Below are 72,089 nucleotides of genomic sequence, written 5' to 3'. Positions count from 1 at the left end.
GTCGCCCTCTGTATATATTTTTCTTTTACATGTGAGTTAGAAACTGGCGCAGATCGTTTAGACAATGAATTTATGGCTCGAGTTGATAGACAAGCTCAAGAGGAAGACCCATCGCTAGAGTTGAGATATTTTCTATTTTAGGAATTTCTTTTAAATTTGCCTAGTATTCTATTTTTTGCAACTACGGGATTTACCTTGCTATAGGTTCTTTTGTTATATTTAGGGCTGGAAGACTATGTTTTGGGCACTATATTTTGAAGAATATAAGTTTTGAAGGTTTTGTCTCTATTATCAATTTCGTCTTTGTGTGGCCGCTGCTAGAGCGAGACGGACTCTCTCGATTCGATGGCAGGCAATGCTAGTAAGACAACCAATGGTCCTTCTGATGGTGATCAGAAGACAAATGCCTCTTGATCTAGTGTAGATCAAAAGGGAGCGTTGGCAATTTTGGAGCAAAGACTGGATATCAAATGCCAGCATTTGGAACTACGCTTTGAAGAGACTGCAGATCATCTCGATGTTCTAAACGTGTATGTAAATAGGAATATGAATGGCTAAGGGAAACGCCTTGAGGAATGGAGAGTTCGTGGTCAGCCTTGAGTTGGCTTGGTCCAACACGTGAGCATATGTAACAGGCTTACATCGAAGATTCGGAAGAAGAATTTGTAGATGAAGCAGAAGAACCAGTAAGATACGTGAGTGAAAGGCCTGATTACGAAGATTGGGACTCCCGTGAATTTCAATTGAAGGTAGATATTCCTTATTTTAATGTTAGCCTAAATATTGAAGAATTTTTGGACTGGATTGCGGATATAGATCGATTTTTCGAGAATATGGAGATACTAAAGCTAGGCAAGTGAAGCTCATCGCTTGTTGATTGAAGGGTGAAGCATTTGCATGGTGGGAAAGGTTGCAGTCTTGGTAATTTCAGGAAGGAAAAGCACCGTTCAGAACTCGGTATAGGATGAAGCAATTGTTGTGGAGGGATTTTCTTCCTCATGATTATGCAAATTTTATATCAGCAGTATCAACAGTGCAATAAGATTTGAAGTAACTACATGACTACACTGCTGAATTTATGAAGTCAATAGAGAGGAATGACTTAAGGGAGACAGAAGGTCAACAGGTTGCTCGAAATATGGGAGGCTTGAGGTTCGCTACTAGAGAAAATAGGCGTGTAGGTGGTGCGGACACTGTCTGAGGCGAGAAATATAGCATTGAAAGCTGAGATGATGCTACAGGAGAAGAACAAATCCAAGTATCCTCGTAGGAATTATGTCGGGGAAGGCTCTCATGCCCCTAATGACAAGGGCAAGTTCCCTAATGATGCCCCTTTGCGTAATGATAAAAATAACGTAGACAAGAAACTAAAGGTAGTTGACCGCAGGGAAGAAGAGAAACTGCAAATCCCTATGCCAAACTAGCTCCTTAGAAGTGCTTTAAGGAGGTATGTTTTACAAGGTAATCTATCCACATTACTAGCAACTTTCATTTAAATTGCTTGGGCCACTACATTAACATGTTTGGTTGTACCATATTACCGATAGGGGTATTTACCTAAAATAGCACATGATTTGCCCGTTTTGTCAAATTTATCATATGCTTTTTTTGTCAAATCTATCCCATGGTTTACTTTTTGCATCAAATATATCCCGGCGTTATCTTTTCCGTCGACATCTAACGGCCGTGCTGACGCGGCGCCTACGTGGCAAGTGTGGCCCACTATCTCTCCACATGCCACGTCAACACTGCCGTTAGATGTCGACGGAAAAGATAACGCCGGGATAGATTTGATGCAAAAAGTAAACCATGGGATAGATTTGACAAAAAAAAGCATATGATAGATTTGACAAAACGGACAAACCATGGGCCATTTTAGGTAAAAACCCCTTACCGATAATGTAAATTATCACATTCCTACCAAAGTGGCAATGGAGATTCCCACCGGTAGAGGTGTCTATGTGCATTACCATCTTAGTGGCAATCTCTAATTTTCTAAAGTCCAAAATTACCTATCTCATCATTATCTTTTTCTCCACACAACCCCACCTGCTGTTGTCACCTTCACTGTTACTGCCCCTGGCCGTTCATCAGCCATCGCCAGTACCATTAGTCCAGCCACCAGCAGCGCTGCGCCAGCCCTATGGCCACCAATCTCGCTACTATTCTTGACTGAAAAAACCCAAGAAGTAGTCTTCAGATCGAAGCACAGTGGCTTCAATCGAAGCCTTGAAGCTTCAAATTGAAGTAGCAAGGCTTCGATTAAAGCGTATGCTTTGAATGGAAGAAGCAATGCTTCGATTGTAGCAGCTCTGGTTCGATTTGAAGCACCTGAGGTTTCGATCGAAGTGGTGCTCTTTGACTCGAAGTCTCTACATTGAAAAAAGAAAAAAGAAACATAAAAGGAAGGTGCAAGTAATGGTGGAGAGTAGTAAAAAATCTAGAGATATGTTGCTATTGGCAGTGGCGGAGGAAGTAGTTGCAGTGTGGCTAAGGATTTGACGAAGAAGAAGAAATGAAGAAGAAAGGGAAAATGGATGGTATTTTGAGAAGTCTATTTTATTTTTTATAAATATTATAAAATAAAAAATATATAAAATAATATTACCGATAATGTTAGTTAAAATACCAAATACGATAAAGTTCGATTACTGGTAATTTAATTAGTGTAATCTATCTCGAAGCAATGTTGATTACCAGTAATAGGATTGTCGGGAATCCGCCAAACCCAATGTAAGTGTTATCAACCTGATCATTAATCCAGTGATTGCCTCACCATAAGGCAATCAACATAGTGGAGAAAGATGAGGAGGATGAAGAGATTTATTGTGGCCCAATGGAGATGAAGAAGAGTACGAAGAGGAAACTGATAGTGATGACAGAATTATGTAGTAAGGAGGATGATGTTATTGCCGAAGCCAGATGACTATAGCCAGCGACATCAATTATTTCGAACTAGGTGCATTATCATTAGTCGACTATTTGATGTTATTATCGATAGTGGTAGCTAGAAAATATTATTGGCAAGGATGTTGTGAGCCACTTGGAACTTCAAACCAATAAGCATCTTTATCTGTGCACTATTGGTCGAATCAAGGCATCAGAGAAAATTTAGGTGACTAAGCATTGCAAGGTGCCTTTTTCCATTAGTAAATACCAGGAAGAGGTCTATTTCGATGTTGTCGATATGGATGCTTGTCAATTGTTATTTGGTAGACCTTGGCAGTTTGAGGTTGCAGCCCGACATGATGGACGGGATAATACATATAGATTCAAGAGTGATGGTAGTAAATTCATTTTACTGCCCATGATAGAGGGTTCCACGGCCCATAGCTTCAAAAGTGGACGGTTGGACTTTCTCTACACACTCCCATTCAGCGCATGAAATGGAAGCAACTGTTAGGGAATCGAAAGAGGTGCATGTGCTTATTGTGAAACAGATGTTGGTTGTATAGGAGATTGGGAAGGACATGGAGTATCCTACTGGCGTGAAGGCTTTAATAGATGAATTTATTGATGTAATGCCTGATGATATACTCGATGGCTTACCTCCCTTGAGAGGTATACAACACTATATTGATTCGATCATAGGTGCTAGTCTGCCAAATTTGCCTCATTACTGCATGAGCCCAAAGGAGAGAAAGATCTTGAAGGAGGAGTTAGAGGATTTGCTGCGCAAGGGGTATATCCTAGAAAGCATTCGCTCATATATTGTCCTAGCCTTGTTACCACCGAAGAAAGACGAGAATTGAAGGATGTGCATGGATAGTCAAGCCATTAATAAAATTATTGTGGGCTAACGATTTCTGATTTCTAGACTTAATGATATGCTCGATAGACTGCATGGTGCCAAGGTGTTTTCCAAGATTGATCTTTGTAGCGGGTACCATTAGATTCGGATCAGGCTAGAGATAAGTGGAAGATAGATTTTAAGACGAATGATGGCTTGTATGAGTTTCTTGTGATGCCGTTCGAGCGTACCAACGGTCCTAGCGCTTTTATGCAGCTAATGAATCAAGTGTTGAAGATTTTCAATGGATGGATTGTTCTGGTTTATTTTGATGATATCTTGATTTATCGTCGGTCAGAGGAGAAACGTATGTTGCATTTGCGAAAGGTACTAATGACTTTGCAGGAGAATAAGGTACATGTGAACTTGAAGAAGTGTAGCTTCACGATCGACAGGCTACTGTTCGTTGGAATGATATCTGAAGTTTGAAATATTCATGGCTTGGCAACGTTTTTCCGACGTTTTGTCAAGAATTCCAGCACCATTGTTGCACCCATTACAAAGTGTCTGAAGAAAGATAAATTTCACTAGAGCGATGAAGCCGGTGCGAGCTTTGCTATTTTGAAGAAAAAATTGTGTACTGCTAATGTTTTGGCACTACCCGATTTTGAGGCTTGATTTGAAGACGATTGTGATGCAAGTGGGGTCGGGATAGGCGTTGTTCTTTCCTAAAAGAAGAAACATGTGGCTTATTTCAGCGAGAAGCTCCACGAGCCTCAACAAAAATAAACTACCTACAATAAGGAGTTTTATTCCGTGGTGTGTTCTTTGAAGCATTAGGAGTATTATCTAGTCGATAAGGAGTTTATTTTATGTTCTGATCATGATGCCCTGAAATATTTGAATAGTTAGAAACGCATTAGTAGCAATATCGATGCTTGGTGGACTCAATTTCTGCAAAAGTTTCCTTTCCAACTAGTGCATAAGGTTGGAGTCAGAATAAGGTTGTTGATGCTTTGAGTAAGCATGTAGATTTATTAATCACAATGAGATAAGCAGGTTGTGGGATTTGATATTGCTCGAGAATTGTATGAGATTGATGATGATTTTCATGGAGTATGGGCAGAGTGATTGGTGAACCAATCAGTTGATGACTGTCATATATATGATGGTTTTCTTATCCGAGGAAATAAGCTCTACATTTCTAAGTCCTCATAGCATGAGATGCTTATAAGAGACTTGCATGGAAGAGGCATCACCGATCACGTAGGCAGGGACAAAACTCTTGCTGCAGTTTAGGAGAGGTTCTATTGGCCCCATTTGAGGAGGGTGGTGAGCAGATTTGTGCAGAGGTGTTCATTTGTCAGATTGCAAAAGGGCAGTCTCAGAATACAGGCTTTGTACATGCCTTTATCTATTCCTGAGCTTATATGGGAGGACTTGTCTATGGATTTTGTGTTCGAGTTACCCCGAACACAAAGAGGGATGGATTGTGTTTTTGTTGTGGTTAAAAGGTTTTCCAAGACGACGCACTTTATTCCCTGCTAGAAGACTTTTGATGCAAATGAAATAGCCAAAAAAAAATTTCAAGGAGGTTGTTCTTTTGCATTGTGTGCTTAAATCCATCCCTTCTAATTGAGACAACAAATTTCTTAGCCATTTCTGCTATGGGTGTGCACGGATACCTGTTATAGTAGGGTCCGGGTAGCTCGTATTAAAAATGGGATCGAGTCCGAATATTAAAATAAGGAATCGGTGAAAACTGTTTCCAATTCCGGTTCTTGCATATAAGGTACCCACAACCAGAATTGAAATCGATAACGGAGCCGAATAATGATTTCCCCCATTATATATATATGTATATATATATAGTAATATTCAGATATTCCTATATTTAAAAAATATAGTCATTTCTTTCAAAAAAAAAATCTAAATCTACGTCGACATTCTGTTTTGCATGAAAACTAATTATGGATGAGACATTTTCTGTTTTATTTTATGGGACAAAAAAATTTACAGGTTCCAATAGGATACCCAGAACCTGTGGTATATTATAGATTATGGGTAGGTTCGGGTTCCGAGACTCAACTGGGTAAGGTCCGGTTTCAAAATCTTAGAATCTATCATTTACAGGGTAGGGTCCGGGTATCATGAAGAAAAAAAAGGATACCCGAACTCGTATACCCCTAACTTCTGGAGGGTTTTGTGGAAACTGTTCGATTCATCTTTGAACTTTAGCAGCACTACACACCCGCGGACTGATGGTTAGACCGAGGTGGTGAACCGAACCCTTGGGAATCTAATTCGCAACATTTGTGGGGATCGATTGAAGCGGTGCTATTTTGCACTTGCTCAGGCTGCGTTTATTATACCGTGAAATCTCCATTCTCTGTGATGTATACCAAGCCACCATGACATGCAGTTAACTTGATCACATTGCTGAGAACTCTTGGACTTGGCGGATTTGGCTAATCAATGGCAGGATGTTTAGGTAGAAGTTGGAGGAGACCAATTTTAAATGCAAAGTAGCAGGGGATTAACATCGTAGGAGGCGGGTCTTTGAAGTGGGAGATCAAATGATGGTTTTCCTTCGAAAGGAGAGGTTTCCTGTTAGGACTTACAGCAAGCTGCAATCAAAGAAGTATGTTCTATATCAAATTCTAAAGAAGATCAATGATAATGCATTTGTTGTGGATTTGTCGAATACTAGGAATATATCCAAGACGTTTAACGTGGTGGATATTTATGCTTTTCATTCTTCAGAGGAGCCGTTGTACCTTAATGTTCCATACAACACGAGGTCGAGTTTTTCTCAAGCGTAGGGGACTAACAAGGATCATTTAGCCAATGAATTTATGGACCGAGTTCATAGACAGAAGCTCAAGAGGAAGAACCGTCGCTAGAGTTGAGATATTTTCTATTTTTATCAATTTCTTTTAATTTTGCCTAGTTTTCTTTTTTTTGTTGTTGGCAACTAAGGGATTTTCCTTGCTATAGACTCTTTTGCTATATTTGGGGTTAAAAGACTATGTTTTGAGCATTATGTTTTGAAGAATAACATTTCAGAGGTTTTCTCTCTATTGTCAATTTCGTCTTTGCTTGACTGCTGCGTCGGAAACTAGACTAGCTGGATCGAAGTACTTTTCTTGGACGTCAAGGATTAGCATGGAAGACTTGTAGCTAGACTTGCATACATATCATCGGTATCAAGCTATGTATAGAATGCTTACGAGTAGTTACGACCTGTAAAATTTTGTTTAGCTGTTCTTGGTAGTTGTGGAAAACACGCTAGATAATCCTTTGCAGATGTTAAAATTTGCTTTTGATATAAATATGAAGTGGTTGGCTGGGATCAAGGTTGTCAGAATCGCAATTCTAACTAAAATTGGTCGAGAGTCGTAAAATCGTGAATCGTACAATCAAATCGTGAATCTTAAGATTCTACTTGTAATTAAAAAAATAGCATATATATGGAAACCAAATCACAGTTCATAACTCAAAGTCTTGAAATAGAAATAAAAAACTAACAACATAATATAGAATAAACAAACAGATCAAATGTTATCCAAATCTTCATTGCCAATACCAACATCATCAACGCACGACAGAGCAGCAACAGAGAGTTCAAAGTAGACAGCAGCACATAACAGTGCTCTAAAGACGATGATTACAATCGGGAATTTCAACCAATGGAGGACAATTACAATCGGCAATTTGAGCAAGGAATGAAGGCAATTTCAACAGGAGAAGACAAGATTTGAGCAATGAGAAAAGTTAGAGCTAAATTCTTTTCTTTCTTCAAGAGAGACTTCGACAAAGCTCAAAGTCAGGAGTTGATTCTCCATTCATTTGTCAATCAGTAGAAGAGGGAAAAAAATTCTAGTCGGCCTGTTCTATGGGCAAAACAATTAGACTAGGCTTGGTCCAATTTATAGTTTTGACCCTAATATGGAATCAGTAGAATCGCATCGATTCTACGACTTTGGACATGATGCTATCACGATTCTAATATTTCGATTCCCGAGGTGAAATCGGAATAACTAGTCCCCCAATGAATCGTATAATTGTGCGATTCTATGATTCGACTCGTGAGTCTAACAACGATGGTTGGGATAGTTGTTTGGGATTTTGTGGGATTGTTTAACTGGTTTATATTTGGAAATGGATATCGACATATTTTAAAGGAAACTCTTTAGGATTTTCAGGTCGTGACACTGTCGTATCAGATTAGAGTGATTAGGATTTTTTTTTTCCGTTTCTTCTAAATTCACAAGTTTTCGTTCTTCGGAGACGCAGAAAATCATCATTTTGCAATAATACTTCCCAAAGGAGAAGCTCATGGGAAAACAAACTTCAGGATCCGCATATCTGCTTTAGTTTTCGATTTGACATATTCGAGATGGATGGCAACTCTGATGATTTTATCCGATGGTTGAGATGCTTTGTGATCCAATATATATATATATATATGAAAAGAAGTACGAGCTCAATTTGTCAGCCGCCACATCATAAAAAATAAGAAACATAGCTCTTTTGCTTTGCCATGTCATCACCTATGTATTAAGGGCAAATTACAAAAAACCCAAGTTTGTAAAATGTCTCAGTTTGTCCTAAATTTTTTTTGTAACAAAAAACCATAAGTTTTCAAAATGTCTAAAAAATGACCTCCGTTATAACTTCCGTTAATTTTGCCTACGTGTGACCTACGTGGACTGTTAAAGGGACCCACTAGCCTATGTGTGACCTACGTGGACTGTTAAGGGACCCACCATCAGCAGCAAATTGACGGAAGTTATAACGGAGGTCATTTTTGAGACATTTTAGAAAACTTATGGTTTTTTTGTTACAAACAAAATTTAGAACAAAATTGAGACATTTTACAAATTTGGGTTTTTTTTGTAATTTACCCTTAATTTTATAGTAGAATATATGCATTATTTGCATTTAAGCCAAATAAAATATATACAAGATAACAAAAAATGCAGTAGACTAGATAAATTAACTATTATTCAGAAATTTTTTTATATCGTAGCAATTTATATATATACCTTGCACGAGTTGAACAAAGAGAGAGGCAATACTATATTAGTTAATGTAATGCAATATATTATGTTGATCACATTAAATCAATATATATATATATATACCTATATAGATCGCATATTCTATATAAGATATATATTGCGAGGCTATACAGTATAAGTGTATTTCTAGAACTATACTATAAGATAAACTATATTAATTGAAATTTGCATGTATATTTAAATATAAAATTCCCACTCTAAGATGCCCCAAATTCACCAAAAAAAAAAAATCCCTAGTCCATGCAAATATTCTTGCCTCTCCCCCAAGCTTTATGCAAACTGCGTTCTAAGCTTTATTAGTTACTTATTATACACAATCTTATTAATTTTTTTATGAGCATCATCATATTTATGTTAAAGAGTAGTTCAGTAGGTTTAAATTTTTTATACGTACATATATATATATATATTTATATGTTATTCAATTGAAAATTTCTATGATTAGCTTTATACCATTTCATGAACAAATCAGGGAAAATTGATAGAGGTTAGCCTTAGCTAATCATAAAAAGAAGGCCATGTCCATCACGACATACATCGATTTTTATATTTTCAATTTTCTTTTTCTATATTTTTAAGAATATTTCTCTCAATATTAACTACTTTTTGCCAATTTTACATAGTTTTATGATTTCTCTAGAAAATTCTTGGAACAAAGAATTTGTAATACAACTTAAGCCTTTTCCATCACTCTCCATTGTAAATTTTGTGTTTTTCAACTATTTTAGCTGTCAATAATTCTTTTCCTCTAAAGTTTCAATTCAAAAATGATATATAATATAAACTTTGTGTTAAATTAATCTTATATGATTAATTTTTAATATTATTTTTTGTATTTACTATATATTTCATCTTTTTATAATCTTATACTCGGTTCTATTTATATTGCCATATATATATATATATATATTATTTTCACCACATATTAGTTCTTCATGAAAATTATATGCTAATTCATCTATGAAGAAAGTATACTTTCTAATCGTTTTTCTCTCCTAACATAATTATCCTAAATAGTATGTATGCATTTAGTATCTAGGAAAGATATATTCATGTATATATGACTTAAATATAATCTATATGTATGTCAATGAGTATTTAGGAAATATACTTTGTATCTCAAATTCTGTATCTATACATATATATATATATAAGAATTAAACTTAATAATCATAGATTATATATATACACACACACACATTAGGTCCACTTTTCACGAAATTTTTAGATTGTTATGATATAAATTTAAATTGAAAGAAATCGTATGTAATTAGTTTTTACGTTTTAAATAATTTTTCTGATTTTTCAATTTATATAAATCTCGATAAACTATTTACGAATAACAACCACTTCATTATTTGAAGATTTCTCTTTATAATCAAAAGTGATAAAAATAATATGTAGTTGAAAGATTTAATTTTTGTATAAACAAACTTCAAATATATATTTATATTATATAAACATTAAGAAAATCGGTGTTCTTTGTCTGTAGGAAGAAAATATTTTTTTATAGATACTAAAATATTTCCGTATTATTTTTATGAATGTAATATATATGGCTAATCGATGTAAAGGAAAGGGAAGTTTCCCTCACTCAACAAATTCCTAATTTTCTTTCTCTAATAAAACTTGAGTCCATCTATATTTTTTTTGCTTTATTTGTTTATTCATAGCATAGGAAGTTCTGAGTTGTTATTTTCCACTCGATCGTTTGTAACTGTAAGTATATTCTCGATCTTCTCTTTTCGTTACGTTTCAATTTTGCATTAAGGTTTTACTTTTATCCAAAAATCATTGATCCTCAAATAATCTCATTTAATTTTCAATTGAAATAATTTCTAAATCGACAATTTTTTAAAAAAAATTCATGACATATTTATTTTAAATATTACTTTCTATGAGAAAAGTAGTAACTATTCCCGCGCAAAGCGTGAGTTTTCATCTAGATTACCATGGAGAGTGAGAGAAAGTGGGTGTGTGTGTCCAATCTGACTGAGGAGAGAGAAGGAAGGAATGAAAGCTGATACCCATAGCATAGAATTAAGACGCCTGATACCTTGCTCATTTCATTCATGAAAAGATACCTTACTTATATCCATTATAAGAGAAAAAAAAGGGCTTATACCTTTACTTATATCCACCACAAGAAAAAAGGGCTTATATATATATATATATATATATATATAGCTATCAGCTGATCCCTCCATTACTTTTTTTTTTTCATTCGTCGTCCTACATTCATTCATTCCCTTCTCTTTGGGGCGGATCTAGCTTGTCAAAAGTGGGGTCAATTGACCCCACTAAATTTAGAAATGTTCTCCTAGAGTACATATAGTTGGCAATATTTTTTAAATTTGTTTAGTTAATATTTTTAATACCTCCAAAAAGTGTGATAAAGAAGGTAAATTGAATCTATTTTATTCTCAAGTCCTCACTCCTACATGGAAAAATTGCAAAAATTTGGGGTCAATTCCCAAAACTTCCCACAAATCTCTTAAACGATCCTAAGCATTTTTTTCATCTTCTCCATTTCTCTCTCACATATGGCAGAATCAAAATAAAAATGAAAAACCATCCTCTCTCTTCTTACATGCAACGCGTTGGTAACTTTTAAACAAATTTTGTATAAGCATAATTTCTTCTATCCATCTTTGTTGGTTCTAATAATTTTTTTCCCTCTCAGTTTCTAATCTACAAGATAATTTCTTTATTGCTGCAGTAAGGACTATCACTATTGCCTCTTTTACACGAACAAACAGTCTTCATAATTTTTAAGATTTCATATATAATTAACTAATTGATAACTTTTAATACAAAATTACAGAAATCTGGGATATTCTAGTATGTTAAAATTTCATTTTAAGATGTTTCAGTATGTTCAAATTTTAATGATTGAGCTTTCTTTTACCTTTTCATGTTCAATATTCTAGTATTATAGTCTGTAATTTGTTCATTTTGCTACCACGGTTGGCTGCAAAAATAACCATGGTTATTTTCTTTTCAGTTGTCAGATCGGATTAAGGTTGATTTGAGCTGTACACGTTTCCAAATTCTTTTTACCAAATATTCAACACTCAATCTTTGACTTTCGATATTTTCAACTAATCTTCTTGATGATGCTTAGTCGCACCCGTCAACTGCTCGAATCTAATTCGATATTAAACCAAACGAAATTTACTTATTCAATCAAATAATTAACAATTTAATTTATTAAAAAGAAAAGAAAAAACAAATTGCTTAAACAAATTTTGATATCTTCATACATTCTCATCCCCCTTTTCAATCGACAAAATCAACTCACCTATCCCAAAAATTCAATGGACAATTCAATCCTTAAATGTTGGTTGTTGATTTCTTTTTTTCTTTTTCTATGTGATCATAGAACAAACCAACTGCAAGAGATGCCAGATCATGATAGCCAGAACCCAAATTAGCACGCAATCCAATTCTAATTTCATGATATCCACAGCAACATGCTGGCTCCTCCACCTAATTGCAAGAGCACCAAAAATCCAATGGCATAGATGAAGAATCGCTTCGAATCAAGAAATTTCTCGATATTAATTAAACTTGCGTAAATTAGCAAAAGCAATTTCATGGAGGTGAAGAATTGCTTCCAATTGGAAGTGAGACATCAGTTTGAAGGAACAACACAGTAATTAAGAATGGAAAATTGAGTTGGAAGAATTGGAATTGGACATCAGGATATTCACAAAATTCAAGAATTGGAATCAAATTCGGAGGAATTTCTTGATTGCTTCCAATTAAATTGCATGGATATCTTGGTTGAATTGGAATTGGACGTCTAAATTGATATTGCACGAATTCAATTGAAACGAAAGCAATTCTTAGGGCATGTTTACTTTTGGAGAATTTTTCAATTTTACATGAAAAGTTATTAAAAAAATGGAAAATAGCAAAAAAATATGTTTACTAATATTGAATTGATTTAATTTTTCTAAGAAAATTTTCTTCTCCATTATTCCAAATTGTATGTAGATTAAAGAAGCTTTTTTTTTTTTAGTTCTCCAGTTTTCCATTTGTCTATTTTTCCTTTTCTAAATTATAATTAATAGCTTTCTTTTCCTATTGACCTTTTTTAATTATAAAATTATTTCATAGAAAAATAAATTTAGAAAAGGAGGAGAAAAATGGAAATTAATTTTCTAAAAGTAAACAGGTTCTTATATTCTCTTCGAATTCTTCAATTGAAAGAGGGTATCCCACTGATTGCATCGAGGGACGTTGCAAATTTGAGCGCACACTGGGATTACTCTTACACAGAGTAGTTGTTCATTGAATTTTAGGGATTGGTGGATTCATTTGATGTTATCGATTGAAATAGGGATTAGAAAGTAAGAAGATATCAAAATATGTTTTTTTTTGTTTTAATAAATTAATTTAGATTGTTATTTATTTGATTGAATTGGCACGTCTCATTTGGTTTAATATCGAACTAGATTTGAGCCATTCATGGGCGCGACTGGGCATCATCGAGAAGATGCGTAGTAAAAAATATTGAAAGTCAAATATCGAGAGGTGAATCTTCAAGTAAAAAGAATTTGGACACGTGTACAGCCCAAATCAATTCTAATTTAATCTCATGACAGAATAGAAAATAACCACGGTGGTTGTTTTTTTTGTAAACAACTGTGATAGAATCTCCTTAGGATTTCACATATAGTCAACTAATTGAAAACTTTTAATGCGAAATTTCAGAAATCTCAGATAAGATAGTTATAAGATGTTTCAATATGGTCAAATTTTAATGATTGCGCTTTCATTTACCTTTTTATTTGCAATATGTCTAGTATTATACTCGGGAATTTGTTCATTTGCTTACAGTGAAACCATATATATATGTGTCTCTACTATCAGATTGGGTGATAATGCTGTTATTTCTGCTTCTTCTAAATTCATAGGTTTCCGTAAATTACAACCGCGGAGATTCATCATTTTTCGCAATAATGATTCCCAATGTTGAAGCTCATGGAAAACAACTTAAGGTCCCGTTTGATACGCAGGAATGGAATGAAATGGAAATGAATGGATTTCATATAAGGAAATGTAATAGTATTAAATTAAAAAATGTAATTTTCTTTAATGACCATCACAAAATGAAGGAATATAATTATAACATTAGACTTATTTACCAAAATATCATGTTATATACATTCTTAGATATATAAATTAAAAGAACATATCTGATGGTTCACAATGTATAGCATGAATGGAGGGAAAGACCATTCCCTTTCTTAATTGAGAGATTGTTCATTCCATCAAAATTAAAGGAAAAATATGATAATAAGGGAATGTCATTTCCAACTTATGCAAGAGATACTAATAAGAAAATGAGGTGTAATAAAAAAATGAGCATTCCATTTCATTCCTGCATACCAAACGGGACCTAAGGATCTAATCAAATTGGCTTCAGTTCTCGATTTGACAGCTTCGGTTGGATAACAACTGGGATAATCTTCTCTGATTGATATGCTCCTTCATCCAATTTATTTTAAGTAGATGAAAACCCGTGTGTTGCACGGATGATTACTAAGGAATTTAACGATAGTAATATTGAAATATTTAAAACTTACTCTTATTTTTAATTAATGTAAAATTTTGATCTTAATATATATATATATAGATATATATGATTTAGGAATTTTCAATTACTAAAGCAATAATCATAGTAAAACTAGAATAAATATTTTTTTTAAAACAATCAATATCGACAAAATTAATTTGAAATAGAAATTAGTTTAAAAAATTTATTTTAAGAATCGAAATTCAACCAAAAAGTAAATAAATAAAATTATTTAATTCAAAGTTCATGGAGAAAAGATTTTCATCAAATTATGAAATAAGAATAGAAAAAGAAATTTTCGAGCTATATAAATCAAAAAATTATTATCGTTACCGGAGCGACGTTCATAATGGAACTGAAATAATAATCCTGTCAAAATAATCAATATGGAAACAGTCAATTGCGATTAAAGTTCATTCAACAAATCAAAGTTCAATCAAGAAAAAGAAAAATTCGGAGAATATTATTAAAACAATAAAAATATTAAAGCAATTAGTTTGAAATTTGCATTAAAAATTCATTTTACAAATCAAAACTCAATCAAGAAAAAGAAAAATTTGGAGAAGAAAGAGTTTATATCAGCAATATTATATAATAAAAAAGATAAGTATGTCACACGTAGATATGATTTTATTCTTAGGCATGTAAACAATCAGATTCAATGGGAATGAGAGTTCATATTTACCTTTGCTTGTAGTATTTTCCAAATTATTGTTCTTCTACGTTTGTTTCTGATTCATCGTGCGGTATATATGCGTGTGTATGTATACATACATATATATATATATATATATATGTATTCATACAAACGGCAAAATGCAAACGGCAATGCAAAAGCCAACTCTCACTGATCTAATATTGAACAACGATTGTCCCCACTAAGACATCCAATGAAGAATATAATATAATATTAAGAAGGAATACTGAGTATATTAGTTTCGATTCTAGTTTCTTTAATTTCCATTCGACGTACTTTGGAAAATAAAAGCATATTCTGAATATGTTAATGGTTCTACCTGTTTTTTTGCCTCTTATGAAACTATACGTAAAAAATAATTAATATATAGTCTAATGTATATTTTATTTCCTTGTATATATTTTGCTGGGTTATATGCACATAATTTATATATTCTATTGCATCATAATTGATGATAGAAAATTTTCTCAATACATAAGTTATGACGTGACATAACGATAGAGTTCCGTTTTTTATTTTTTATGATATGACGACGTGAGAATTTGGCTGATACTTTATATATATATATATATATATATATAGATTATGGACTGGAGTATCATCGTCTCTGATCTTTCGCTGACTCCTTTCGCTATTGTTTTGTTGCTGGCAGTATTTGATTTTCTTTACTGGCCAGGAACCGGCAATACATCTTGTAGGGTCTCATATATAATCTGTACATGAGTAATAAAATATGACGAGTGTAAAACTGAGAACTTCCCTCCTCCTCAAAACAATTATACTTATTTCAACTCATATAAATATTTCAATCGATCCCCATATTTTATACTACATTTCTTTCAACGGCGGAATCAGAGCAGAGCAGAGAAGAATAAGAAGATGAGGAGATGATAAGAATTATGATATCATAGAATAGACTTGGATCACCGAGTCTTCTCATCTTTTGTCCTTCATCTCTTCTCTTTTCATCTCCAACGACCGCCACCTTTATCTGTCGGTGACTGGAGGAGAGGATGCGAATGGAGGAGAATAACTATTTTTGCTCCTCCTCCAATGGTCTGACTGAGGGGGTAAAGCAAGGAATCTGATACCCACAACAAAGAATTAAGCTGCCTGATACCTTACTTTCACCGAAAAAGGAGCTGATACCTTATAATTTTAATAAAGAAAAAAGAAAAGAGGAAGGAAGAAGGAAACTTATACCTTGCTTATATCTAGAAAAAGAAAAAAAGAGAGAAAAATTAAAGGGGAAGTTAATGCGTACATTTACTTATATAAGCTCCACTCACCCCATTAATTATTTGATTTAATTTCCATTGATTGTTGTCCTTCATTCATCCCCTTCTTTATCTCCTCTACCTGATTCAACTCATACACCCCCCCTAGTCATCTGCATACGGCTTAATTGAACTCGGCAGGTAATCTAGATATTGCCAGTTTGATTTTCATTGTACGTATCCTTCCATTAAACTCTTTTATTTTTTTGGTGAATTAAAATTTTTATTTTCCTTTTACTAAGATCTATAGGCGTTTCTTGTAATATTAAAAAAAAAGAGAAAAAAAATCTATCCTCGGATATCAGCTCCCTCCGTTAATTATTGCTCTCGTTGTCCTTTGCTTCTTTCTTCCTCTACTTCAGTTCAGCTCACACTCTCCAGCCCCTACCCTATCTGCCTTCTCCAATAATTCCGCTCAATATCTATTGAGAAATTTTAAATTTATAGAGAAAGTTTTTATCTTTAAGAATGTTTTTATTTGTAATTTACAATACAAAAGTAAGTGACTCAATTCAATTCAAAGCCAAAAAACCTAAAAAAATTAGAGATGTGAGAATTATCAAATTGATATTCCCATATTTTATCTCAGAATTTATATATGATAAACGATATCTGATCAATCAATTGATTTAGAATATATATATAATTTAGCACATTATATATTGAGAGTCATGTTTCTTAATATGTATCTATGCAACATAATGCCTTTAAGTTAAAAGAAAATAACTATTAATACAATTTATTTGTGTATACTTGTTTCTGGAATCTTATATTAAAATAAAAATGACATTTTTCACTTTAAAGAAAAGGTAAGGGTTCTGTTTACTTTTAGAAAATTAATTTTCACTTTTAATCTATATTTTTTTCAGGGTACTAATCTGCTTCTGGTTATTTAAAATTTTCTTCTCCTTTTCTAAATGCATTTATTCATAGAAAAGTATAAAAATATGCTTACTAATGTTAAAGTTAGAAAATTATACTTCATAGTAAATCAACCACTAATTTAGTATTAGGGCTCAAATTTTTATGGAAATAGATGACGATTATCAAATGATAAAAGAAAGTCATAAATTAAAAATTAGAAAAAAGAAAGAATTGACTAATGAAAAATTGGAGAACTAAAAAGAACTTTTCTTATCATTTTACAAATTTGAATAGTGGAAAGGATAATTTTCATAGAAAAAATGAATTCATTTTTGTATAATAAGGGTTACCAGTCTAAAAAATCATAAACTTTCTTAAAACTACCGCCACATCTATCAAAATGTTAATTTCCTCGTTAAAATACTGACGTGAACGTACGTGGCAAATAGAATATGAGCTGGCAATTTTTTTTCCCGGGGGGAGAAGATATGTTACGGATGAGTTGTTTTATTATTTACAAAATAAACAATTTGTCCGCTTTAACAATAGTTATTTCACCTTTTCACTTTTTAGTTTTAACAATATTAAATCACATGTTCACTATGGAATGATTTGTACTATCTAAATTTTCACTTCTTATTGATTTCTCAATTAATTATATTATATCATTTTTTCGATTATAAGCGAAAAATATGCACCTTGAAAGCGATAATTAGGAGAAATATGGCTATGAAAGAACATGGAGAGATTCATTGACGAGAATCCAACTAAAACTTATTGGTCGAAGGGGGATCCCACTATACCGAATCCCCTCTCTGTTCTTACACACCATCTTCATGTATTTCATACCTCAGGCTCACTTGTCTATTTCGAAAAGAACGAAGGACATAAGCCTAATCTAATTATCTAGTGATCATACCTCAGCTATTAGCTAAGCTCCATTCTGGACGATGTGATTATAATGAAGTTGATATGATACCTTAGCCCCGAGGAGTGTAATTATTCCTCAGCTCCGGTCATTTCCATTTATCCTCAGCTATTAGCTCCATTTCTTTCTCCCTCTGCTTCGTCTCACTCTCTTTCTCCAGTATTACTTCTCGGTTTTTCAACATTCTTGCTGTCACTGTTGTCTCAGTCTTTGCCCATTACACGCAGAATTTTCTCCGAAAACAGGAAAAGAGAAAGGATGGAATACGCTGGTGATGCTCTCAAAACAATCATCAGCCACACAATAGATCCTGCAGGGCGTCAGCTTGGATATATTCTGTGCTACAAGAGCAATATCGACGAGCTCAATTCTGATATGAAGTCGTTGGTGGATGCTAAAGTAAGGCTTCAGCATCGCGTTGAGGAAGCCACTCTCAAAGGTGAGAGGACTGAAAGTGATGTTCGGAGGTGGCTGAGTGAGGCAGAAACTCATACTGGAAATGCGAGGAAGCTGATCGAGGGCAAGCGCAAGGCAAGTTGCTTCTACTTTATCCCCAATCCCGTGGCCCGACACCAGCTTGGCAGGAAGGCAAAGAAGGAGGCCCTCACCATTCGAGGTCACTGTGAAAAGGGAAATTTTGAACAGAAACAGATCTCCTACCATGATGCACAAGCTACGGGAGCTGCAGCTGCTGCTCCATCCCCTTCGGAGTCGGCCCAGCTTCTTGTACCCCTCGAGTCGAGGGCTTTGATCGTGACTAAGATCATGGAAGCCTTGGAGGATAATAATGTCAGGAGGATTGGTGTCCACGGAATGGGTGGTGTTGGCAAGACCACCCTCCTGGATGAAGTTGAGAGGAAGGCCAAGGAGTCGAACAAGTTTAATGAAGTTATAAGGAAGCTTATATCGAAGAACCCAAATGTTGGGGTAATCGGAGCGGAAATCTCGCACATATTGGGCATGCTCGACAAGAAAGATGATGGGAGAGGTTCTGCAGAAAAAGATGGGAGGGGTTCTGCAGAACAAAATGGGAGAGGTTCTGCGGAACAAGATGGGAGGGGTTCTGGAAAGAAGAAGGCCTTCATTATCCTTGATGATCTATGGGAGGAGCTTCACTTGAAGCGGATCGGGATTGAAGATAGCTACGAGAATGTGGAAGTGAAGTTGCTGCTCACCTCCCGAAAACAAGATCTGCTGGCTGAAAAAATGGATTGCCGACCAAACCTCCATCTTCCTCACTTGAGTCCGGAGGAAACAGCAAAGTTGTTTGCTGCGATAGCAGGTAACGAATTTAGGGACCCTAAAACGGATACTCTGGCAGCTAAACTAGTCGATAAATGTGGGGGCTTGCCTATTCTAATCCTGCCGCTGGCAAGAATGTTGAAGAACGAGGCTTTCTCTACTTTGAAAGAAGCAGTCGAGCACATTAACAAATCAGAAGCTGCTTACTCGACCCTGGAGTTGAGTTATCAGTCTTTAGAAGAAGAGAAGTACAAGGAGTTGTTCCTACTTTGCGGTCTCATGGGAAACCAGAACATCCCAGTACGCAACCTGCTCAAGTACAGTATAGGCTTGGGCTCATTTGGTGGCACCAATGTCGTGGAAAGAGCTAGGAGAGAAATGGTTGAATCACTTCGGAAGCTTAAAGCCTCGTCACTGCTGCTCCAAGGTGACGACAACGATCATGTCAAAATCCACGACGTGGTTCGTGAATTTTCAACAAAAATCGCAAACAAAGATGGCGGTCATTTGGTGTTCAGCACCTTTATTTCACATGCGGGAGATTACGCCAATGCCCAAGGTATGTTCTCTGACACCCCGTTTGGAATCGATTCTTAGGTGAAATGTGTTGTATTCAATTGATTTCAATTCAATTCAATTATAAATGAATTATGTTGTTTGGAATACCAATTAATTTACTTGAAATGAACTAAATGATCTTGTTTGAACATATTAGAATTGAAATAAATTATTTTGATAAACTTATTCCTTCCAATTGAATTGAATTATAGCCAAATCTTGTTGATTTTGGCCCGATTTCGAATCCCCAAAGCAAGTCTTGTACCCTTTTTTTTTTTTTTTAAGTTCTAGTATCTTATTGACTCCAGACAGCAGTATTCATCTAAATTCTTGTCAATTGAATTTTATTTTTGTATTTTCATAGATTCCAACAGACTCAAACAAAGAAATTTTGTGTTCAAATAGCATGAAAATGCAATCCTTCTATTCAGTTCATATTATATTAAAATATCCATCACAATATCATATCAGTTCATCACAGGTTCAATACAATTTTTCTTTCTTTTTTTTTTTTTGGTCACATGGTTTTTTTTTTCCGGTTACATATACAAAATCTTTTTTTAACTTATAAAGAAAGCAAATTCATCTAATGCTTCAGCTTGCAGTTTCCAAAGCAAACTGGCGTTCAATTTTGAAATTTGGGGGATCAGAGCCGTTGGATCATCGGCAGCTCCTACGGCTCCATGGGATTGGAATAATCGGCCTTTTTAGAGGTTGGGCCCAACTAGGCTTCTAATTGGGCCTTTTACATGCCCATGTTGCAGAAAGCCCGGCCCGGTAGCTACAAAGTTTGTATTTGTTTAAAAGAAGCCCACTATATTCTGTAAATTATTTTCACAATGCCTCTTCCATTTTTATTTAATATTATTTAATAGGACGAAGAAGAAAATGGGGAGGGAGATGTTTACCCAATTTTATGACGCTACATTCTGCAATGGGGATATCCATAGTCGATGAAAATGAGCATGCGATATATTGTTACTAGTCACGGAGCCCAATGCTCGGGATAAAATGTGATGCATTTTTCCTTTTGTTTTTCAACTTTACTATGCATATTTCTGAACTGTTATAAAACGTAATTTATGATTAATAAAAATATATTATATAAGATACATTCGTCTAATTCTTATCCTCATGCTACTATTTATAACTCACATGCAGGGGATGACTTCAATGCTCAAAATTCCATATCCAAAGGTACGAAGACACATGATTATCAAAGAATTCTTTTGATCTTGAAATTGTCAATTCACATATTACAAATATTCAGATTTTTTACTTTATATTTTGCTATGTCTTCGATACATCTCTCAGGAAACCGTTTCAAAGTCCCAAATTTCTTTTTCAAAGGCATGAGGAAGCTTAGAGTCTTAGATATTAGGAGTGAAAACTTTACCTCCTTACCTCCATCAGTTCGTTTGCTGCAAAATTTGACAACATTATGTCTGGACAATTGCGTCATAGAGGATATTAGCATCATTGGGAAGCTAAAGGGACTGCAAGTCCTCAGCTTCATGGGTTCTGAGATTGAGCATTTGCCAAAAGAGCTAGGAGGACTAACCAATCTGGTACTATTGGATTTGAGCAAATGCTCGAAGCTAAAAGTGATAGAACAAGGGGTACTGGAAAGACTGACCAAACTGGAGGATTTGTATCTCGAAGAAAGTTTCGACCAGTGGGAGGGCGAAGGAGATGCAGTGCAAGTTAATGCTAGGCTTGCTGAGTTAAACAACTTGCCTCAGCTAAGGACACTAGATGTGCATATTGTCGATCCCATGTTGCTCCATCAGGACCTGCCGTTTGGAACATTGGAAAGATATCGAATACTTGTTGGTAAATGGGATTGGTCAGGCACCTATGAAGAGCTACGGACGATGAAGCTTGAGGTGGTGAGATCAGATGTTCTGTCTCAACAATGGCTTCAGACCCTGTAGAAGGTTCTAGATCTTCACTTTAAAGGCATATCGAAAGGTACTTGTCTGAGCGTTCACGCGCTACGTGTAGAAGGTTTTGTGCAACTAAAGCACCTTCGTGTCGAAAATAGCACTGCCTTCCAATATATAGTCTCCTCAGCAAAGTGGTTAGCTCATGACGCTTTTATAATGTTAGAGTCCTTATTGCTTCAGCACCTGGACAATTTGGCGAAGATCTGTCACGGCCCTGTCACACCCCTTTCTTTTGGTAGACTGAAAGTGATAAAAGTCGAAAAGTGTGACAAGTTGAAGAACGTGTTCTCTTTTTCCTTGGTGAAACACCTTTCACAGCTCGAAGAGATTGAAGTATGTGATTGCAAGATGATGCAAGAGGTTGTTGATGAGAGCAAAGATGATGACGACGAGGAGAAGGTAGCCAGGGGATGTTGGGAATGCTATAGCACGAGGAAGAGTCTCTTCTGCGGTCCATGTATTGCAGGCCCTGAACGGCGCCAGCAGTCTGATCAGATAAGTAGAACCAAGAGGACACCTGCAAGTCGAAAACGGGTTGTTGAGCTGGCAAATCTACGTCATTTGACTCTGCGAGACTTACCAGAGATCAAAACACTCTTCACCAGAGCAAATCTGCAGAAGCCCCAGGAGATAGCACTGGACATTTTCTTGGATGGTCATCAGGTAACTAAATTAACAGACCACCAATTTCTTCTTCTCGCGGTTGTGTGATCCTCATGCTGAAGAATAGATATCCTATTTTACATCATCTGTCTATATCTCCGCTACTACAAATTGGAGAAGAAAAAAGTTCTGTATAATACTCACTTTCGAAGACCACCCATTATATAGTAGAAAGATTGTAAAATGGCTGCGCATAAGTCAAATAAACGCCTAAAACTTTAAACAATTGCAACAGAGTAAAAAAAAAAAAAAAAGGTCCCATGAGAAATTCCATAGAAAACCGTATCTTATAAGAAATTAGTTTCCAGATTAAGTAATAGAAAACTAAAACTTTGAACAATTTCAACAAGGGAATCCTTGAGATACCTCTTATACTTTACGGGGAATTGGGATTTAACCTGTAACCTTAGGCAAGAAATCGGAAGTGTACGTGGCAGAAAATTTGAAAACTCTATGGGCGATTTTGCATGGCTGATATATTCTGATAAATTATTGTCTTGGTTTTTGTCAGGTTTGGCTACCCAAGCTGCAGAGTTTGGATATTTATAGGCTTCCGAAATTGAAAGTGTTATTATCAAGGAGTGAGACTGAACCCTCAATGGGCTTGACGATGAGCAACTTACAGTCTCTGGAAGTCCGGAGCTGTCATGAACTCTCGAAAGTTTTCGACTCCAATTTGTTGATGGAGCTGCAGAGTCTGGAATCATTAGAAATTATGCACTGTAATACGTTAACAGAAGTCTTCAATCTTAAAGGGATAAATACTAAACGTGGGTCTAATGTTGGTATCCTCCCTCAGCTGAGCGAGATCTCTCTAGACTGCTTGCCGAAACTGAGTTGCATATGGAGCAAGTGTCCTCGAGGAGAAGTAGCGGCATTCCAAAACTTAAGGGAGTTGACAGTAAGCAGTTGCGGTGAGTTGAGATACCTGTTTACCCCATCGATGGCTAAAGCGACGGCGAAACTGACAGAATTAGATGTGGATTGCTGTGGGAAGATGGAGGCAATCATAATGGACGAAGATCATGGGAAAATGAAAAGTGCGTCGTCATGCAATATAAAAGAATTCCCATCGTTGAAGGTCTTGGAGATATTCGATTGCCGCAAACTGAAGGAATTCTATTCGATTAAAGGGGACAGCAACCCAACCTTCAGATTCCCTTTGTGTTGTGGGGAGAAAGAGAGAGATCATCACCAGGTGGCGGTCAATTCAACAAAGACAGTCTTCTTCAATCGAATGGTATGCCGCCAGACTTTCTCTACGTGTATACTTCCCCCTCCCTTTTTTCAGTGCAAATTTTTTTATTTATTTATCTGGGATAAGTATGTATGCGCAAATTAAGACATCGATCTCTATGATCTAATTATGGTCAAACGGACTATTGAGCGCAATCTCACAAAAAGTGAAAAACCTTAGTTGGCTTCCTCTAGAATCTAATAGTTCCATATAAATAATAGCACATTGGCCCGTGCATACACAACTCGTCATTTTATTTTTATCTTTGGTAATTTATTAATGAAGTTTTTCATTATTATATTCAATAATTCAAAAAAATATTCATTTTTATTTTTAAAATTGGTTGTTATCAGCACATTGTTCTATTGTTGCTCGTCAATTTTTGTATAATTGAAAACAAATGATTACCAACACATGTGACAGACGAATGAATATAGATCTAGAAAGATATTAAAAACTATAGATTCTATCGCTTATATACATACAAATATTACAAATTGTAAATGAAAGTCTAAGAATGAAAAATCTTGATGACAAATAAGTACTTATTTAGTCTTATGAGATAGCATATATATTAAGAGATAACAATCATGTAACATATACATATAGAGGTACGTATAACATATATATATATATATAGAGAGAGAGAGGTACCTAGAAAGAGCGAGAAATATCATAGAGATATAAATGTTAGGGTGTATGAAAAAGAATATCGTGAGTAGAATAATGACGTCAAATATGAATTTCTGTGTCTTCTATTTGTAATATATTTAGCACATTGAACTTAAAAAGAATATCACATACTTTGAGGAATTCTTTTCGGTTATTAAGAAAACTTTTACTTTTTCAAAAAAATTCTATAATTACATATTATTATATACAAGTAATATGGACAAATATCCAGAATACGTCGAAAATGTTACAAATAAAATATAATATATATTCATTTAATTGAAATTAAAAGGTCAATCAACGTGGAGTTGGGGATTTACGTTTTGCTTTACGTGATGCAATCACATCTTACGCTTCGGTTTTTATATATTATAATGATGCATTTAGTTTCGACAGTTTCGATTTTTGCTATAGAATATTGCAGAGGAAGAATAATACTAGTAAAACTAAGCATAAAGTTGATTGAGAATTGTAACAACCAAATTAATGATATGGAAAATAATATCAGAAATAAAAAGAAATTTCTCATAATATCAAAAAATAATACACATGAAAAGATAGTTCTAGACTAGGTTGAAGAGCTATTAAAATTCATATGCATTTCGACTTATTGAATGCATGATCTAGTTTAAATGAAATATCCTAACCAGCTAAAGATTGTAAATTTGAAAGATCGCGATTATATATACAAATTTTAATTAAAAAAATGAAAAGAGTATTTCATTTCGTTGGATATATCAATTAAATAATCTTGAATAAATTCTACATTATTGTTCAAGATGTTTCCACAAACTATATAATATGGAAACATAACTGAGGTGGGTCCAATATGATAGTTTTAAAAAGCCCAGAATACAAATTGAAAATTTCTTTAACTTAATGATAATTGTTAACAACGTACCATTTTTTTTCTTTTAATAAATATTGAATGATAAGATTCAAATAAAATAGAATGCATTTTTGACTCTCTAATACTCTGTTGTTAGTTATAGAATGTTTAATAAATAAAGAACTTTTGATTTTTCAGATTAAATAACTAATATATGATAAGATTATTATTTTAAATGAATAATTTTTTATAAGATGGGAATACAACGTAATATTTTTTAGGTTTTCGAAATAGATTTTATTACATGAATAATATTTTATAGATATTAATTTTTTTAATTTTTTTAATATTTATAGCTATTATTTAATAAATCACATTTTTTTTAGTTTTCATTTTTAAATAAAAATTTTCTTTTTAAAATGTGATTATTTCACCACAGAGAAACTTAACCTTTCTCAACTTTTTCTTTTATAGTTTTCTCCGTGCTTTTGAGCATCGGGAAAAGTTTGCAAACGTTTTTCTTGACAATTCTAAAAGTGTATGCAAGCATCCGGTCAATGTAGTCACGCCGACGTTTCTAGAAAGCCGTCAACGTGAACAAATTTTAGTTGAAGCAAATAATACGTTGACATTTTTTACTAAAGGCGACACTTATATTAAGCATTGCCCTTGTCTTGCTAGGTCGACGCATTTAGGTGTCGGCCCAATACAAGATTTAGTGTTACTCGAGTTGGGTTGACACTTTAGAGCATCAGCTTGCTCGGGTAGGCTGACGAACAATAGCATTAGCCTTGCTTTGGTGGGCCGACGCTCCAAAGCGTCTGCCTTGCTGCCCGATGCTTTAACGCATAGCCTTGCCCAGGCTAGCCCAACCCGTTGAGTCATCAGCCCAGACAATAGCATATAGCCTTGTCAATCTTGGACAAGGCTAGCGTGCTCAAAGGTTGCAAGAGTCAATGATTTGAAAAGCATCGGCAAATACACCCCCGAGATGACACTTTGCAAGCGTCGACCCATATCAGTCTTGGGCCGACGCTTTCAAAGCGCCATCCAAAGGTTTGGATGGGCCAAACCTTGAGAAGCTTGGCCTAGAAGCACATAGCCAATGCTTTTCCACTTCACCCAAACACTCCTTTGCCGACGTCTTTTTAAGTGTCGCCAAAGGTGTTATCCATTAAAAAAAATGCAATAGCAAAAATACTTTCAAACTTTTTCGCAACGTCCTATAATGTCGGGAAGTAATAATCTAGGCGACGCTTGAGAGCGTCATCATAGTAACAATTTTGGTGACTTTTCTTCTCATTCATTTCAGAAGCGTCGGAAGAAACGGACCCAGTGTAGTGCCTTTTAAAGTGTTGCCACACCTTACACTTTCTAGGGATGCTTTTCCAAATGTTGCAAAAAAAAAAAACAACAGCGAAACCTATTTTTCTTGTAGTGCATATAACAATTTTGATCGACTTTTGAACATTTCGTATTTATCTACATAAAATACCTTTGGATTTTTAATTTTCAATTAATAAATCTTGAACTTTATGTTTTAATAATATTACTTTATAAATTACATACTAAATCTTTAATATTTTCTATTAATATATTGTTGATTATATGTAGAATATTTTAAATTTTTATGATGAAATGTTATTATATACTGATTGCATATCTAACAGATCTTGAATTTTTGAGCTTTTAATTTTATATTATGATTTAATGTTTTAAAAATTTTGGGTGAAAAGACACTTTTAGTCATCAATTTTGGTACTTTCACCACTTTCATCTTAAGCCTTTTCCTGAGTCAGTGTTGTCCTCAACCTTCCATATTTTTGCCACATTAGTCCTACTTTCACTTGTCCAGTTGAATAAAAATTACTTTTAGAAAAAATAAAATATGAAAAACGAAAAAGAATAAGAAAGGAAAAATATATAGACCAGTTCGGCTTCAAAGAATAGTCAGTGAGAGAGGGAGTGGAGGCATCAATCGATGGTCGTCAGTGCCTTCAAAGAGCGCCACTTATCTCGGATGTGGGGTGGGCATTATCGGTTGATGCCACTATCCCTTGAATTGACCCAGATCTCAAAGTTGAAAATAGCACTAGGTTGTTGCATGGAGAGGGCGGGTGGGTCAAAATGGGTGGGTACGGGTGGTTTTGTAAAATATTTTGGTCCACGTTTGGTTCGGATAGATTTTTTTAGAACAAAAGAACCACCCTAAAATCATTTGGGAATATGAAAAACTGCTAGCCAATCGTTTCAGTTTTTTCGGTGACTGAAAGGGGAATAATTATGAGACCAATTGATGAAATCATGAAAACGATCTAAAATCGCCAAAAAGAAAAGATTGACATTTTTCTTTCTTTTTTCCACACAACACTACAACATAATTATTTCTCAAAAAATTGAACAATCTATCAGTGATTTTTGTTGAAATATGTAAAACATGTATATATAAATGAATTTTCGGGTGGGTTTGGTTACCGCTGTGATTTTCGGTTACTTTTGGGTGGATTTTTCATGCCCTTAAAAACCACCCATAAAGGCCATTAGGTTTTTCGGGTTTGGTTTTTTTTGGTTAGGGTAGGTTTGGTTTTTTTGGATTTTCGTTGCGGGATTTTCGTTACACCCTTAAGTGGGCTTGCCACCGCCCAAGATCCGGATCGCTGGCGACGTCGGAGACCACCAGTGACCATAAGTGTAGGGCAGGGGGGTGGCGCTATCGACAGTCCCACCCCCTAGAATCCACATTTTAGAAGTTGGGCCGGTGCAGGCGACAACTACACCCACGCCCAAGGTTGGGCTACCTCAGAGTCGCTGGTGACCCTAGGCTTTGGGTGATGACCTTCGGCGACAGCTCCACCTCCTCCTCTCTGAGTATCAGCGTCGCTTTGCATTTTTTTCATCATAATTTTAAAGCAAACATACGGTTGCAACCTAAAAAAATAAACTTTCAGGCCTCAAAGATAGAAGTCATAAGATCTAGAGTCCCCGGTATCTTTCTAAAGAAAAAAACATTTTTAATTTAAAAATGGCACCCGAGAAACTTGGCTCTATGGAGAAATTTTTTAAGTTTCCAAGAAATTTTTTTGGTATAGTAAAAGACTGCAAACATATATTTATATGTTCACTTAAATAGAAATGAAATTATTTTTTGAAGAATATCTGCTTCTCCCCTATTCAAATTGTATATCGATTAGAAAGGAATTTTTTTTAATCTCCAGTTTTTCATTATCCAAATATTTCCTTTTCTATTTTTCTAATTTATGATTTTTCTTGTCTACTTACTTTTTTAATTATAAATTGACTTTATAACTTCATTTAATAACGATTTTCTCGTATCTTTTACTCTAGAGGTTATCAAAAGTTTGTATGTACTTTTTCTTTTAGTTTTTAATTTATTAATTATTAGTTCATGATCGCCAAGATCGTTTGATGGTTTTGTTGTTATCTACAATTACATAGTGGAAATCCTTTACAAGCATGAGTATGCTAAACATAATGAATCGATCATTTATTTTCGCAAAATTTAACCCAAATTGATTATTGATTTGTCCCTTCAAATGCGAATACTTTTATATATTGATAACTATCAAAGCAATGAGTTGCACATTCATGATGCTTTATTTTGAATGATAAAGCCGAGTTAGATATTTGTCCATAGCCAACAAAAGTATTCTTAAATTTGGTGTGCATCCAATCCAAAAATTTCCTGTTCCTTTAAGGTTCTCCTCCCGAGGTTGATGGTGATGACGCTCCACGGGGTAGGAGATTTCGAGAAGATATGGGACAATAATGAACTCCCTGAAACTGAAACATCATCTAATTTCAGCAAACTGGAGACCGTCAGTGTTGGTGGATGCAAGAAGCTTCGCACTGTCTTTCCTTTAACTTCAACAGAGAAGAGGTGGCAGAATCTTAAAGAGGTCGATATAGGTCCTTTTGAATTTTTGGAATCTGTATTTGAAGTTGACGTCAACGGGCGGGGAGCACTCAGATAAGAAAGAGAAGCGCACAGCAGCAATAATGCTCCCTGAATTGCAAAAATTGGATTTGTCTTGGCTGCCGAAACTAAAATGCGTTGTCTTCGACGAGAAGGTGTCCAAAACCAAAACTGTGGTGGGTTTTCCGAATCTCACAAAACTCACTGTGGAGGAGTGCGAGCGTTTAACAGATCTCATCCCGCTCACAACAGCCACAACTCTTCTGAAACTGGAGACACTGCGAATAGAGCGATGCAAGGGCATGAGGGAGGTTGTTTCCCAAGGGGACGGCAAAGCAGACCAGATGGATGAAATCATCATTCCCCGTTTGCAGTCATTGGAGCTTTCTTCTCTTGAAAGCCTGGAGTGTTTCTTCTATGGTAGTTCTCCTCCATTTCGATTTCCCTCCTTGAAAGATCTAAAAATAACTGATTGTTATAAGATGAAGAGGAAGGGGTTCATTGCTGAGCCTCCAAATGGGGGACCTCAACTTCAAGATGATGATGTTGCCTCCCAGGGACTTTTCAATGAGAAGGTACGGTAGGGTACGGTGTGCAGTATTTTCCTCATCATCTTCTTCCTCCCTTTCATTGATGGCTACGTATATGTATAATCAATTCGTTTGTTGTTCTTTACTTTGCCATTGCTGATCTGAAATAATTAATTGTTCTGCACAGGTCTTTCTTCCAAATTTGGAGAAATTACAGATTAGCGGCATCAAATCGAGAGCTCTATGGAAGAATCACCTTTCTCCGGAGAACTTCTGCAAATTAAAACTTCTTGAGGTGGAGAGATGCACTGAGCTCCTCAGCATTGTTCCATCTTTTATGCGGAAGAGGCTGCGGAACCTGGAGTGCCTCAAAGTAGATGATTGCTCTTCATCAGTGTGTATATATGAGGGCTTGGATGCTGGAGATAGCAGCACATCAGCCGGGATGAACCGTCAGACATACCCCGAAGATGAAGCGTATTTGGAGAAACTCCAAGAACTACATGTATTTGATTGTCTGAAGCTACGATATATAATTGGGAGCAGAGATGGAAAGTGCAGACATGCGGCTCCCGGAATCCTAATACTTCCCAAGTTAACAACTCTTGAACTTGAGAAATTGCCAGCACTTTGTAAGTTTTGGCAGGGGAGCTTATGCACTTTAGAGTTGCCATCCTTGAATAAGTGGCTTGTCAGAGAGTGTGGAGGTCTAGAGGAGGTCGTGAGTGATGCTGTAGATATACAACAACAAGATTTAGACGACCAAATTGATATCGCGATTCAGCAAAAGAGACGGCCAGTACGTTCTTATCCTAGCTTGCTCTTTTTGTATATTTACTAGCTCCCGACCCAAATCATGAAGCTTGCAAGGCTGTAAAACATCAATGCATGCAATTAATGTCAAAAGTCAATTTAAGCCTGTTTGGATGACAAATATATTGACAGGTACTAATTATTGTTTTGGATTAAGCAACAAATGTTCAAAATATGAAAGTTGCAAGAAGAGAAGGATGTGTACGAACACGCCATCTGACTCTTGAATTAATTCGGATTACACTAGTTGATGGTGCCGTCATATGTACGCGACACCAGTCGGTAGACTTTTCATAATTGTATACAGATGTATAGATTGGTTGGTAAATGATACGTCTGGAGGCGGCTTCTCATTTGGAAGGAGTTTTTTTTTTTTTTTGCTGAATTCATTTGGAAGGAGTTGTTTCAACAAACATAGGGAAATTGAGGGTGCGTTTGGATTCAGAGTTAAAGTAACTTTGATTTTGATTTTGATTTTGATTGTGAAAAAGAACAAATGAGATGTGATTATAAATTTAACTTGAGAAACGTGTATTTTTATTGTGTAGTGTGTTAAATTAAAGTTAAAGTTAAAATTTTTGACTTGAGAAATGTATATTTTTATTGTGTAGTGTGTTGAGTTTAAGTTAAAATTAAAGTTAAAATTAAGGGCCTAATAATACTTTAAATCCTCAACTTTAACCTTTTTTTTCTCAATCCAACTTTATCTTCAAAGTTCAACTATTTATTCTCGTTTGTCCAACAGTTATTACATTTCCTGTCAGAAAAAGTATTTTCAAATAAAAATAATTTTCAAATTTTAAAAAGGAAATAATGGTGTGGAAAGTCCTGGTTTTGTTCCCCGAGTTGATATGGGATGTGGGCAAGTCCGGTATTAGGAAGTCAAACACCCAATCATTTCATTTTCTGTTTCCACTGTTCCAATGGTCTTTTTAGCATGGTATGGTGTGACAGTTACACTGTTTTAATATTTTAGTCCAATTATTTAGTATTTTTTATTAATAATTTTGTATTTTAAATCAAATATTTTATACCGAATAAAAATATTAAATATTTAAATTAAAATGCTAAATGTGTCATCCTAATAAGGAATCATCTTAGAATTTTCCCTCTTTCAATTCTCCTGCAAGAGAATACATACATATATATATATATATATATATAGACACGTGTGTACGTATACAGTGTGTGACCGGTAATACTAGTGATATATTCTCAGGCTGCAATTCCCGACTTGCCAATTCTGGAGTCGACGGATTGGAACGATGAGCTGATAGAGCACATATTGAGTGTTCGTCAATCTCATCCTGAAGGTTTTCATGGCCTACGAGTTCTGACGGTGGAAAGGTTTGCTGTCACATCTGCTATCTTCAATGCATTTAGTCTCCTCTTTAAACTGAGGAAACTTGAGGAGCTCATACTTGTTAATGCTTCGCTGGAAGTTCTATTCCCATGTGAAGTTGCTCCTTCAGCTCTTGTTAATAAGGACAGCCCTGGGAATGTTGTTGCCGCACCGCTAAGGAGATTGAAGCTGGTCCGATGTCCCGAGCTATTCAATATTTGGAAGGGAGATGGCTTTACTTTTCAGAATTTGACATGTTTACAGGTGTCAGAATGCCATCGGTTGAAAGCTCTCTTGACAGTTTCAACAGCGAAGAGTCTCCCGCAGCTTGCAAAAATAAGTGCAGTAAGATGCGATGCCTTGACAGAAATAGTGGCTTGTGGCGAATCTAGCGATAGTGATGTACAAGAGGAGATTGCTTTTAGTCGACTGGAAGTACTGGAGCTTGACTGCTTGACGAGTATTAAGCACTTCTGTTCAGGAAGCCATGGACTCAAACTCCCATGGTTGACAAAATTAACCATGGTGGGATGTCCCGTGATGAAAATCTTCTGTCAAGGTGATATAAGCACGCCGAAGTTGCAGGACATAGAGGTAAGAAGAGTACAACGGGATGGCTCCAGAGAATCAGGATACAGTTACAAACTGTACAGTGACCTTAACACAACAATGAAAAAGTTGTTCGCTGAAAAGATACTACTGTCCTCGATGCGTTCATTAAAGATCTCTAGTCCATCGAGTGGAAAGAGATATGGCTTGGCACTGGCAGTCTACCTCCTGGGACTTTGGAAGCCTTGGAATATCTTACTATAGAGGATTGTGGGTTTTTGACGGGAGCAGCTGTTCCATCTGCTAAGTGTCCCCTCTTATTTGAGCTTCAGAAATTGGAGATAAGAAACTGCGGTGCAGTACAAGAAGTGTTTGAGCCTCCGAGGGCAGATGATGCAGAGGACTGTTTCTACTCGTTGACGGAGCTTCACTTGAGAGATCTTCCGAAGTTGAGGCTAATCTTCCCCAAAGATTTCCACAGAACTTTCAGCTTCAAAGAACTTAACACTCTTCAAGTTCACAATTGCAGTTGCCTGTTAAACATACTGACGCCCAATATGGTGCCGCATCTTGAAAGCCTTCGCAAAATTGAAATCAAGAACTGCAAAATGCTGGAGGAAATCATCGCAAAAGAGAAGGAAGATGAGGAAATTCTGGAGAGTAAAATTACGTTTCCTAATTTACAAAATATAGTCCTCGACGGTCTGGCGGCATTGAAGAGCTTCTACCCTGGTGATTGCCGTATAGAATTCCCATCCATAGAAACGATGACCATCAAGAACTGCCCCGAAATGGTCAGATTCGCACACCCAACTGCTTCAATTAGAGAGGATGATGACGTAAGCAACACAAGGGACGTTATTGATCAGGAAATTGCCTCCCAGCCTGCATTCTTCAGTGAGAAGGTCAGTTTTTTTTTTTTTAAAGCCAAATAATCCTGATTATTAATTAATTATTTATATATATATATACGTACTAGACACTTACCGCGCTATATGCAGAATTTTATGTGACTCAGAATTATTTATGAATAAATTTAAATTTAAATTAATAATATAAGCTTAAATAAAAGAAAATATTTGAGAAAAAAACTAGCAACTGATATTTCCGCGCACATATAAAAGAAGATAATTGGAAAGATATTTGATATCTTGAAAATATTATATGATAATTTAAAATAAATCACGATATAGGAAAATACGAAAAGTGGAAACTGAACTGTCAAATGTACACTCTTGTATCATATGAGTAATAGTTGATTTTCCAATGGTCATCAACGGATGTCTAATTGATTTTCATTTAAAGAACTTTTTTTCTGTGCGTTTAAAGAACTTTTATTTTGTAAATTTTTAATTGTTTCTGGTTAATTTAAAAGAAAAGGAAAAAAAAAGGTTATGGGGAAGTTGGGAGGAGTCACTCCACCTTGGGATGGGAAAGCCACGTTCGAGGACATTATTTTTTGAAAACTATTTATCTATATATATATAAGAGCATGACCCGCATTACGCACATAATTAAAAATAATTTTAATTTAAAAATTAAATCAACACATGCGAAATATTATCAAATGCTACGTATATTAACCTTGCCAAAATGATCGATTTTGAAAAGTTAATAGAAAAGAAAGATATATTTTTGTGTTAAGATGATACACATTAAGGAATGGATGACAGTATATACAGTAAAAAGGAGAGAGAATTGCGGGTGGAGTTGAGAGAGAGTAATTATAAAAAAAGTTAAAATTACATAATACCCTTTAACTTCCATTTATTTAGTGATTGTCAATTAACTTTATCATTTATTTATGGGTAGTTTTGGAAAAGGAAAGTTAAACAAACTAACTTCTTTCTCCAATTTGTAGTAATAGATACATATATATATATATATATATATATAACTGAAATATTGATTTATTATATCCGATATTTATTTAAGGGTATTCTTATAGGCTATGTTTGGAGGTCGGGTTAAGGATAGAGATCGGGATGGGACGAGTAGATAGATTTAATCCCCTCGGATATTTTTATGTCACTTTAATCTCAAGATTCTTTTTGGGTTAAATCTTAGTTTTCTTATAAACGTTTTGAACATTATTTTTAATAAAATATTTTTTAGATTAATTTTTTGACGACAAAGGATTTTTGGACGAAAAAATGGATGAAGTCGATTTTATTTAATAAATATCGTACACTTCTTATCCTATACTAGGTTTTTAGACCTGTTCATTGCACAAACTCTACAAACAAAAATTTAAGATAGAAAATTCCATTTATCTATATATAAGAAATTGGATTTAATAATATTTGTTGATGTGAATTTTAAAGTTACAAATTTATATAACATGCAAACTTTTTATACTATGTAAATTTTATTATGATGTGAAAATACTTAATTTATTTAAAATTATTCACTATTTTCACATTTACATAAATATTCATAAATTATATTTCCTTTGTATGTGCGTGAGGATATTTCAGTTCTTAGAAATATATCATATGAAATCTTTCAAATCTTATGATGATTATATAAGTTATATTATAATAAGAAAAAATAGTATACTCTAAAAATGAACCTTTTTTCAGATCTATTTATTAATTATTATTACGGCCAATGTGTAGAATTATATAAAGTGAAAATTTGTATTATATTTCAGTAATATAACAATTTAAATAAACTAACAAACCTAAACATTTTTGTGTATCTAAACAAATATACGATCACTTGTCTACCAATAATTATTTAAAATAGACTTCCATATGTGTGTATATATATATATATATATATATATATATTCAGAACATATATATTCATTTTATTTTATTATTTATTCATTTATTTGATGAATATTTTCTTAACGTGAATTAATTGTATATATTTATAATTAGGGCACTATTTAATGGATTATATGGGGTATCGTCGAAGATTACCCTATTGTTTTATTCATTCAAATTTTCCTGCCGTATTCCGATACTCATGTACAACTCTGCTCCAGCAGAAGGAAAATGGATCCCGCTAAAATGCTGACATACTGTAATGGAAAAATGCAGGTTTCCTTTAAGCCAGAAATTGATTAGTGGGTGATTCCCTTCTACAATGCCCATCCTTGAAAGTCATGATAATAAAAAACTGCCCCGAGATGAGGGCATTCACTTGTCCAGTTTTGATGGATGCTGAGGGAAGCAGAGATCAACTCGGTGAAGGTGACATCCATATACAAACTGTACCATTTTTCAATGAGAAGGTGAGTTATTTGCCACATAGAGTCTTCACATGCTGGCAGGCTCGACATGTTTCTTGTTTCAATGACATAAACTGCGATTTCAGAGACTTTTATTTGGAATCCTTGCTTATCAATCAAAGAGGATATTCCATAAACTAAGATTTCTGCAATTCCGGAAAGAGAAACAGTTCAATTTCATGTACTAAAATAGCGGGGTGGAATGTGCAGGTTTTGTTCCCTGACTTGAAGAAATTAATACTTTCTGGCTTGGATAGTTTGAGCACTATATGGCATAACGAATTTTATGGGGACTCATTTCTTCAATTGGAGGAAATCAATATTGAAAGTTGTGGAATGCTGCGGAAAGTGTTTCCACCAATCACTCTCCAAAGATGCATGTGCCTGAAGACACTAGCCGTAACTGGTTGCGGTTCATTGGAAGTAGTATTCGATCTCGTGGGGCTAGCTGCCATGGTAGATAATGATGATGAAATTCATGAAGACAATGAACAAGGTGAAGCCTCGACAGTTGCATCGTTGGGAAAACTAAAGATATCACGACTGCCAAAGCTAAGGAGTTTGTGGAATGTTGACAAAAAAGGCATTGTAAGCTTTGAAAACCTGAAGGAGGCACATGTGCGTGAATGCCCGAAACTCGTAAATCTTTTTCCGGCCTCTATAGCCAGAGGTCTTACGAGACTTGAGAGGCTGAATATAGAAGAATGTGGTTTAGAATGGATTGTTGCCAAAGGAGAAGAAGCAATTGAAAGGTTCATGTTCCAGGAGGCTGCCTTCTTGAAGCTTTGGAGGTTACCAAAGCTTGAGGGTTTCTATCCCTCAGTACATCGTTCTGAATGGCCTATGCTAAAACAGTTGGTGGTGCATGGATGCAACAAAGTTGAAGCATTTGTTTCAGGGCCTGGGAGCCTTCATCAGACTAATGCGGAAGGTCGTGAGGTTGCTGCCAAGCCACCGCTCTTCTCAGTTGACAAGGTAAGCAGGGAATTCCTCTGTGGAACCATTTTGATCTTCATCACTCTTTTTTTTGCTTTAGGTTACAACGTTCATATTTACATTGGTACAATTATGTGGAACCATTTTGATGTTCACGTGTGAATTTATTGTTCTTTTGATGTTTTCCTATGATTCTTATAGAGAGACAACCCTTCCTACTCTTCCGTATATGCTAACAATTCATTAATTTTATGCATCTGAAATAATTATTAGAAGTTTGAAAATATAAATGCACTCCGACATATTTAGGATCTCTGTATTGATCTTGCCTATTGGTTGTAGCTATGGATCGTGTGAGTTGCCAAACAAGCATCATTTGCTGCATCCTTTTTAATACAAGTTGATGTGTGACTTATTGATTCTGCTTGCCACTAGGATGCGTTCCCCAATTTACTTAGCTTGAGCATTGAAGCCATGGAAGAAATATGGTCTCACCAGTTCAGCGGGGAAATTTTTCTCAAGTTAAAGAATTTGAAGATAAACAACTCAAAGGATTTGGCAGCTGATCTCCCCGCTCATAGATTACAGAATTTGGGTAAACTTGTCCTGAGCAAATGTCATTTCAAAGACCTTAAGTCGCATGAAGGATCTCCTGTCAAAGGTGTAACAGGGCAGCGCGTGCACCAAGTCCCACATAATGGTGCTCTTCCACATTTGGGAGTCCTTCAAGTATCAGAGTGTTCAGGCTTAGCAAACTTGGATCAATTGCCACTGTCGTTCCAAAGCTTGACGGTTCTGAAAGTATCGGCTTGTCATGAATTGCTGTGTCTAATGTCATCTGCAACGGCAAAAAGCCTCATCCGACTTACTCATATGACCATAGAGAATTGCAGAGTTATGGAGGAGGTGGTTGCAAATGAAGATTATGTGCAAGCAAATGATGAGATTACTTTTGAGCAGTTACAGAAGTTGACTTTAAGTTCATTACCAGAGCTCGCCAGCTTCTCCAGAGGAAATTTCAATGTCAACTTTCCGTCCCTTTGGAAAGTGTCTCTGAGTGAATGCCCCAAGATGGAACTTTTCTTCCATGGAACCTTAAGCACGCCTATGTTAGCGATAGCTCAGATATCAGGGAAAGCCATCTTTGTTCATGATCACAACCTTAATGCAGCAATGCTGGAGAGATCTCAAGCAACAGTATGCATATTCATCAAGATTTTCTTACTTGTCAATGACCTTTTTTTTTTTTTTTTTTTTTCCTTTTTCCCCTGCCGTGTGATACATAATCTTCATAATTATCATGCAGGGCGGTCAACTCGAAAAACAGAGCGAGGTGGAGCAACATCACGGTATGTCATATGTGATTTTGGAAGGTCTCAGAAAATAGAATAAATAGGAAGGTGACCAAATGCTGCTTTTTGATTTTATTACTGGTAAATTGAAATTATGATAAAAATCCTTTGCTTCATAAACAAAGTGGACAAGCACAACAATTCACGTCTTTCTTCGGAATAATGTATGTATCAAGACGGTGTCCCTCAAAGGGTTCATTAACATGGAATTGTTTGTTAGTTTAATTTCGTAGTAGTCTCGGTTGAAAATGGTTTTATATACGCATCTGTGTATAATCTACAAGTTCGTTCTTACTGTCTGTGATTGCAGAGAATTCTTGGGCAGGCACATCATCAGACAGTGAATTGTCTTCTTTAATATAAGTTGGTACTCTTTCTTCTTTGTTGTGCTTTCAAGCTTTGTTTTCGTGGATTCATCAGGGGTGAGCGCCTTAGTTAGCAAAAAGGATCTGTTATCTGAAGTAGTTAAAGAGGTATCTAAAAGCGCAAGCTATAAACCTGTGTTCCTCTACTTTAAAGCTGCTCTGCTTATAAATAAGCAAGAGCTTTGTAGTTTGGATGGGATACGGCTGTCAGTAAATAAACAGTGGTGGATCGATCAGGTAAGTTTGTTGGAAACACGAGTAACAGTCAACAGATGAACTATTAATAAGCTGCGAGAACTGGAATTTGAGGTCTGTATAATTCTAATATCAGCCTTATTAACAGAATATTTGAGTATTCTGGACCAACCATTAATTGTAGTATTGTTATTGAAGTTCACAACTCTGGCTTGTCTTAGAGTAAACCAGTCCCGACCGCGCCGCTTCATTTCCCATGGCTCTGCTTCATATACTGGAATGCTGGAGGAATTTACTAGAGAAAATAGATCCCACGGATTGGACTCTTCTTCGCATATCCTTCTTCTTTCCTTAAATGGTACAGTCTTGTCAAGCCTCTATTGACATTGATGAGTTTCTATTCCTTATAAATTCTTTAAAGGAATGTCTTCCCCTTGACAATGGAAGCGCATGTCGATTGCATACCGCCAATTAAACACTTAAATCTGGTGATGATTACTGAAGCCAAGAAATGTCAAGTACAGCTCTTTTTTTTTTTTTGGGGTTCTGCAAGAACTTAAAAAGTTCTAACGCAGTAACATCTTTGCACATATATACAATAGTCTCTCTCGTGCAACGATTTCATTTTTACCCCCTCTTAGTTCTTTACTGTTCTCTATATAATGCCTGCTCTTGTATTCATTTTTTTCAGCTTCTGCAGTAGTGATTCCATTAGTACAGCGCAACGAATTTGTTAGAAGAAGTGCTCAACCAACCTTTCGTGCTCAGAGGTTCAGAGGAAGGGGATGAAGCTGATACTATATCAAGTCATGTCAAAGTCGAACTGAAAGGATTATGTTGGCAGACCATTTAAGCTAAATATACATTGACTCGTTTAGATGGCAGACCAAACATTGGACCCTTTAATTAACTGTGCTCAGAGTCAATTCCTGAAAGATTGATTTCAATCAGTTCATTTCAATTCGATAAGGTTTGATTCCATTCAATCATAAATGAATTATGTTGTTTGGAAAATTAAGAAATTAAACTAAATTGAATTGAATTATCTTGTTTGAAATGCATTTGAAAGAGAGTAATCTGTTTACAAAAAATTTAAAAATTAAAGTTGTTAGTTCCAAATGAATTGAATTCTTACTAAATCTTGTTGATTTTGGCCCATTTGAATTCGAATGTAAATCTTGCATTTTTAAAACAAATTTGGTGTCATTTTCTTACCGGACAACAAAATTCAATTGAATTCTTGTAAATGAATTGAATTATTGCATATTTTAGGATTCCAAATTATATATATATATATATATATATATATATATGAAAACAAACCACAAGTCAAATTTTTACTCTGCTACTGTCACGACACGAAAATCCACTATTAAACCAACTTCTTCAACACAACACCCAAACGTACTACTACTATCTAATTTACCAAAACACAATAGGACTAAGTAGTAATTAAAAGAGAGACCTAATCAGCAATACATACCCAAAACCCATCAATAACGGATCACCATGTCAAGGCCTCCTTGTGGTGTTCTCCAATTTCCCTATCTCAATCTACCCTCAATCTTCTCTGCCTCGTTCCCCTCTCTATTCCGTTCATCCACCGCCCACCTGCTACTTTCCCATCCTTGGCTCTTTCATTTCTCTATCTCTTCATCGAGCTCAAGCTCGGGTTCTGGCTATTGCTCGTTCACTCTTCATCTCTGCTATTGTCCATAATCCATTTCAAGCTAAACTTCCCTTGACCTTCATCTCGAGCTCTCCTTCTCTCTCTCGCTCTCTCTCTCTCTCTCTATTTCTTCTTTTTCGCCCGAACAGAGAAGCCTCTACACCAAAATAAAAATAAAAATGTAGAGATGAAGAAGGCGGTGGAAATTATGGGCTCAAGGGAAGTTTATTTGGGCCATGTGGGCTCTAAATGTTTCTCAAGCCCATACGTATCAATCTGCACTATATTTTTATGTATAGTATACATATTTCCGTGTGTTATAATGCCATCTATGTAGACACACTATATATATATATATATATACACATATATGTATATACTACATGGACTAGTGTTTGAAAAAGCCGGGTGTCACAGCCACATCAGCAAAAATTAAAAACGAGCTTTCTCGCTTTACCATACCATCACTTATGTATTAAGAAAAAATTTTACCATTAATTATGCAATAAAATATATATTATTTCCATATATAGCCCAACATAATATATACAATATAACAAAATATGTAGTAGACTATATACATTAGCAACTATTCAAGAAATTTTTTATATTATAACAATCGAATTATCATGCAAGAATGCATTGAATCTCGGTGAAACTTCATGTAGACCTCTTCTTCTAAGTTACCATGCAAGAATGCATTGTGCTCATCAAGCTGGTGGAGCTCCCATTGCCGAGCTAATAATACGGTGAGGAGACATAAAACCATCACATATTTAGCGTCACAAATTTAGCAACCGACACAAACATCTCATGGAAGTCCGAGCCTTCTACCTGGGTGAATCCCTTAGCAATGAGCCTCACCTTGTACCGTTCTATATTCCATCAGAATTATATTTGATTTTGTAAACCCATTTGTAGCCAATAGGTTTCTTCCCAGGAAGCAAAGATTGAATACTCCATGTCTCATTATCTTCCAACGCTTGTATCACATGTGCCGGAGCCTCTCGCTATTGAGCATCTCTCACGGCTTGTGAATAAGTGGCAGGTTCGACATGGAAGTCGATAGCGCCATAAAACTCTTGTGAGAGTTGGATAATCTTGCATAATTGAGATAATTATGGAGTTGATAGATCGTATCTGAAGAGCTGACGATGGCGCGACTTGATGAGTGCGGGGTCGTAGATGAACAAAAGCTGTGTAACACACAAATTCATTAAAACGAGCAAAAACTCGTGTTTCGATGTGGTCGATCAATACCGTGAGAATCAAAGACTCGTGCTGCTCCCCTTGTTCTCCGGGAATCAGTTAAGGCACAAGCTGGGCCGATGGACTGAAATGGCCTGGCTGTTTTTCATCTTCCTGCTCAGCTTCTCGTTGGACTCGCAGCTGGAGTTGGGCCCATCCTGATTCCATCTCTTGGGACAGGTGTGTCAAAAACTCCCTCATAATCATCAAATTTCACCATCCAATTGAACACACTGCCCTCGAGAAAAATTAGTGGAATCCTTCGAAGAATCTGGTTGCCTTTTATCCAGTAAAGGAAATATTCCTTCATGAAATACAACGTCACTATAAATAATAATTTCTTCTGGCTCCAAATCAAATACCTTCCACACTTTTTGACCAAATGGATAGCCAACGAAAATACATTTTTTTCTCGCTCTCTCACCGAATTTACCCCAAGATTTCCTATGAACATAACAAAACGACTCGAAAACGCGTAGATGTTCATAACTTGTCAGTTGACCAAATAAAATCTCAATGGTGTTTTACCCAATAAAAGAGATGTGGGAGTGTATTTAATAAGAAATGCAGCTATTAAAACACATTCCCCAAAATTTAACCAAAAGATCCACTTGAACAATAAACCCGCGGGCCACATTAAGAATGTGATGAAGCTTTCTTTCCATCCTATGATTCTGCTGTGGAGTTCGACACATGTGGTCTAATGAATAATTCCATGTTCAAGGTAAACAAACTCCTTACCATTATCAGTCCTAATAGTTTTTATAAAATGGTTAGATTGAGTCTTGACCATTTTATTAAAACTAACTAGGAGGCTATATGCTTCTTATTTTTCTCTCATTAAATAGACCCAAACATCCCTACTGCAGTCATCTACTATGGTAAGGAAATATTGGGCCGGCCCCTGCTAATGACGATTCATTATAAGGACCCCATAAGTCGCAGTGTATTAGGCCAAAAATATCACGAGCTTTATTTTCACTAATAGGAAATGGAATTTGAGTCTATTTTGCTCGTGAGCAAACATCACATAAATCAGAACCAGTGTTTGTCTCAACAACCTGAGGTAAAGCTTCGTTCGGCAAAGGATGTCCCAAATGCTGATGCCATAGCTCTCAACTTGTAGATTTCATTGCCAAAGAAGACTGTCGTGGTGTCACATACCGAACGCGATAGACCGCCCCCCCCCCCAAATTCACCCGCTCCAATCAACATCTTTGAGGTGAGGTCCTGCGCGAGACAGAAATCGGGAAATATTATCACAGAGCACTTTAGATCCTTCGTCAAACGCCCAATGGCGATCAAGTTATAAGAGAAACCCCGCACGTACAAAACATTTCGTAGGATAAAACCATGGCCAAACCGAATTTGCCCTCATAAGTTCGCCAATATTGTCTTCCCATCTGGAAGGGTAATTGAAATTGGCACATCTAGCTTCCGCCTTTTCTCGAGGATTCTCAAGTTACCTGTCATATGCAAAGAGGCACCGGAATCAAGTATCCATTAAAAATCGTGAGATACTAATTCCACATCTTTAAGGCGTTTAGAAGGCCCTTGTAACTTGCTGACTATGAAGGTCAGCAACTATCGATATTGGTCATCTGAGAGTCCCGGAATCGAAATAGAATTCCCATGACTGCTTGCCGACGCCATAGCCATCCCTTGCGATGCCATCTGATCAGGATTCCGGTCTGTCTGCTTCAGACTCGAACCAGATTGCTGGAAATTTGGCCCCCAGCATATGTGGTCTAGACCAAGGCTTCCACACACCAGGCCCAACTTGCTGTGAGTTCGCTCATAGCTTGCTTGGTCCAGACCAAAGAGTCTGCTGGAGAATTTCATTCATTCATTTTAAGACAAGAACATATATATACAGTACAAGATGTGAATCTCTGTAATAGGTTACTGTCTAGTATCCTTAAGCTGGAGCTGTACTCCTAAACCAGGACTAAAGTACGCTGGAAAGTGTACAAGAGAATAATGAAACCGATATTTACAGAATTACAAATCCCAAAACTCCATATATATCGCCAATACTAAGTTTATGATTTTAGTTGGATAGATGGAAAAAAAATGCAGACCACGATCAAACACGAATATCAGCAATAGGACCCTTATTGCTCCAATTGTCATGCGAGAGAGATACACTCTTTCCATGACCAACTCAGTAGCTGACCAAAGGCCTTGTCGGTTCTCTTATAACTTTAGCAATTTTCTCCTGCTCCAAGGACTATTTCTTTGGGCCTTCAAGTACCATACACTCCTTCCTTTTATACGATACTCATTTATCCGTGCAACCTAAAGAGAACCTGCATTAAATAAAATTAGCATAAGCTGTGGAAAACACAAGCGTTTTTCCACTGCTCCAACGACTCTTAAGCTCCCAAACCTCCCTCACTCTTAGGCAAACAAACATCAACCCGTTTTGACTTTGGCACCCTGTGCTAAAGTTTCATTCCTTCCCCGCAAAACATAACTGCGTCTCTGTTGCACCTGCTTTATGATCTTTTTTGGTCAAACGATCACCGAATTAATTAACTGCATAAGTGGTGAGATAATGAGATGTGTAGAATTTGATCCTGGCAGTGATTTTGTCACGTTAAGGCAGAACACTATCTGGTAAAAAGCTTCCGCAAGATAAGGGGATGCCTTATATACCTAAGATGACGGGCAATATTTGTCTTATGAGATGTCTATAATTTGAAGTCAATAACTAAGCAAGCGAATCTTGATTACTCTCCTGAGCCCCTCGTGCTATGCTCTTGAGTAGCGCAAGGTCAGCTCACCTTGACTGGAATATTAATCCTCAGCCCAAGCGTGATCCAAGCTTGATCGTCGAGATATTGAATCAAGCCAGCACATTTGCTTGCAAATATATAACTTGGGAGTCAACTAACCTAACCCTCTGTACTTGGGTGGGACATTATGATATCAGAAGCTCTCTACTACCGAAATTTCGTGTAAAGATATAACATCGATTCAACTTGAGAAAGTATGATTTCAGAGACAGATGAATAGAGCTAGCTGCGGTTTTGTCATCACGTTCCCACAAATATCGTCTGTAAATACTAGACAATGGAATGATTGCAGAGACAGATGAATAGAGCTAGCTGCGGTTTTGTCATCACGTTCCCACAAATATCGTCTGTAAATACTAGACAATGGCATGATTGCCAATTCGCCGAACCTGAGATCCGTGACAAAATGGAAAATGCAAAAAAAAAGAAAAAAGTGCATGATCATTTGTGCAGATACTGGATTAAATTTGTTGTTGAAAAGCACTTTGGTAGAAGTCTACTAGGCGGAAGATGTAAGTTTTAACACTTTATGCTGAGGAAAACTAGAGCAAAGAACTCCTGTAAGCTCGGGATCGTCCAAAACCTATATCATTCATGCAAACTAGTTGATGACCCGAGCATTGAGCGGGCGCAATTGAATAATTTTTTGTTGCAACTAATCTAAATAATTTTACACGTTATGCATAATATAATTTAGTTAAAATCGAATTAATTATGTTAAGGATATCAATAAATTACAGAAAATAATTCATATTGACTCAACAAAAACGATATCTTTACTTGAACATCAATTGAACAGTACTTCGGTGAAAGTATAATTATCTTGAAATTACTAATTGTGTATAAGTTTCTTCTAAAGTAAGGCCCGTAACATATCAATTTGAGACTTTCTTAAACTTACATGTATTAATGAATCCAAATTTCATTAGAAACAATAAGTTAGTAAAAATATAATTTTGGTTAATAAAATAATATATTTGATCAAACACGCAAAATATACATCTTTATCAAGAAAAATCATATTAAAATTGATAATTTTACTACTTCTTTCGGTCTCAATTCTTTTAATATATGATAAACCATTGTACCACCTCACAATCAATTAAGGTATAGATTAAAAAAGAAAATTTTCCATGCAATAAACGCACTAAACAAACTAACTTCCAAATAACATCCTAAAAAAATTACTTTTATGGGAAAAACATGAACTTGACAACCATGGATTTTGAGAAGACCTGACAAAACCTAATGAAATGCTGGTGAAGTATTATGAATCGACCAAATTGATATAAGACATTGGTGGCAGCATATCGAATACACATGTATTGCATATATAGTGCAAATGTCATAAGAATTAATACCAAAATTTCCTATCGAATATAAAAGTTCCAATATAATGAAATTTTTATCTTAGGAAATAATAGTCTAAGTTCCACTATACGATATATACGGCACATATATAACCAGTAGTAGTAGACTAAGTCTCAATATATTATATATACTGCAAATATGCATATATTGCAAATATATATGTATAATATATTATATATACGTGCAAATGCATAGTTAATAATAAAAAAGTTCTTACTAAATAAGTGAAGACGTGGCAAAGCGAGATAGCTCCTTTTTCTTATTTTTGATAATGTAGCATCCTGAAAATTTGCTTCAGAATTTGTTTTCACATATATATATATATATATATATATATATAGATTAGTGGAGTGCGTTAACTTCCTGCAATTTTGCTCTTCATGGGCTGATCGCTCGGTGTAGTTTCATCAACTCTGTGCAAGCAGTACTTAAATTGCATTTGGAGGAATTCTGAGGTAGTAAGAATTGCATAGCTAGCTCGACATGAGTTCCATGTTCTGATGCATTTCTCGGAGTGAGGATCCTTCTATAGCTAATATCGATTAATCAAGACGACTGAGTTACCCATTGTCATTTCCCAGAGGATTACATGATCTTGTCTTCGTCGAGCCATCACAGAACAAAAGAGAATGCTTGGAAGATGAAATTACAGACTCGGTCCTCCCATGAATAAGGAAAACCAAACCAAATACCAAAACCATCCAACCACACACAAAGGAACAAAGGCTCAATTCCAAATTTCCACGAAATTGGAGCAGACTCAAGCACTGTAATGAGGAAAAATACTCTCATATATACAGTATGAGAAGGAGCAGCATTCTCCACAGGATGCAAGGCCCGTTGCCAATATCACTATATGGAATAACAAAAAGAACTTTGATATGACCAAAAATAAGAAAAACTAACATGACTACGTGACAAAAAGAACCCAAAAAGGCATCCAGAACCAGAAGCGGATCCATGAAACAGAAAAGGTAAACCGAACAAAGATAATAAGGACAAAAAAACTCGACATTGCCAACTTCTCTACCTTTGATTTCCCATTCTTTAGAGTGACCACTCCTCATCGTCGTTTCCAAGCGAAGGAATGTAGAAGGCTGTGGTGGTACTATATGGGCTTTCTTTTCAGCATCTGGTTCCTTTCTTGGAATCCCGTTGCTGGAGTTGAATCATTAGAGATGGTTACTCGACAGAAATGGAGAATGTAAAATCTGAAGTAAGGAGTTTCGCAGGATTTGCACGGTGCCTACCGAGTCCATTAGCCTCAGAGGTTCTCATGATTCTGAGCCTTATCACTGAGCTGAGGAACATCCTGCATAATGCAAGAGATGAGGCGGCATGAATTGCTATTCCTTCTTAGCAAACATGTATTTAGCTGTTCCCCTCAAGAGGGAATGGTAGGATGATGAGTTAAGAGGAGCCTACCTCCAAGGGACATCTCCCACAAGCATCTTGTCTCCCTGTTTATCTTCATAAGTCAGCACAAAATCGGACGATCCATCAAGAAGCTTAGATGGTCGATTAACTTGTTCCTTCTCTCAACCACCTTCACATGGATTTCAGACGTAAAAGTCTAACACCTCAAAAGATTATCTACAGCACAGACAATAAAAGGCAAATTTTCATGTATTTGTCATGAGTAAGACAACTTGCAGGACACTGTTACTGTACGATTAACCCAAAATGAGAATCACTTGCAGGGGGGAATCGTAACTTAAAAGGTCCTGACATGGCACATCACGATTACATAATATTGGAGAAAATAACACGATATGTAACTTTACCAATTGAACTGGTGGGTCCAAAGAACATGTCTTCTATTGCTTGTGCTAGAGTCTCGTAGCTTGAGTGAGCATTCAAGTCCACCTTCCTGCCTATGGGAATCCCATCCACACACACCTTCACGAACCTGAGATTTGACATCTCTTTGACAAGCAAGCAGTCCCATGGCTATAAACAAGCAAGCATCATCAGCAATATATCAATCTCATTACAACCATACACACCTTTTAATATCACAATAACTCCAAACAGATTATAGCAACCATTATAAGGTTAGACCACAAACATTAAAGTCCATCACTTACATTATCAGCATATAACTAATTCATACACTATTTACCAGATAAAACTCTTAAATTCATCACAAGCGTCTTAAAAAAAAAATCACATACCTTCGAGCAAACAAATTATAACACAACAAAAATTACCTCCACAAATCATGTTAGACTTCCAATTCCAATTAATTAAATCATCTACGATTCTTTTAATAAATTTATATATATATATAGACATACATATATTTATTTACTTATATACATAATTTCACAATGGAATAGAGTACTCATACAACACCCAACATATGGTCCATGGAATCAAGCTTTCGGATGCAAGGATTTGGTCTCCTAAGTCCTACCAAAAGCTAGCATAAGAAGAAAACAGATCATATATCATATCAATTCCATCCATAAATATATATATATATATATATATATCTCATGCCTAACCATTTGCAATTCTCAAGAGAAGAGAAAGATTCAAACCCATTTGCTCTTAAATTCTAGGCACTCATGCAGCTATAATGGTCGATCATATAATCAATAAAAAGGTCAACCAATCAAAAGGCATATTAAGGCGGCAAGTTCTTCTTAATAAACTTAACAGCCCAATCCTTATAATTCAACATACTGAAATCCTATACTCACACAAGGTAGAGTATAAGTCATAAGCTTAGGAAGCTAATATAATCAGCTTCTTCTAGTCGTTCTACCCACCATCAGTATTCTCTCTGCAATAATAAGAACCAATCAATAACTGATTTATCTTATTCCTCAAATCATCATTTTTAACTTCACAATTTCAAACAAGTAGTTACATAGATTAAATTGCTATGGCAGCTAGGTTAGTAAAAAAAATTATATCTATCACCAAGCCCGATAAATCATTTCCATGATATTAAACCACCGATCAACAACCTCCAAGTTAATAACATAACTAACATTACCCAATTCTATAGCAGCAAAGGAAAGCTAAATAACTTGACAAAGCTCAGCTCATATTAGTCATTTTAACCACCATTAGAAATCCTAAAATAAACTATTAAACCAACTTCTTGAACTCAACACCCAAATGAACTACTACTTTCTAATTTGCTAGAGCACAATAGGACTAAGTAATTAAAAGAAAAACCTAATCAGCAATACATACCCAAAACCAATCAATAACGGATCACCATGTCAAGGTCTTCCTCGCGGTGCTCTCCAGCTTCCCTATCTCAATCTACCCTCAATCTTCTCTGCCTCGTTCCCCTCTCTATTTGGTTTTATCCACCGCCGACCTGCGACTTTCCCATCCTTGGCTCTTTCATTTGTCTACCTCTTTATCTAGCTCAAGCTCGGGCTCTGGCTATTGCTTGTTCACTCTCCATCTCTACTATTTTCCATATTCCATTCCAAGCTAAACTTCCCTTGACCTTCATCTCGAGCTCTCCATCTTTCTCGTTCACTCTCTCCCTCTCTCTCTCTCTCTCTCTCTCTCTCTGTTTCTTCTTTTTCGCCCGAACAGAGAAGCGTCTGGACCAAAAATAAAATAAAAATGCAGAGATGAAGAAGGCGGTGGAAGTTATGGGCTCAAGGGAAGTTATTTGGGCCATTGTGGGCTCTAAATGTTTCTCAGGCCCATACTTAACAATCTGCACTATAATTATATATATATATATATATATATATATATATCGTATATAATTTCCGCGTGTGCTATAATGCCATCAATATAGACACACACTATATATATATGTATATACTATATGCATGAGTCTGTAAAAATACCGGGTCTCACAGCCACACCATCAAAAATAAGGAAATGAGTTATCTCGCTTTGTCACGTCATTACTTATGTATTAAGAAAAAAAATTTCATTAATTATGCAATAAAATATATATTATTTCCATATATAGCCCAATAAAATATATACAATAGAACAAAATATGACTGTTTACATTAGCTACTATTCATGAAATTTTTTATAGTATATCAATTGAATTGCCGTTTATATAAATTGTAGTAAAATATAGAGTAAAAAACCAATATTAACAAGGCTCTATAATATTTATAGGGTTGCCATTTGCATTATGGGTAAATATATTCTTATAATATTAACCATAATCAAATTGCAGTTTATATAATATTATTTGTCTATAACATTGCAAAGGGAGAAGCAGCGTAGCTAAGAGGCAAGCAAAGGGAGAACCAAAGGTAAAAATCCTTTCCTTTGAACTTGCACTCCCCTGATCAAAATTTTTTTTATTTTCTTTTGTGAATTGAAGAAATCATTGTTTCATACTAAAATCATGTTCACATGTAACATACTTGAATTTTTTTACTTTTCAGTTACTTATCTTTTTAATGTGTAATGTTGTAGATTTTGAGGTACTATAATAGTTTATCACATGATAAAAAAAAATTGGGTCCTGAGAAAGACACAATGACAATTGGAGTGATATTGGCAAGATTGTGGGATGTCGTGAACATAAGGACTAATGAAGTCATTAGTTTTGACTGATTGTCCTTGATGACGAGGTATATTTTGGTATTTTTGACTAATTATAATATTTTGAAGTACAAAACTTGATTATTTATTAATTATGATTGTTTCTAAGGAAATCATAGTACTTTAATGCATGCAAGCATTAGAAAGACTTAGATCGATTTGTTCAGATCGTTACTTTGTGAAGGAGGTTTATACACTGTCCAGAATTTCAAGATAACTACATACAAGGAAATAATCTACTTGATATTTTATTATTATTATTATTATTATTATTATTATTATTCATAATCTTTGTTTAGAATTATTTTTTCATACTAATTCAAAAAGGCAATTTTTTTAGATATATAGCAAAATATTATTAAAATTATTTGTTTTGTTTATACTTGAGTTCTAATAACGTGCTAAAAAATCTTATACATGAATCTTTTATTGTTTCTTTTATCATTAATTATGTAGTAAAATATATATAGATTATATATATAGCCCAAGAGAATATATACAACGAAGCAAAATATACAATAGACTATATATACACATTACGGGATATATAGATTATCTACAATATAATAAAGTTAAACTTAAATATAAAATAGATAAGATATATTATATAATAATTTGTTGCCATTTACACTCAACTTAAATATATTATACAACATATAAAATAGATAACATATGAATATATATCAACGTGTGCATATATACAGTTTTCTTATTTAATGAAAATCAATATATCCCCGATAATATATAAATATATATATATATATATATACTAGAACATATACATACAATCTTCACTTTAGAAATATATATATTTGCAGTATATATCATATATTGAGACCTAGACTACTATTACCAATTATAGATGTCTTATATATCATATAGTGGAATTTAGACTATTATTTCCTGAGATAAAAAATTTCATTATATTGAATTTTTTATATTCGATAGAAAATTTTCTTATTAATCTATATGACCTTTGCACTATGTGTGTATATATATATATACACACCCGTATATATATTGTACATGTTTATTTGATATGCTAACACCAATATCTTACACCAATTTGGTCGATTTCGTAAAACTTCACCAGTATCTCACTAGACTTCTTCAGGTCTTGTCGAAATTCATGATCGTCAAATTCATCTCCTTTTTATAAATAAAAGTAATTCGTTTAGGATGTTATCTTTTTTAATGGATGTTAATTTGTTTAGTGCGTTTATTTTTGCTTAGGACTATCATATTTGTGTGAAAATTTTTCTATATCATTTATTTTTTACTGTATATTTTAATAGATTTTGAGATGGTACAATAGTTTATCATATACTAAAAGAATTGAGACCGAAAAAGTAACGAAATTATCAATTTAGATATGATTTTCCTTGATAAAGATGTAGACTTTGTTTATTCGATTAAGTATATTATTTTGTTAATAAAAAATAAATTATTACTAATTTATTGTTTATGGCAAAATTATGATTCATTGATGCATGTAAGTATAAGAAAGTCTCAGAATGATTTGTTTCGAGCCTTATTTTGAGGAAAAAAACTTATACACAATTAATAATATTCAAGATAATTACACTTCCATTGACGTATCATATGGTTAATGTTGAAGTAAAAATATCGTTTTTGCTTAGTTGATGTGAATGAGTTTTGGTGATCTATTGATATTATTAACATAATTCATTCGGTTTAACAACATTTTATGTATGCATTACGTGTAAAATTATTTAGATTAGTTGCAACAAAAACTTATGCAATTGTATCCACATGGGGGTCATCAACTAGTTTGCCTATAAGATTCATTGTTCTTCACTCTGTGTTAAGCAACTTGTGCCAGCTGGACCCGCGAGCCTATTTTATTGGCCTGCGAGCCATACTTTGTTGGGTTTCTTTTTGGGTTAAGTACGTTTTATCTTGTTTTGAAGGTTGTGACATCTTCTTTTACAACGTATATTTGGTATTATTTATTTTTCAATTTCTCATTATTCTAATCTCATTTTGGGCATCTTTCACAACATAAACATTATATATATATATATATATATATATAATTGGGCAAACAATTTATATCTGCGAGTTAGAATATTATACTTTTCCACTATGGAGCATCATAGTTGAAATTGAATTCGTTAAATTTGTCGATTTGCTGGACCTTTTTTCCTCCTTTTTTTTTATTGTAACTCAATCTTTAATTTTCGTTTTCGTTCTCTTTTTCCCCTTTTTGCTGATCAGGCTTGAGTTAGAAAAACAAAGGGAGAATTATAGCATCAAAATACGATAACTACAAGAACATTCATTGTCTAGGGACAACCTTTGAACGGTATGAACTACTAATACATCTATTAGATGTAAACTGTTTCCTTCTTGTGAATGTAGTAGACACATTTTTTTATGAATTACCGAGGCGGAGTAGAATTTTATTTGATAAAATTAAATAATATTGCACTTTCAAAGAACCGTTACATGTAAATGGGATCTTAATTGTTTGTCCCAAACCTTTTTCGTTTTTTGGAAGAAAAAAGCGAGTTATGGATAGACATTTCAAAATTACATGCATTCCATTCGGTTTATTGATCGGAAAAAATTACATTACCTATTCCAAATATAAAAATTAAAAATTAAAAAAAAGAAAATTAAATTCGATTATCATTTGTTGCTCAAACCGGCCTTGCGTGGTAAATGAATTTTTTTTTTAACTCTACTCCACTTTAACTTCACTTACTTTCAATTCAACAATACAATTATTATTTTTTCATTCTTCTTCAATTTTCTTTTATCTTAACTACCATTCAATTCAATTTTCAATACTAAATCCTCTCAACTATTCATTACTTTTTCCATAATTCAACAACACAATTATTATTTTCTCTCAACTATTCATTACTTTTTCTTACTTTTTTCATAATTTCAACAGCATAATTATTACAACCTCAAATAAATATAATTATTTATAGTTGGAATGGAGTGAAGTGAAGTATAGTTAAAAAAATTTCTCACTTTTTTATTCAAAACCATCGGCACGATATAAACGCATGATCTTTTTTTTCTTTTTTTTTTTGTAACCATTAAAAAAAAAGAACATGATCTGCTGCGCATGTTTATGGCATTTCAACTAACATCTTTCATTGAACTCTGGATTATATTGATAAGTATTTATCTGGAAGCTCCGGCCAGCCTGATCTCTTGATGACTTGATTACTTGCATAGTTTTTATAAGTCCACTCTATCGCTTTCAGTACATACATATTGTATGCATTGCTTAGCTTCCCTAAGAAGGATAAGAAACAGTCTCGGTTTCCCGATGGACAAGTAAGAGATTCATATCACTTATAAGCCGAAAAACCAAAGGTTCGAAGCCCACTAACCCAGCATGCATAAGCGCATCTCTTACCTTGTCGGAATAATCCTATCAGTACATAGGTTCTCATGGTCTCATCTGAAAGGTCTAACCGAGAGCTTTCATTCGATTATCAAACTTAATAACAAACACATATTTTTGAAACTATAGGTAGAAAATGAAGCTAATTCTATTGAAATTATAGGTAGAAAATAGATTTATTTAGGTAGAAAATAAAGCGAATTCCGTGAATTTTTATGGACTCATATAAAAGTATGTATGAGCTGAATTCTTATACTGTCACATCATCAAAAATAAAAATCGGAGCTCTCTCACGTTGCCATGCCATCGATTTACATTAATGAAATTATATATTCTTATGAAGTAAGGAAATAACTTATAATAAGAAAATTTTTATATTCTTATTAAGGAAACTTAATGAATTAATTATGCAGTAGATATATAAATTTTATGTATAATGCATAACCAAATACATATAAGAGAATAAAATATGACATAAGGTACACATAAATATATACAATTAAAGAAAATATGCAATAGAATATATAGATTACACATATACATCTCTCAATATTTAGATTATAATAGAATATAGCTCTATAAGGGCATTACAATAATTTGCATTGCTATACATATAAAATATAAAAGAAAGAGTTGTCGCAACAAAATATATATAGATGGCATATATATATAGTTGCCACTTCAATTAAATATATATGGAGAGTATAATGGTTAGTATATATAGATTAAATATATTAAATATATAATTGTTGTTTCCTGACAAATTCAATTTCTAAGTATATAAATAGTCCTCTACCAAGCTGAGTATTGATTAAAGGAGAACAAAATTCTATATAATTTCAAATCTCTTTTTTACTTTCTTCAAATTGGTGATTTTCATGGTTGAATTTTGATTCAAAGAAAGAATTTTTTTTATTGCAAATTTCAAACTAATTGCTATGATATTTTGATTGTTTTAATAATCTTCTCCAAAAAAAATTTTCTTGATTGAACTTCGATTTGCTGGATAAACTTTTTCGAGATTGATTGTTTCGATATTGATCGTTTTGACAGGATCTCTATTCAAGTTACATTGTAGATGTCGCTTCTAGAACGATAAGACTATTCTTATTATATACCTTGAATATTTCTTTTTATTTTTATTTAATATAAATTTTTTCTCCATTAGCTTTTAGTAGTTATATTTATTTATTTATTTTTATTCTTTGGTTGGACCTCAGTTTGTAGGACGAATTTTGTAAACTAATTTCTATTTTCAAACAATTTTTTTCCAATATTGATTGTTTTAATAAAATATTTATTTCAATTTTAATTAATAATATGAATAAATTTTGATATTTCAAAGTTTCTATGTTAAATTCTTAGTAATCATCCATGTAACGCGTGGGTTTTCATCTACTTTCCTTAAAAAATAAGTGATGTGACCTAATATAATATAATGCAGGTCGTAACTCTAACAAAGACGACACTTAGGTATAAGTTCTATATAAAATGACTTGTGCACGAGTCAATATTATTTAATTGAACTCAGAAAGAGAACGAGAAATATATTAATTTCATTAAAAAAATCGATCAGACAAGAGGCGCGACATACCTCAAATAATCTTCCTTTTAACACCTGGATATTAGTTGTTCTACATATAAGTTTCGTAAAATAAAATCAATTGTTTAGATTTTCAGGTACAAGGGAGGCCATTGGGTGATAATCAAATAAAAATTTTAATAATTAATAAGGGGTAATAGTAGTTCCATCACGGTATCGAATTTAGAAACTCTTGGTTATCAAATGAGAATGTGCGCTACTGTGCCAAATCCTTATTGATAAAAATTATGGAAAGTATTATTCTCGCAATCCCAAGAGATCAAGTATCAATTGTTTAGATTTTAATTAAAACTAATTGTACCATCTGCCCAATGCGCAAACTATATATTTCTTAGTGATTTACCAGTCTCTAAGCGTGATTATCAAAGACGGTGTAGTGTAATGGATTGTGATTTCACCTATAAACAAGAAGGTTCAATACTTGTTGTGAGACTATTTGCCCCTACTTTATTAGGATTTTTATTTTATTATATTAGACACATAAACATTCCTTGTAACCGGAAAAAAATAATAAAAAAGGCTAGTGTGTTTAATGTAGGAAATATATGAGAAATACCAGGATGAGGTTTGTTTTTCTTTTATTTTTCATAACGAAGGAAATTTTCTTGGTCACAACTTTGAATTAAGAATTTTGCATGTTATCATTATTTTTCGATGTGAACCCTGATATTGAAAATCCAATCGGATCCCAACTAATTCTGTCGAGTCGGATCAGCCCACATGTTATCATTATTTTTCAAAACTTAAATACTAAAAGAACATATCGATCTATTCCACGTACACACTTATAATCTCATTAATATTATGGAATAAAAAAAGAAGGTATAGTTGGGAACCTAGGGTCGGTCGGCTCTGTCTACAGAGCAAGTTGGCCTTATTAGTAGTGCCGGTTGGCCTTGTCAGAAGGGCCAGTCCGCGTTCTCTGTGGCTGTTCGGCCTTGTTGAACCGCTACCGTGGTTTCCAAATTTTGCATATCCTGCCATTATCTAGTCAGGGGATAAGGCCAATCAACTCTATACTAAGCCAACTGGCGCTCACGCTAGGCCCGGTCAGCGTTGCCAGTAGCGTTGGTCGACTCTGAATGTCAGCTAGGCTCATCTGACCAGACTGGGCTATTTACTCTCCTCACGGGCTATTAACTGATATTATATATTTTCACCTACCGAAAATATTATATATTTTAGAATAAATGCAGGTTTAGTTGGAATCATCATGAATTATGAATAACAATTAATTATTTGAACTTTCCAATTATCATATTTTTGCCAATCGAATTTACATGTAGCTTATAACTCATAAAATAGATTTTCCATTGAAAATCAACAGAGTTGACTCATAAAATCAAATTCCAAGTTAATCAATCTCAATTAAATTGTCATAAACTTAGATAAAAAAATTAAGTAAAAACGTCAGAAAATAAATAAAATGAAAAAAGTTGTAAAAGAATTTTAAAATAAAATTGTAAGTGTAGATTTTGTTGGGTTTTCTCCTTGGCCAATTTGATTGTGCTTCAGCTAATGGCTGCCGAATGGAGTTGTAAACATTAGAAATATATATATATATATATATATATATATAGTTGATCCAAGATTGGGCTTCAGATGATGGTTGTGGAACGGAGATGTAAAAACATTAAAAAATAAAAATAAAATCAAGTTTCTCTTATGGAACTGCCACTTCATCTAAAAATAAAATCAAGTTTCCCTTTTGACAATGGGGAAACGGTTTGCGAAATGTAAATGTCAATAATAACAATAATAATAATATATTTTCACCTACCGAAAATATTATATATTTAACAGGAAATTTAACATGTAAGTGCCTCAACCAAAATGTAAACCACCTAGTAAAATATGAACAATTTAATAAGTGTATTATATTAATCCTTTTGTCTTCCATGTTTACTAATAATTTCAGTTTCGTGAAGTGACATGGCACCATAATATTGTGCCACTTGTGATATATATGGCTATTGGTGATTAGACGAAGTATCACGTAAGGAGAAGTCTCCTTCGCCCTTCGTGGTACTTTGCAATATTTTGACCAACTTTTAGTATTTTATATAGATATAGATATATAGATATAAAAAAAAAATATTGATACTGCAAGCACTCCCTCTTGAAAATATGACATTAGCCCCACCTCTATGCTTAAGTAGCGGCTTATGTAGCGGTTCAATGTATCTTCTCAAGTGACTTTACACGCATTTTAATTTTAACAGAAAAATATAATCCTACATCGAACACGTGGTTTACATCTACTAATGTGAAGGTAAATTACACCATAAAACACAGAACATATGATTTCACTCTTTTTTTTTTTTGGTAAATTTAAATTTATTAGAGGTATTATTCTTCTTCTCAATAAGTGTACTTTTCGAGATTTGAACTTACGTATTCCTTCTTATGGGAATTGAAACTGCTTATCACTCAATTAACATTTTACGTGATTTCACCTTTACTTCGGATTTAATTTGCAATTTCAAAATTACCTGTAAAGCATATATGTTTCCTTTTTAATGCCAAATCTAGCACGTAATCGTCCAAAACTGACAGAAATAATTATCAACAGTATCTATCTCCATTGAAGTTTTAATGCAAATGCGTTTTTTCTTTTTAAGTGCCCATTACCTATGAAGCATATTTGGAACTTTTTTTATTTTATGTTTTTCTTTTTGTAATTTTGATGATGTGTCATTGCCATGTAAGAAATATGATTGAAAAATATGTCCACATTAGTTATAAAAACATAAGTACTGAAGAGATGATAGATTTCACATCTAAATGAAAGTTCTTGATTTTTAAGGGAAAATTAATTATTCATGATAAATCTAAGACGAATATAAGAGTTTATATTTATATGAACATTACCCAAAATAGAAATAAGGGCATTTATGGATGTCAAATATGGAGAAAAATAAATGAAGATCCACGCTATTATAACGATATAAGAATATTACACATCGTCCTGGAAAAGGAAATAAGTGAGAAATGATCAGTTAGACTTCAAATTGGAACTATAAATATTTGGACTTCGATATATCATCCGTATTTCTTTTATCTTTATATTTTATATGCTCCATTAGACTTAAGATGTCTCCTGTGATCAGCAAGAGAAACGTGTGTATATAATAAATGGTGGATTTCTTAACATAAATTAGTACCAAATCTCATATTTGTACGCCTTAAAAGGAAAAATTCAAAAGACCTAGTCATGGTTGTGAAAATATGATCTCTCATATAAAATGCCTTCTCATCTAATTAAAAGGTTATACTATTCTAACTCGGAAATCCATTGGATTAACAAATATGACAACAGACACGTTCAAGAACTTAGATAGAAAATGACGCTTTACGTTTGATTGGCTAATTGAGTGCTATCTTTTCTTCTTTTTCTTAATGGTTTAATGGACTAATGTAAAAATATAAGACGTGACATAATGCAATATAATTCAAGTCTCATTAGTCTAACAAGAACGACAACCATGATAGTCTAAGTTCTAACTAAATGAACTTGTAAATTACCTAAACTTTAAACTCTATAAAACACTTTATTTTCTCGGTTATAAGGTTGGCCCATGAGTTTAATATAAGAAAATACAAATAAAAAGCCTAATAAAGGGACAAGAGTTGCCCCACCAAACGAGAGTCGCAACTGATAAACTTCTAGGTTATTATAGATGATAGAGTTGTGCCACTGCATCATACCTATTTTCTCGGAATCACTTTTATTTTAACTATCTCACAAAGTTAGAGAGAAATATATTATGTAAAGACCAATTAAATAATTGTTTCTATTGATAAAATATTGTAGATACAGAATAAGACATATCAATCAAGGATCTTTCGGACCATCATCCACTTACCTGTTCTGAGGTGACAGATGTGGGTTGTCTCAACAAATCATCCTATTGGCATCTGAATATTGTTCTATAAGAGTCCTGTGATAAATCAAATTGTTGTTTTTCACTCAATCAAAATTATAATCGAACCATCCGCACAATCCGTAAATTAGAGTTCGGGGTCGTCTTCAATATCCGGCTGCGGTTAAGGTTGGAAAATATGAGACATATTTGGTTGATCAGGTTGGTCAGTTTTTATTTTACATTTCTGGCCATTTGTCACTTGACATATGCCGTAGTGTATATATATCGCATGTATTAGAAGGTCTCCTTGATCATTAAATATTAATTCTTCTCAACCTAACATGTATTAACAATATAATTTAGCATTTATTAATAAGATATTACGAAGAAGAAATAATGCTCGACCGACCTAAAGAGAAACCAAATCAAGAAGTCCTATACTGCACGATCGTTCAATGTATTTTTTAATTCGATCAATGTCAAAACACATAGTCATACAGATTAAAATTTTCTTTTTTTCTTAAAGAAAAACAATTCACAGCTTATAAATAGCTGTGTCTGTGCATAGCTTCGCTGGGGAAGTAATAAAAGAACGATGGACGAGTTGAGAAATATAGCAAAGGACTACATAGAAGATGCCGATGAAGATCCTTCATTCATGGCTTTGGTGCTTGCAGTTTTCTGTTCCATGAGCGAAAACGGAAACGGATCAGTGACTTACGAGGGCTTCCATTCGTACATGTTGATTTCTGGTACGGAAATTTTCTAGCTTGTCCTAGTTAGTTTAATTTGCATCCATTTATGAAGAGCTAGCTAGATAATTGACTTGACTCAAACTTCGATCAACTTGTACCATACTCTTTGTCAGGCTTTTCAAGAATCAACCATCGGATCTTCTTCGAGCAACTGGATCGGGATGGAGACCATAAGCTCGATCTGCTGGATGTCGCTACTTTCTGCTTATTATGCTTCGGAGGGAGGCCGATATGTGCAGGATGCAGTAGCTTTGTCCCGGGAGACCAGTATCTCACATGCTTGGCCTGCTTCCTCGATAGCAATACCCCGTTCAATCTCTGCCCTACCTGTCACTACAACATCAGGCAGCACCTTGACCATGACCACCTTGATGACTACATCGACAACTTTGCCATGATCGAATTGTTGAGGTACAAGGCGATCGCCACAAAAAAGGTAATGAATCAATCAGAAAAGGGGAAAAAAAAACATTTAGTGAAAGGTTAACGACCCAACGGGTTTAGTACCCACTGAGCAAGCCTCATATGGGTCCGATCTCTTTCTCCTTGCAGATGCTCTAAGGATCACCAAGAGTTTAATTTATAATTCCAGTTCTTTTTTTATTTTCCACTAGGCAAAACAATTACAAAGAAAATTTTCCGATTTGAAAATATAATTCGTTAGTTGGTTAAGAATAAAAAAAACCTGTGTTTCAGTTGCATATATGGTCAGTCATCTAAAATTAATTGCAAGTTGACTGGTAAAGGAACAAAGCTAATTTTATCATTGACTTAACCCTAATATATATTGTAGCAAAAACAAATCATACGCATACACAGTATTAATATATATACATATATATATGTATGTAATGCCTTATTTGCTTTTGATGTAGCATGTCACAAACGCAGAGATGGAACCCTCTATGTCCCGTGAAATTGCCCAGATCAACTCCGTCACTGGCTCATCCACTGCAATAGCTCCAGCCCGTGAACGACCTCAGAAGGTAATTAAATTCAATTTGACGCTCCATATTACGAATAACACAATGTCTACATTTGCAAAGACATACACTTTTTTTCTCCTGATAAAATAAGAAATAGGCCAACTTGCGACTCAATGTTAGAACTTACGGTTACATGTAATAAAATTGAACAGTACATAATGCCATTTTAGACATTATCTTTTGATAAATAAAATATTCATAATATACATAATGTGAGGTTGAAAACAAATAAACATACAGACATATATCAGTATTAAATGTGAAAAGAAGCTAATTAATGATATGAGTCTTATTTTTCTCAGTTTCACTGGAGAGACGGATTCACCCTGGCTCAGCTTGGGATTGCTCTAGCGAATGTTATAATCGCCATCTGTAGCCTTCTCTGAGGTTTATATATACATGTACGAATGACCAAACTTCATAAGGTTCCATTTTTTTTTTGTTTATGTTTGGTAATAGTTTATCAAAAAGAGAATGTAAGGTGCGTATCTCTTCATAAATATCGATTAGGTCGGAAAGATCGACCAACAATATATATATGGAGCAACTGTAGAGTTCTGCTGATCCCAAAATGACCCACGAAGTTAGGGTTGTAGAAGTACTCCTACAACGTCCCTAACTTCGTGTATGCTTTTACTATGTACCAGTAATAGATCCGCGCTTCACTGCGGACTATATCAATTTTTTCTTTTTAGCTTAAACCTGATTTAATGTACACTGTACTATATATCTGAAACGCAAGATCATATTTTTTTAACAATCGTATGTACTTTTTGTTGTGTCACACTATATATTATTTTTTAGCAACTATATATTTTCCAACTAAAAAAACGGTCGCATTATCAACGTAAACTGGTTCAAGTGGTTTGACGCTTGTTCTCTTTAAACAAGGTCGAGGGTTAAAGCCTTGTAAATGAAGAACATTCACGCTAGGAGAGCTTTATCCCTCAAGGGACCACCAACCCGGCTCGATTGGATTAGTCAAGGCTCATAGGGTTTCCGAATATCAAAGTTCACATCGAAAAAAAAAGTAGTGGCATTTCGTTTAGGCTAAATTTAAATTCTTTTGACTAATTTCTATAACTTAATAATGAGAATATGCCATTACAGTTTGTAACTTTGTACAAACAATTTATATTGCATGGAGATTTACATGCTAATACAAAATATATTTTATAACACAACATGTGCTGATCAATTTAAGCAGCTTAAAAAATCTTGCTTGCAATAAGTCTCTCAATTTACATTATTCACTATAACAACATGTGCTGATTTATTTCATTGTACTAGATATGTGGGCTTAAAATAAATAACTTTTTTGAAGGGTAAATAGATATAGATGTAAATATCTTTGTTGAAAACTTAGATCTCAAGAAAGAATAAGGAACCTAAAAATAATTTCCTCTTCAAAAAATTCTTACATCATATTTTAGGAATTTTTATTTTCTTTTTAAACTATGAGAGAAAAGGAGAGGAATATTTACAATATTTTATTGTTGCAAATCTTTGATTAATTGACATTCGGTTAAAAGAGAGTTCCCCTTAGAACTCTCATTAATTATAAAAAATTCTCGTCAAACAAAAAAACTAATTCTCATTATAATCAACTGTCATCTATAGATGAGTTAATAATTACAATCACCTCTCGTTGATTTAAAAAGACAAAACTCTCTCCAACTCTTTTTTTCTTTTCAGTGACAAATATGACTCATAGATGTAATATTAAGAAAATAAAAATCTAAATATAGAGTCACAAATAATCTAACTATGATAATTAAAATTTAAACCTCAAATATTCTAGACTTAAGTATTCTAGACAAAAATGTGTGTCACTATATTATACGCCCCTTGAATTCTCAGGCTCTCTCTAACTTTTTGGTGAGTGCATGGAATTTTTTTTAGAGCTTTATCTTGTCGACGGCTCTGGCTGGGGTAATGCTTTAAACGGTGATCTCGCATCCATAAATAAATTATTTTATGGATTTATATTAAACACGTACGTCACCTTGGAAAGTGAGTTGTTGGACTTAATTAAAGAAGACTTGCGAGGTAATCCAACATATATACTTTTATTAATTTTGATATTCAAGATGCAATCAAATGACGTCACCATTCAAACGTCATGTATCAGTTTGTTTTAGAAATTCCAATTAGTGCCCTTCAATGTTGGGGAAGGGCGCTAATTGGAATTTCTAAAACCTAATAAGGGACTCACATAGTCTCAGCATAAGAATTCAATCTAAAACCTTTACGTTATCAGTCGAGAGCGTATTATCAATTCATTGAATTCCGTTTTCTCTCACGATGACGTTCTTGATTGGGCTGCCCCTTGCAATAAGACTTAGCATGTGAAGAAAGCCCCTGAACTTATCATCTGTAAAAACCATAAATCTCACTCGAACCAAACCAGGAGAACATCGATTCTTTAGCTTCATTCCATTTTGCAAGCTTATTAATTTGTCCCCTCCTGATACTAGAGAAATCCAAGTACATCGGATTTGTCATGGGACTAAGTTTTTGGGAACAAAATAACAGATGAGTGATTCGTGCGCATTCCAAAGAGGGTACGTTATGAACTTCGACGGAACTAGACCGGGCAAATGTAGTATGAAAACAGTCCAAACGATTTCCTCTCTCCTTCGGGAAGCTCATGACAACTTTGTTATATTATCTCACAAAACATTTAGTCAATGACAGCTGCCCTGTAGACCGCTTCCAAATCTTCACGAAGAAGAAACTCTGAAGTCTGAAGTCACTTAAACGATATAGTCAAAATAAATATGTAGGAGTTTCTATTGAGTAATAAATAATTAAATCACATAAATTCAATATGTTACGTTAATAACTAACGTTTTAGATAAAACGATTATGGACATTTCAAAATCTCACATGATATCAGCGCGTAAATTCTATGCGTTGCGCAAATAACTAAAGTATCTAATAAGAATAACCTTTTAAATTAGACTGAAATCCAACAGTTTGATCATCAACAAAGGTACATTAATAAGCTCTGTGTCAAAATAAAAGAAACAGAAAAGGAAATAACCAACATCGCTGTTGGACTCTTATAAACTAACGTAAAAGTAAGGTTCACCTCCCTTTTTATGATTTTTGTTTTCGTATGAAAGTTTTTTTGTTTTTTTGATAAGTGGGTTCATCTCCCTTAGCCACCTGCCTCAACTCCCACCCCCCCTCCCCAGGTTACAAAAATTTCCACTCGGAAATGGACAAGGGAGAAAGGACATAGCAAACTGATCCAAATGATAACTTTAGGGCACTGCTGCAATCAATCTCATTTTCTTTTAATTACTTATTAATTATTAATTGCATGTTGCTTGGTAGGTAGGTTGAGTGGTGTTTAATAAGTTTTGAAAATAGAGAGAGAGTCGCATTTAGTCTCTAGCTTTAGAATGTCTTCTATTTTCGTCCTAAACATTTTTTTTAATCAAAACTTGTCCACTTTTCCTCAACTTTCAACAGAAGTATCAGTTTTAGTTTTACCATTGATGAGATTATTGATTTTCAGTCAAAACAATTAAACTTACCATCCAAAAACTCTTTTTTTATACCGTTAGGGATCAGAAAATTGACCCAACTTAGCGACCCGACTTATCATCATGGGTCCACCTTGATATGCCCAAATTGATAACAGTATGTTGTCAATATATTTCCTCCACAATTATCTATCATATATCTATCAATATCCTTAATATTATCCCTTGAATATTCTGATGATATGTATATCTTAATGAGATATTTCCTATCTCTACTTCTATATTAGGTAAGTATATTTACTTATTATATGCAGTCATATATATGATACAGATTACGATAGCCTAATGAAGATTTTCCTATAATCTCTATAAATACCCATCCAGGTAAGTCTAAGCTCGAAGTTCAATTCCCTTTACTTTCCGAGTACAGTCTCTTTTAAGCATCGCGGAGGAAAATCGGGATCCCATCTCGTTCTTTCCCTTTTTGCAGGTTGCTTGTGAACACTTGAGGCTCATGACATGCATGTGATCAAGATCGGATTTTTCCGACCTCAACATTGGCGTCGTCCGTGGAAAACAACACAAAAGGCTGTGTTCCTGGTTATCTTCTGAAGAATCCCTGCAAATTTGAGTGGGCTCATAATCTACGGTTATCCGAAACTGATAAGAGAATTAAGGCCAAGCAGCGTTGATGCCACAATGGAAGCGGCCCCGCTTCCTCTTCTACAAAGCTAAGTCTTCAAATGCGATTAACTTCTTTGAATACGCATGGACAAGGGGCGTTGGCATCTCAACAAGAAGTGAAGCAAACCTCAACCCCGAGAATGTGGGGCTGCATAATTATTGCACTAATCATACTGGTCGTCACAGCGAAGCCCTCCTCAACAGGCTACCAAGCGACTCACCCTGCTAATATGATGTCCTCCATTCGGTTATTACTCGAAGATGTCCACCATCTTCGCTCTTCAAGATCCTTCGAATAACCCCCCACAATCTCCGTTATTTAGAAAAAGGGAGTGCTTTTACTCTTCATATGAGCAAAAAAAATTACACTTTTCTTACTCTGATCAATAATCTTTTGTTTTACATCTATAATTTATCATGGAAGTTCGGACTTAAGAAAGCTAATGTTCTTCTTTGTCTTAAGCTACAGCGCCACACTTCGTGTCACTATAGGCAATGCCCCTTTTGAAGATACGACACCAAACGGTGACAGGTGCAACTACTTCATAAGGACCGTGATCCCTAACATCGCTTGATGTTCCACACGTTGCTCAACGACCTCCACGTCAAGCAATTACTCCCATAATGAAAAAGCTCTCACAAAATGCTCAGATAAGCGTTACTCATGTCTGACAAACAAGGGCTAGGAACAATGCTCGACTACCTAGAGCGGAGCCTTCCCTAGAGGAAGCACCAACGCTTGACAATGTAGAGCGGAGCCTTCCGTTGTGGAAGCAACAATGCGCGATAACGCAGAGCAGAGCCTTCCCTCACGAAAGCAACAATGCTCGACAACCAAGAGTGGAGTCTTCTTTCGCTAAAGCAAACATCAAATAACCTAGGACGGAGTCTTCCTTCGCGAAGCAATAACGTTCGGCAATCAAGAATGGAGCCTTCCTTCGTGGAAGCGACAACACCCAACAACAAAGGGTGGAGTTTTCTTTTGCATGACTAAGTTAACGATGGACAACCCTCTCATAACGAGGTCGTCGCTCATAACACGATGTTTAAAGCCATTTCAAAATGAGGTTGTCGCTCAAAATGCAATGGAGAAAAATCCCCTCAAAACGGGGTCATCACTCAAAACATGACGAAAGACCTCTCAAAACAAGACCATCACTCAAAACTTGATGTGAAGACCTCTCAAAACGGGACCGTCACTCAAAACATGACGCGAAGACCTCTCAAAACAGGGTTATCGCTCAAAATGCGATGTAGAAATCTCTCAAAGCATGGCCTTCGCTCAAAATGTGAAGGAAAATTTCTCACAACAAGGGCATCGCTTACAACACGGTCCTAGTCTACTCCCGCGACCTCTCAAGCTCACGAGAGTGGGGGCTTATTTTAGGGACCAAAAAATTGGCCCGACTTATCATCATGGGCCCACCTTGATATCCCCAAATCGGTAACAATATCTTGTGCATATATCTCCTCCACGATTATCTCTCATCTACCTATCAATATCTTTGATATTTTCTTTTGAATATTCTGCCGATATATATATCTTAACGAGATATTTTATATCTCTAATTCTATATTAGGCAAGTATATTTACTTGTTTTATGCAGTCATATATATGATACAGATTACGCTATCCTAATGAAGATTTCCTGTAATCTCTATAAATACACCTCCAGGTACGTCTACACTCGAAGTTCAATTCCCTTTACTTTCCAAGCACATTCTCATTTAAGCATCGGAGAGAGAAATCAGGATTTCCTCCCGTTCTTTCCCTTTTTGTAGGTTGCTTGTGGACACTCGAGACTCGTGGCATGCACGTGATCAAGATTAGATTTTTCCAACCTCAACAGATACTGTCTATTTAAACATCAAAACTCACCTCGGGGGTGGCATAAAGTTAAAAGATTGAGGACTAAATGCAATTTTTTCTCATAGAAATTTTCATACAATTTTTCAGTATTCAATGCAAGGCTAATCCTTGTTTTGTTGAAGAGAGAAATATCGGCTATTTTCAATTAAAAGAGGTAATAGCACATTGACGCATGCACTACAAGAAAAACCCTTATTTAAGACAAATACAATATATGTCTCTTATGTGAATTTTATTTGCCTCTAAGAGCACCTAAAATTTTACCAAATTACAAATCTATACCACAATTATTAACAACAAATAAGTATTTGCCTCAAAAGAACAACATATTAGTTGAGGCATAAAGAAAATTTGTCACTAAATATTTTTTTAGAATGCAAAAGACTTAATTGCTTCTAGATCCAATTTATTTGCCCCTAATATATTCTTTTAAAGGTAGAATACAATTTTCTCTGAATCTAATTCTCATTTGCCTCAAACTTATAAAATTTTACCTACAGTAAGTAGATAAAATGTTGAAAGTTTGATAGATTATTTTTACCTAAAATAAATAATTTATTCAACATGAATTAAAGGATATTCAAATTATGCTCAACATAAGTTGAAAATATATTTTATTAATTTATGAATGGGAATTACATTATGAAGATTTTGAATCAAATAAAATAGTACATTAGCAATCTTTTTGTGTATTTTACTTCATCTATTGTGTTTATATATGATTTATTACACAATTGTTTTGGATAAATTAACAATCTTCAACTTACCACACGACTACACGAGAATTAATAATATATATATATATATATATATATATATATATGCACAATGTTTGATTTAATATTATGTGCATATTAATTATTTTATTAATTTTAAATAATTTTATAAATAAAAATTTATATATTTATTGAGTCTTGACCAAAATATTACATATAAATTCAATTCAATTCAATTCAAAGATGCATTGATGGCGAAATGGTAAAGGTGAAAGACCAAAAATATTATGTTAGAGGTCAAGGGTTCGAGTCGGGTTCAAGTTGCAATATAAAGATATGTGAGAGATGTTAGTCAAATATAATAACAATCATTTATTAACAATCATTTATTTTGGAAAATTTTTATAGAGGCAATTACAATTGTCCTAAAAATAAGAATTAGCGACTTTTATTAATTGTTGTTAATTTACCTCTATAGATCTAAAACGACACAGGTAAATGAGGCAATTTACTCTTCTCTAATACCTTTAAGTCAAATAAATGACTTTTAGAAGCAAACATCATTGCTTTTAAAAGGAATTTTTCTTATAGTGATGTTCTCGTTTGATAACAAAAAGATTTCAGATTCGATAAGATTTTTATTTTATTGCACTACACCTACGAGCCTCTCTTGTAGCCAGAAAAGCCCAAATTTTTTCTCTTTTTAGCTCTTGACCCCGATCATATGTTTATAATTCCAACATGGTCTTCAAATTTCTCAATTATGTTGTATCAGAATTCTTTTCGGTAGGAAATGTATCAATTTTTTTTTAAAATGAAAATCTGGACATTTGGCCAAAAAAGTCAGGAAATAAATTTAGAAAGTTTTTTTAACTTCTTGAGCCAATCATACCTATCTATCTATCTATACTATTTATAAAGGAAACCTTTGGTGTCCTACTACTAAGGTTATAAAGCATAAGTCTAAAATGTCCCTTAATATTAGTTAAGCAAAAATATATTATAAAACTTTTAAAGACAAAATTGTCCATTTAATGGTTGTTATTTTCTCTCTTTTTGCTAGAGGATACGTGACCACGATTTTTACTCTCCTTTCCCATTATCCAGTTCTCTCCTTTTTATCTCCGTTTTCTTTTCTTCTTTTTTCTTTTTTACTTCCCCATACCCCTTTTTTTCTCACTTGTAAACTTCTATTTCCTCTGCAAACTTTTTTTTTCCTCAAGCCTCTACAAATTGACCAATGCTAAATAACATGTAGACTGTAGAAACATATATGGCGAGCAAACCATATACTATGTATACTATGTAGATGAATAGAATACGTTGAAATATTCTATTTATCAAATCTAAATAACAATTTCAAAAAATTATTATTTTTAATCGTGCTCCCATGCAAAGCACGAGTCAATGCTCTAGTATAGTCGAAGTGTGAAATGCGGAAACTTTATTGATATTCCTCAGCTCCATGTAAATCGACCTTAGTTAAATTGGAAGCTTCATTTGACAATATTCAGCTCAATGAGAACCGACCTTTTCCATTCCAGTTAAATAAATATTCATCATATTTTATTTTGGGTTATATTCAATGAAGTTTGGATATATGTCCATATTATTTGTATGTGGTATTTTATAATATTTTTTTTTGAAAAATTTAAAGTTTTCTCGATAACAGAATAGAACTCCTCGAGATATGTGTATTTTTTCAAAGTTTAATATGTTAAATATCTCATAAAAAGACGACTTGAAAATTTATTTCACATCTTTTGATTCAATATAGCTTTTAGGACACCGAACCCCTACACGGTATCTACCATACTCTTCGTATAAATGCAAACATGAATATGTTATTCGTATTTTCATAAGATTAGAGTAATTATTTATCCAAAAAGAGATTAGAGTTAATATTTACTTATCAACATGACTTTCTCCTCTCACAATCTATAATGTTTATGTCTATTTGATATAGTATATAACTTTTGTTGAATCCTATTTATATTCATATTAATGTTATGTTTGTGTGGGCTGATTACTAATTTCCTGTCACGTATTTATTGATAAAAGATTATTGTGGAACGCGCATGTATCACCTAATTTAGATGATATAATGCCACATGAAAAATTAAAAGAAATTGAATGGGTTCATATGAGTTTGGATTTCATAACCTATCAGCTCAAACTTTTATATTGGAGATGAGCCAAATCGCTTATAAGTCCAGTGAAATTTTGTATAGCATCAGAGTGGATTATGCTTTTGTGCGCGACCATGTAGGCTCACACCACGTTAAGTCTCTTTGTCGATGGCCGCCAAAGTGTACGCCTGTGTTTGGCCCAAAGTCTGGCCCGGCCCAGTTTCGAGACAACCAAAAGTGCGCTTCATGATACTCAGACCTGAGTGTGGAACTCGTTGTTAGTTTAAGTATGTCCCCCCTCGCCCGAGCACGAAATAGAATGCTCGGCTTGTGGTTAGTTATTGAGGACAAATGTTTAAGTTCACCTAGCAAGTGTTGGACCATATGTTGCCACGTGAGAATGGGTGTTGAGATTTACAATCCCACATGAAAAAATTAAGAGGAATTAAATGAATTTATATCAAATTGTGTTTCATAATCTATCAACTCGAGTTTTTGGACTAAAGGTGGACCCAATCGCTTATAAATCACTGGAAATTTTACAGATATGTTATTATACTCACTGCTATGTGGGTCCTGAATTTGCCATTCTGAAGATAGATGGGTACCATAATAATTATGAATCTAGTTTGATGGAAAAATACTGACTAATCATCAGATCTAAGAGCACTTCGCAAATTCATTAAAAGTTTAATTTTTTGATGGGCGGATCCACCGTGTAATTAGTGGGGTCCATTGAACCATTAAAATCTGGAAAATTTTACTAAAACTCGTATCTACAAGTATTTCTTCACTTTAGTCATACAGACGCTAAAAAACCCCAAAGAATTTTGGTGTACAATATAAATTGAACCCACTTCGTTTTTTTCACTTCCTCCCATTTGTGAGAAGAAGTTAAAAATTCGGATCAAGGCCCAAAAAAAATCCCTCAAATTTTCGAAGAGGACAACTTTAAGGTGCTTTAATATATATCTATATGATCTGTACTATTATAAAGACATAAGAGAGGTTTTTATCTTTCTTTCACTTTCCCAAGTAGTCCTTAGTGAAATAAACCTAATTAATAATAACCATATAATGAAGGCTATAATGGTCATTGCATCTAACCACCCTCTCAACCACTCTTTCGTCCGGTATAAGTAGTTCTGATTCATAGAAATGCTTAGGTAATACCTGGAAAGGTCATCTATCAAAAATGTCAGGAAAGGTGAAGATTTGGCTGGACATTGATTTGTTTTAGCATTTACCCCGGTTCATGTTTTGCTAATTGCATCATGTAACTGAACCACATCGATCTAAACATTATCAAGTCCGCCGTCACACTTATTCATGTTTTAGCGTTTGTAGACCAATACTTGGTCTATGTTGTGATGATGGAAAACACTTTTATAGAGTTTCTATTTTAAAATTTTGAAATTTTGTGTTTGGACATGGTCACGTCCCTATGGGTAAGAATTTTGTGTTACACGGTGGACACTACTGTCCTCGAGAGGTTCTGTGTCTACTTATCCGTTCTAAATTTAACTGGATAAGCTGATGGATTGCTTCTCCAACACTGCGAATTCATGACCACCAGGAAGCATTCGATATAACTTGCTCGACTTCTGTACTTTTTGAATAAGACATACAAGCCATCTGAAGAAGAAACTGGAAACTATTCCATTCATTTCCAGAGTCCTTTGAAAAAATTTTCAAGATTCCTTGAACTTTTGCTGTTGCCTTTTAATTTGTTTAGGAAATTATGGCTGCTGCGGAATGGATATGGCCTAATCCTGACGTTCATCAAACTTGCTTGACCTCTCTGCTAATCAGTTCTTCAATTTAAATTTTGGGTTCCTTGATAATTGTCAATCTCAAAAGCGCATCCAGTTCAAACTCTCGTTCTGACTACCAATCACAAGGCTGAGCTAACTAATTGCTTGAAACAGAAAATTGAATTTTGACTTTGTGACATGATAACATGACAATATATAATTATGCAGGATGTTCTATGGTTCCGACGGACCATATCCTATGTTCCCTGGAAAGGATGCAAGCAGGGCTGTTGCCCTAATGTCTTCCGATCGTAAAGATCTTAGAGGGAATAGCAAGGGCCTGAGCAAATGTGAGCTTGATTTGAAAGAATACTCCACAGCCAGTGGTAGGATGATACATCAGCTTATCCATCAGCTGATTGCATCGAATATTATGTAAGATCTTTGATGAAATCATTCAGTCTATATTTTTCCAATTACTTTGCAACCTGAGCTTCAACTCTGTTCCTGATATAATAGATTTTTGTAAAGATTTGTCTCTCATTGTTTATGATGATTGAACTACAGAACATCAATGCTCTCAGTCCAGATGAAAGAACAGACGCATATCGTGACCTCCAGAATGCAAAAGGATTTGATTTCAGATGC

At 34.5% G+C, this 72,089-nt stretch overlaps 5 protein-coding genes and 1 long non-coding RNA gene across 11 annotated transcripts; 5 read left to right on the top strand and 1 right to left on the bottom strand.

The window, feature by feature from the left end:
• The first annotated feature begins 16,398 nt into the window (after positions 1 to 16,398).
• LOC116192935 (probable disease resistance protein At4g27220) lies at positions 16,399 to 21,929 on the top strand. Of its 2 annotated transcripts, XM_031521641.1 has the most exons (4): positions 16,399 to 16,513; positions 18,392 to 19,965; positions 21,126 to 21,161; positions 21,279 to 21,929. In XM_031521641.1, the coding sequence occupies exons 2-4, from the start codon at positions 18,423 to 18,425 to the stop codon at positions 21,896 to 21,898; spliced, it is 2,199 nt and encodes a 732-aa protein (XP_031377501.1). In that variant the 5' UTR covers positions 16,399 to 16,513; positions 18,392 to 18,422; the 3' UTR covers positions 21,899 to 21,929. The 2 variants fall into 2 exon arrangements, with proteins under 2 accessions (XP_031377501.1, XP_031377502.1); XM_031521642.1 differs by lacking the exon at positions 16,399 to 16,513 and having other exon boundaries at positions 18,008 to 19,965.
• A 106-nt stretch (positions 21,930 to 22,035) lies between these two features.
• Positions 22,036 to 29,337, top strand: LOC116192937. Its single transcript, XM_031521644.1, has 3 exons — positions 22,036 to 22,573; positions 23,085 to 23,813; positions 29,028 to 29,337. The coding sequence occupies exons 1-3, from the start codon at positions 22,067 to 22,069 to the stop codon at positions 29,301 to 29,303; spliced, it is 1,512 nt and encodes a 503-aa protein (XP_031377504.1). The 5' UTR covers positions 22,036 to 22,066; the 3' UTR covers positions 29,304 to 29,337.
• On the top strand, positions 29,292 to 32,766 carry LOC116192936. Its single transcript, XM_031521643.1, has 3 exons — positions 29,292 to 29,820; positions 29,963 to 30,574; positions 31,808 to 32,766. The coding sequence occupies exons 1-3, from the start codon at positions 29,329 to 29,331 to the stop codon at positions 32,741 to 32,743; spliced, it is 2,040 nt and encodes a 679-aa protein (XP_031377503.1). The 5' UTR covers positions 29,292 to 29,328; the 3' UTR covers positions 32,744 to 32,766.
• Positions 32,767 to 35,560: 2,794 nt separating this feature from the next.
• Positions 35,561 to 39,462, top strand: LOC116192143. 4 transcript variants are annotated; one of them, XR_004154029.1, is made up of 7 exons: positions 35,561 to 35,720; positions 35,928 to 36,692; positions 37,089 to 37,850; positions 37,960 to 38,002; positions 38,316 to 38,368; positions 38,787 to 38,923; positions 39,257 to 39,462. XR_004154029.1 is itself a non-coding variant. In XM_031520792.1 (6 exons), exons 1-5 carry the CDS (start codon positions 35,592 to 35,594, stop codon positions 38,366 to 38,368), a joined length of 1,752 nt encoding a protein of 583 aa, XP_031376652.1. In that variant the 5' UTR covers positions 35,561 to 35,591; the 3' UTR covers positions 38,787 to 38,993. The 4 variants fall into 4 exon arrangements, 2 of the variants coding, with proteins under 2 accessions (XP_031376652.1, XP_031376499.1); XR_004154033.1 differs by having other exon boundaries at positions 38,316 to 38,372; XM_031520792.1 differs by lacking the exon at positions 39,257 to 39,462 and having other exon boundaries at positions 38,787 to 38,993.
• A 6,830-nt stretch (positions 39,463 to 46,292) lies between these two features.
• On the bottom strand, positions 46,293 to 49,232 carry LOC116192702. 2 transcript variants are annotated; one of them, XR_004154133.1, is made up of 6 exons: positions 48,859 to 49,232; positions 48,357 to 48,439; positions 47,436 to 47,601; positions 47,077 to 47,244; positions 46,902 to 46,963; positions 46,293 to 46,809 (listed from the first exon to the last, which is right to left on the bottom strand). It is a non-coding gene; the product is annotated as an uncharacterized LOC116192702 (long non-coding RNA). The 2 variants fall into 2 exon arrangements; XR_004154132.1 differs by lacking the exon at positions 48,357 to 48,439 and having other exon boundaries at positions 48,859 to 49,229.
• A 10,402-nt stretch (positions 49,233 to 59,634) lies between these two features.
• LOC116192701 lies at positions 59,635 to 61,540 on the top strand. Its single transcript, XM_031521315.1, has 4 exons — positions 59,635 to 59,805; positions 59,922 to 60,244; positions 60,684 to 60,794; positions 61,097 to 61,540. Exons 1-4 carry the CDS (start codon positions 59,649 to 59,651, stop codon positions 61,178 to 61,180), a joined length of 675 nt encoding a protein of 224 aa, XP_031377175.1. The 5' UTR covers positions 59,635 to 59,648; the 3' UTR covers positions 61,181 to 61,540.
• The last annotated feature ends 10,549 nt before the right edge of the window (positions 61,541 to 72,089 follow it).

Source organism: Punica granatum, chromosome 1 (assembly GCF_007655135.1).
Source record: "Punica granatum isolate Tunisia-2019 chromosome 1, ASM765513v2, whole genome shotgun sequence".
Taxonomy (NCBI): domain Eukaryota; kingdom Viridiplantae; phylum Streptophyta; class Magnoliopsida; order Myrtales; family Lythraceae; genus Punica; species Punica granatum.
The sequence above is the reverse complement of the archived record's forward strand: the minus strand, read 5'-3'. Positions and strand labels throughout refer to the sequence as shown.

Bases quoted from the DNA above. Each gene is read 5' to 3' on its own strand.
- LOC116192935 (XM_031521641.1), top strand. From the start codon at position 18,423: ATGGAATACGCTGGTGATGCTCTCAAAACAATCATCAGCCACACAATA. The intron at 19,966-21,125 runs GTATGTTCTCTG...ACTCACATGCAG, and splicing joins AGATTACGCCAATGCCCAAG to GGGATGACTTCAATGCTCAA. The intron at 21,162-21,278 runs GTACGAAGACAC...TACATCTCTCAG, and splicing joins TCAAAATTCCATATCCAAAG to GAAACCGTTTCAAAGTCCCA.
- LOC116192937 (XM_031521644.1), top strand. From the start codon at position 22,067: ATGTTAGAGTCCTTATTGCTTCAGCACCTGGACAATTTGGCGAAGATC. The intron at 22,574-23,084 runs GTAACTAAATTA...GGTTTTTGTCAG, and splicing joins TTTTCTTGGATGGTCATCAG to GTTTGGCTACCCAAGCTGCA. The intron at 23,814-29,027 runs GTATGCCGCCAG...TGTTCCTTTAAG, and splicing joins CAGTCTTCTTCAATCGAATG to GTTCTCCTCCCGAGGTTGAT.
- LOC116192936 (XM_031521643.1), top strand. From the start codon at position 29,329: ATGCTCCCTGAATTGCAAAAATTGGATTTGTCTTGGCTGCCGAAACTA. The intron at 29,821-29,962 runs GTACGGTAGGGT...TGTTCTGCACAG, and splicing joins AGGGACTTTTCAATGAGAAG to GTCTTTCTTCCAAATTTGGA. The intron at 30,575-31,807 runs GTACGTTCTTAT...ATATATTCTCAG, and splicing joins TTCAGCAAAAGAGACGGCCA to GCTGCAATTCCCGACTTGCC.
- LOC116192143 (XM_031520792.1), top strand. From the start codon at position 35,592: ATGATAATAAAAAACTGCCCCGAGATGAGGGCATTCACTTGTCCAGTT. The intron at 36,693-37,088 runs GTAAGCAGGGAA...GCTTGCCACTAG, and splicing joins CGCTCTTCTCAGTTGACAAG to GATGCGTTCCCCAATTTACT. The intron at 38,003-38,315 runs GTATGTCATATG...CTGTGATTGCAG, and splicing joins CGAGGTGGAGCAACATCACG to AGAATTCTTGGGCAGGCACA.
- LOC116192701 (XM_031521315.1), top strand. From the start codon at position 59,649: ATGGACGAGTTGAGAAATATAGCAAAGGACTACATAGAAGATGCCGAT. The intron at 59,806-59,921 runs GTACGGAAATTT...ACTCTTTGTCAG, and splicing joins TTCGTACATGTTGATTTCTG to GCTTTTCAAGAATCAACCAT. The intron at 60,245-60,683 runs GTAATGAATCAA...CTTTTGATGTAG, and splicing joins AGGCGATCGCCACAAAAAAG to CATGTCACAAACGCAGAGAT.